Source organism: Triticum dicoccoides, chromosome 4A (assembly GCF_002162155.2).
Source record: "Triticum dicoccoides isolate Atlit2015 ecotype Zavitan chromosome 4A, WEW_v2.0, whole genome shotgun sequence".
NCBI lineage: Eukaryota > Viridiplantae > Streptophyta > Magnoliopsida > Poales > Poaceae > Triticum > Triticum dicoccoides.
This window is the reverse complement of record NC_041386.1, coordinates 339,489,337-339,561,425: the sequence shown is the minus strand read 5'-3', so window position 1 is coordinate 339,561,425 and position 72,089 is coordinate 339,489,337. Positions and strand designations below refer to the sequence as shown.

The window sequence follows — 72,089 nt, the reverse complement described above, 5'->3', positions numbered from 1 at the left end:
CTTTTCTGGAATTTAAATAAATCTTAAATGATTTGTTAATTCTAGAAAATGCCCAAAACTTCTAAAAATCATAAAAAATTATCTATTACTCCAAATGAAATAATTTATATATGAAAAATTATCAGAAAAATTCAAGGAATCCATCTGTACCATTTTCATGCATGTTTGAGCAAGTTAACCTACTGTTTAGGATGAAACGTGATTAGGGCAAATTTTCATAATAGATTTGGAGTTGGAATTTGGTATAGTTTTGAATTCCACTTCAATTATAATGACTTTCTGTTGCATTAGCCCAAATCACAGCATATTGACATGTCATGATCATGCATCATATTGTTGCATTGCATTGATTGTGCTCTCCCTCTCTGTTGCCGGTATTCGTCCCCTCTCGATAGACGTGCTTCCGATGATGAGTTCGATGACACCGATGAAGAGCTATAATATCTTCAGAAGTGCCAGGCAAGCAAAAACCCCTTGTTCATTCCGATACAATCCTACTCTCTCGCTCCTGCTCTCTTTTACTGCATTAGGACAACAACGTTACAACTGTTACATGCTGCGGTAGTTGAACCCCTTTCCTCTGCATGACCTGACATTGCCACAGTAAATAGATGAAACCCACTAGCATGAGTAGGAGTTGTTTGAGCCCTGATGTGCCTACTCATTCATGTTTGTTTGTCATGCCTGCTACTGCTTAGAATTGAGTCAGGTCTGATTCATCGGGGATGAATTGGAATGTGGTGAACATGCCCTACTGTTGAGAGCTAAGTGTGTGAACACGATTTGGTAAAGGTAGTGGTGAGAGGCCATGTAGGAGTACATGGTGGGTTGTCTCATTGCAGCCATTCTCAGGAACTGAGTTCTGTGATTGTGATCCATGAACAGTTACTACCACACATTGGGTTCCGGTAACTCGACCCCTCTCGACTTATTAATCAACTCGACCTCTGTCCAGGAGTTGCAACTAGTTTCTGGTGTTTGTAGGTAGTGTTAGTAGTCTACCAAGTGGCACCCGGTATAGGTGGGCTTTGGACAGACTAGGCACAATGGCACGGTATACCAAATGGCACCCGGATGGTGGGCTTGGGAACCCTGCACACATCGTTTGGGGCCGTGAGTGACACCCCGGCCGGATCTCCTTGCGGATGGAACCCGAATAGGCGATAAACCTAGACTAGAGACTTGTTGGTTAGTCAGGTCGTGGCCGACTCCCTCGCCAGGCTTCCGCTTGAAGGTTGCCGAGATACACGACGTGTACATGGTGGTAAGTGGCGAGAGCATGTGTGAAGAAGTACACCCCTACAGGGTTATCATTATCTATTCGAATAGCCGGATTCCTCGGATATGGAAACTTGGACCCCTTGCATAGTTCATAGACAAGTGAAAGTGGATACTCTAAAATGCGCAAGATAAGCGTGAGTGCTATGGATGGCCTTCTCGTAGGGAGACAGGAGGGGATCCATAATGGAGTATTGATATGGTGAATATGTGGACTCGTGTGCGGCATCGCAAAAGAGTTACTTGCAGTCGTAGTTCAGGATAGCCACCGAGTCAAAGCTGGCTTGCTGCAGTTAAACCCCACCATCCCTTTGTTGATAATAATGCATATGTAGTTAGTTCTGATGTAATTCTTGCTGAGTACATTTGTACTCACGTTTGCTTAATTTATGTTTTGCAGAGAGACTTCAGTCTCGCTAGTAGTTCCGCGGGGACTTCGACGTTTAGCTTGTTACCCCAGCTACGATCTTGTATCCTTGGGAGGGTCTTGTAGATAGTCAAGCTTCTCATCCTTTTTCATTTGTAGATGTCTGTACTCAGACATGTTAAGCTTCCGCATGTGCTTGCTGCTTGTATGCGCTGTATGTTGGGTCATGAGACCCATGCTTGTAATATCTTGCTCCTCGGAGCCTAATGAGTAAATACTCTGAGTCGTAGAGTCTTGTTGTGATGCCATGTTGTATTGCACATATTGAGCATATTGTGTGTATGATTGAAATGCCTGGTATGTGTGGGATCCGACAACCAAGTTGTTTATCCTTGGTAGCCTCTCTTATGGGGAAATGTAGTCTTGTGCTTCCATGAGCCATAGTAGTCCGCTACAGCCCGGTTCACCGGAGTCCTGCTAGCCCAGCACTACTGCTCCGGAACACTTGACTGGCCGGCATGTGATTCACTTCGTTCATGTGTCTGTCCCTTCGGGGAAATGTCACGCGGTGACATCCGGAGTCCTGCCTAGCCTGCTACAGCCCGGGTTCCCGGAGTCCTCTTAGCCCAGTGCTACAGCCCGGATTCACACGCTGCTGACCGACATGCTCGATGTTGATTCATGTATGCATGTCCCCGTAAGTTAGTGCAACAACAACAACAATAACAACAATAACAAAGCATCAACGTCAGTTTCCAAATCAAGTGGGACGAGCACAGCGTGTTCCCATTGACCCTGGGCAAAATTCTGGTGCCGTTGTTGATGCTTTTGTCGCTCCTGCTGCTACTGCAGAGGTGGAGGACCATTACGAGGATGAGATTGATCAAAATCAGAACTACATGCAACCACTAGCATGACCACCACCAGGTCGTCCTCAGGTATATCATAGCAACGGTAGGGCCGCACCACCATATGAGGTACGAGCATGACCATCTTCCTAAATTGAAATTAAATATTCCACCATTTGTGGGTCGATATGTTCCTGATATATATCTTACTTGGGAGTTAGAAACTGAACAACGTTTTACATGTTTACAATATCCTGAGGAGAGACGTGTTCCTGCTGCTGTTTGTGCTTTCACTAGCTTCGCATGTGTTTGGTGGTCTGAACATTGTAGATTATATCCTATTCCAACTACTTGGGCTGCTTTGAAAACTGCTATGCGTACTCGTTGGGTTCCACCATATTATCAACGTGAATTACTTCAAAAATTGCAGCGTTTAAGACAAGGAAAAAATTATGTAGAAGAATATTATCAGAAATTACAAACTGGCATGATTAGATGTGGTATTGTTGAGGAGAATGAAGCTATGCTTGCATGTTTTATGGGTGGATTAAATAGAGAGATTTGGACCATTCTAGAGTATAAGGAGTATACTAATATCACTCGTTTATTCCATCTTGCTTGTAAAGCTAAACGTGAAGTGCAGGATCGACAGGCATTGGCGCGAACTAACTTTTCTGCAGGTCGATCTTCATCATGGACACCACGTGCATCCTCTACTTCCACTACACCAGCCCTCCATCAGGTGCCACCTCCAGCCGTGATGCAAGAAAGCAGGCACAACCACCACTATCTGCCAAGAACACACCTGTTGGGCCTGCGCAGAGCTCTTTTTCTTCCATGGCATCAACAGGGCACACAAGTGATATTATTTGTCGTCATTGTAAGGGAAGAGGACATTTTGCGAGAGAATGAAAATCTCAGCGTGTGATGATTGCTACTGAGGATGGTGGGTCTGAATCCACCAGTGACTATGATGAGGAGACTTTGGCTCTTATCACACATGAAGAACACGGTGGAGATGATTCTGATCATGAGACGCAATACATGGTTGTTGAAGTTGCTGACAGGTATAAATGTTTAGTTGCTCAACGTGTTTTGAGTGTGCAGGTTACACAAGCTGAGCAAAATCAGAGGATAATTTGTTCCATACAAAGGGAGTTGTGAAGGAACATTCTGTTCGCGTCATCATAGATGGAGGGAGCTGCAACAACTTGGCTAGCATGGAGATGGTGGAGAAGCTTTCTCTCACCACAAGACCACATCCACATCCTTACTACATCCAATGGTTCAACAACAGCGGCAAGGTTAAGGTAACACGTACTGTTCGTGTGCATTTTAGTATCTCTACATATGCTGATTATGTTGATTGTGATGTGGTACCCATGCAAGCATGTTCCTTATTACTTGGTAGACCATGGCAATTTGATAAAAATTCTGTACACCATGGTAGAAATAATCAGTATACTCTTGTTCATAAGGATAGCCATATTACTTTGCTTCCTATGACTCCTGAATCCATTTTGAAAGATGATATTAATAGAGCTAATAAAGCAAAACAGGAGAAAAATAAGAGTCAAAATCAGATTGTGGCAAAAGAATCTGAGCAACAAATGAAACCTAATAATAAACCATCTAGTGTTGCTTCTGAAATTAAATTGAAAAGTGCATGTTTACTTGCCACAAAATTTGATATTGATGAGCTAGATTTCGGCAAATCTGTTTGCTATACTTTTGTGTGCAAAGAGGCATTATTTTCATTCGAGGACATGCCTTCCTCTTTGCCCCCTGCTGTCACTAACATTTTGCAGGAGTTCACTGACGTCTTCCCACAAGACGTGCCACCGGGATTACCACCTATTCGAGGGATTGAGCATCAAATTGATTTAATTCCCGGTGCATCGCTACCCAACCGTGCACCATACCATACCAATCCAGAGGAGACGAAGGAGATTATGCGTCAAGTACAGGAGCTGCTCGACAAAGGTTACATACGCGAATCTCTTAGTCCCTGTGTTGTTCCTATTATACTAGTGCCTAAAAAGGATGGTACGTCGCGTATGTGTGTTGATTGTAGAGGCATTAATAATATTATTATTCGTTATCGTCATCCTATTCCTAGGCTAGATGATATGCTCGATGAATTGAGTGGCTCTACAATTTTCTCCAAAGTTGATTTGCGTAGTGGATACCATCAAATTCGTATGAAATTGCGAGATGAATGGAAAACGGCACTTAAAACTAAGTTTGGTTTATATGAGTGGTTAGTCATGCCTTTTGGGTTAACTAATGTGTGACGCCTCGAGATCGATGTGCCAGGTGTCTTCCAGTTACTCGCTGGTGTTGCCTTGTCTTTGCTTGTGTGTCATGCATTGCATATCATGTCATCATGTGCATTTCATTTGCATACATGTTCGTCTCATGCATCCGAGCATTTTCGCTGTTGTCTGTTTTGCAATCCGGCGCTCCTATGCCCTCCGGTGTCCCTTTCTACCTCTTTTCGTGCGCGGGTGTTAAACGTTCCCGGATTGGACAGAGACTTGTTATGCGGCCTTCGTTTACTACCGGTAGACCGCCTGTCAAGTATCGTGACATTTGGACTTCGTTTGATACTCCAACGGTTAACCGAGGGACCGAAAAGGCCTCGTGTGTGTTGCAGCCCAACACCCCTCCAAAGTGGCCCAAAACCCACCTAAACCCCTTCCATCATCTAGGCCGTTCGATCACGATCGTGTGGCCGCAAACCGTGCTCAATTTGGACACTCCTAATTCCCTCTACCTATAAATATGCTCTCCGCGTCCATTTTCACGTATGAAACCCTAGCAAATCCCTCCCCACGCCGCCGGACCGCCCTCGATACGGCTATATCTCCCACGTGTCGAAGCACGACTTAGAGGCATAACCGCATTGAAAGCAATGTCGCAAGTGAGGTAGTCTTCACACAACCCATGTAATACATAAGGGAAAGAGATACATAGTTGGCTTACACTCGCCACTTCACACAATACATGAATATAACATTACATCATCCGTATACAATCAAGGTCCGACTACGGAACCAAAATAAAAGAAGACTACCCCAAAAGCTACATAGATCCCCGATCGTCCCAACTGGGCTCCACTACTGATCAACTGAAAAACGGAAACAACATGACGAACACGGTCTTCATCGAGCTCCTCCTTGAGCTCGGTTGCGTCACCTGCACGGTATCGTCGGCACCTGCAAACTGGTTTTGGAAGTATCTGTGAGTCACGAGGACTCAGCAATCTCACACCCTCGACTATTTAAGCTTATTGGTAGGTAAAAGGTATGAGGTGGAGCTGCAGCAAGCGACTAGCATATATGGTGGCTAACATACGCAAATGAGAGCGAGAAGAGAAGGCAAAGCACATTCGAGAAACTATGATCAAGAAGTGATCCTAGAACAACCTACGTCAAGCATAACTCCAACACCGTGTTCACTTCCCGGACTCTGCCGAGAAGAGACCATCACGGCGACACACGCGGTTGATGCATTTTAATTAAGTTAAGTTTCAGGTTTTCTACAACCGAACATTAACAAATTCCCATCTGCCCATAACCGCGGGCACGGCTTTCGAAAGTTCAAAACCCTGCAGGGGAGTCCCAACTTAGCCCATCATAAGCTCTCACGGTCAACGAACGATATTCCTTCTCCCAAGACAATCCGATCAGACTCGGCATCCCGGTTACAAGACATCTCGACAATGGTAAAACAAGTCCAGCAACACCGCCCGAATGTGCCAACAAATCCCGATAGGAGCTGCACATATCTCGTTCTCAGGGCACACTTAGATGAGACATCCTACAAGTAAAACCAACCCTCAAGTTGCCCCGAGGTGGCCCCGCAGTCTACTCAGTCGGACCAACACTCAGAGGAGCACTGGCCCAGAGGGGGTTTAATAAAGATGACCCTTGAGTCCGCGAAACCCAAGGGAAAAAGAGGCTAGGTGGCGAATGGTAAAACCAAGGTTGGGCATTGTTGGAGGAGTTTTATTCAAAGCAAACAGTCAAGGGGTTCCCATTATAGCCCAACCGTGTAAGGAACGCAAAATCCGGGAACATAACACCGATATGACAGAAACTAGGGCGGCAAGAGTGGAACAAAACACCAGGCATAAGGCCGAGCCTTCCACCCTTTACCAAGTATATAGATGCATTAATTAAATAAGAGATATTGTGATATCCCAATAATAAACATGTTCCAACAAGGAACAACTCCAATCTTCACCTGCAACTAGCAACGCTATAAGAGGGGGCTGAGCAAAGCGGTAACATAGCCAAACAACGGTTTGCTAGGACAAGGTGGGTTAGAGGTTTGACATGGCAATTTGGGAGGCATGATAAGCAAGTGGTAGGTATCGTAGCATAGGCATAGCAAAAGAGCGAGCATCTAGCAAGCAAAGATAGAAGTGATTTCGAGGGTATGGTCATCTTGCCTGCAAAGTTCTCCGAGAAGACGAAAGCTTGAACCTTGTCAGCGTACTCAATGGGCTCCTCGATCACGTACTCGTCTCCCGGCTCTACCCAAGCAAGAACAACAAGCAAAGGGAGACACAATCAACCGTGTGCAATGCTCAAGCAACATGATGCAAAACATGGTACGATGTGTGGGATGCGGTATGTGATGCATATATGCATGATTTGGAAAGTAATGATTGAACCTGGCCTCAACTTGGAAATCCAAGAGTGCCACTGGAAAGAGGAGTTGATTTTGGTCGAAATCGATATAAAGATCACCGGAATTGGATGCACGGTTTGGAAATGGCAAGCAAAACAAATATGGCACCGATCTGCGACTAACAGCAACTAGCCATCTAAATGCATCAAGATAAATAAGCTACTGCACTTAAACATAGCAACAAAAGGCATGGCAGGTATCCACTCAAGATGCTTGACAAAATATGAACACTGAGCTATGGCTAAATCACTCAATAGCAAGCTCAAACAAGCATGGCAAAAGTGCAAAAGATAACAGGTTTCAGACTTAGTGAAATTAACAGCATGTCAGGAACTTAATATCAGGAAGCAATCTTTAGAGCAGGATAACAACATGCTACAGGAACATATCATGGCAAAGCAAAGCATGGCATGAAGCTACTCAAAGCATACAACAAAAGTCCCTTACTGACCATAAGCCAAAAGGGGTCAGAAAATACAATTGCAACCACATGAACATAGCAATTATCGTTAACAGATTCAGACTTAGTGAAAAACTGGAACATGGAAAAACAGACATCAAGTAGGCATGTCACCACAAGGCATTGCATGGTAAACTAAGCATACACCCAGCAAGTAGGCATGGCATAGAAGCTAAACATGGCAAGAACAACAACATAGCATGCATGGATCAACTATAACAAACTCGGCAAAAATGCTTAACATGTAAACATTCTGCCAGGAACATTTTATAGCAAAAGTAGAGCTCGGTTGACTCAAGTTAGGGTGCTCCATAATTGTAAAAAAAGACATGGATGGATAGAGCACCACAATATCTACAAAACATCCTTACTGATCATGCTCAAAAGATGCACGGATCACTTGGTAGCAACATGAACATATGGCATAAAAATTACAACAGGACAAAGACTTAGAATATTTCTAAGTCCCTGAAATCAGTAACATTGAGTAAGCTACTTTGCATGCTTGTGCTAGTCACCACGAAGATCACAAAAATATATGGCATACACCCCTGTAAAGATGGCATGGCACACTTCAAAACACATGTAGAGCTCCGGATCATAGCATGCACACATTAATCATGGCAAAAATGACAAAAGTGCATTAGCTGAAACAGATCTGAAACTAACATCACATAGCCCTCTTCCAACAGCATTTCGGGCATCAAGATGAGCTCAAATAAAAATGATGCAATGAGATGAAATGGAGTACTCTTCAAGACAAACATTTTGATATGCTACACGCACGAATCGGAGCAACGGTGATGTAGTTATGATGCGATGAAATATGCATAAAATTACTGGGATCTGGGGACTTAGAAGAATTTCGACCTCTCGAGGAAAGTCAACGGGATCGGACGGAGCGGGATGACGAGATCCGGGACATGGACGCGGCGTTTGGTTCAGGGAGTGGTGGATCTGATCCACTCCCCAGATCGGATCTGGCCAGAGCTCCGGCGAGGTCTTGAACTCCGGCGAGGTGCGGAGAAGGACGGTGGAGCAGCGGCGCGGCTGCCGGAGCGTGGGGCGGCGCCGGCGACGAGGTCGGTGGCGGCGGGGCGAACGAGGCGGGGCGCGGTGGATCCGGCGACCTGCGGGCGGCGCGCCGGCGATGGGCGGCGCGGGCAGCCGGCGCGGTGACGGCGGGGAGCCAGCGGGCGGCGCGGCCCTGGAGCGGGAGGCGGCGCACGATGCAGGAGGCGGCGCGGCTCTGGGCCCACGCGGGCCCCGGATGGGCTACGCGGGCCGGCGGCGGTGGAACGGCGGGGATGAACAGGTGGCGGACGCGGATTCGCTGCGGCGGGTGGTTGGACGTGTCCGGCCGCCGGGCGGACATGTCCGGCGGCGCGGGGAGGGATCTGCTAGGGTTTCGTCCGCGAAAATGGACGGGGAAGGCATATTTATAGGTAGAAGGAGCTAGGAGTGTCCAAATTGAGCACGGTTTTTTGTCACGCGATCGTGATCGAACGTCCTAGATGATGGAAGGGGTTTAGGTGGGTTTTGGGCCACTTTGGAGGTGTGTTGGGCTGCAACACACACGAGGCCTTTTCGGTCCCTCGGTTAACCGTTGGAGTATCAAACGAAGTCCAAATGGCACGAAACTTGACAGGCGGTCTACCGGTAGTAAACCAAGGCCGCATGACAAGTCTCTGTCCAATCCGGGAACGTTTAACACCCGCACACGAAAAGAGGTAGAAAGGGACACCGGAGGACATAGGAGCGCCGGATTGCAAAACGGACAACGGGGAAAATGCTCGGATGCATGAGACGAACATGTATGCAAATGAAATGCACATGATGACATGATATGCAATGCATGACACGCAAGCAAAGACAAGGAAACAACAGCGAGTAACTGGAAGACACCTGGCACATTGGTCTCGGGGCGTCACATAATGCACCTAGTACTTTCATGGGACTAATGAACGAAGTTTTACATGCTTTCATTGGACGATTTGTGGTAGTCTATTTTGATGATATACTGATTTATAGCAAATCTTTGGAGGAACATTTGGAATATTTATGTGTTGTTTTTATTGCTCTATGTGATGCACGTTTGTTTGGTAACCTTGGAAAGTGCACCTTCTGCACCGACCGAGTATCTTTTCTTGGCTATGTTGTTACTCCACGGGGAATTGAAGTTCATAAAGCCAAGATTGAAGCTATTGAGAGTTGGCCGCAGCCCAAAACGGTCACACAAGTGAGGAGTTCTGTTGTCCTCGCTGGATTCTATAGGCGTTTTGTGAGAGATTTCAGCACCATTGATGCACCTCTCAATGAGCTTAGAAAGAAGGATGTGCCTTTTGTTTGGAGTACCGCACAGGAAGAAGCCTTCACGGTATTGAAAGATAAGTTGACACATGCTCCTTTACTCCAACTTCCTGATTTTAATAAGACTTTTGAACTTGAATGTGATGCTAGTGGAATTGGATTAGGAGGTGTGTTATTACAAGATGTCAAACCTGTTGCATACTTCTCTGAAAAATTGAGTGGGCCTAGTCTGAATTATTCTACTTATGATAAAGAATTATATGGTCTTGTTCGAACTTTAGAGACATGGCAACATTATTTATGGCCCAAAGAATTTGTTATACATTCTCATCATGAATCTTTGAAACATATTAAAAGTCAAGCTAAACTGAATCGTAGACATGCTAAATGGGTCGAATTCATTAAGACTTTCCCTTATGTTATTAAGCACAAGAAGGGTAAAGAAAATGTTATTGCTGATGCATTGTCTCGTCGCTATACTATGCTTTCACAACTTGACTTCAAAATATTTGGTTTGGAGACCATCAAAGATCAATATGTGCTTGATGCTGATTTTAAAGATGTAATGCAGATTTGTAAAGAAGGAAGAACGTGGAACAAGTTCGTTGTTAATGATGGATTTGTGTTCCGTGCTAACAAGCTATGCATTCCAGCTAGCTCCGTTCGTCTTTTGTTGTTGCAGGAGGCGCATGGAGGAGGATTAATGGGACACTTTGGCGTGAAGAAGACGGAGGACGTACTTGCTACACATTTCTTTTAGCCAAAGATGAGACGGGATGTTGAACATTTTGTTGCTCGCTGCACTACATGTCAAAAAGCTAAGTCACGACTTAATCCTCATGGTTTATATATGTCTTTGCCTGTACCTAGTGTTCCTTGGAAGGATATATCTATGGACTTTGTTTTAGGTTTACCTCGAACAAAGAAGGGGGGGATAGCATATTTGTTGTCGTGGATAGGTTCTCGAAAATGGCACACTTTATACCATGTCATAAAAGCGATGATGTTGTTAATGTTGTTGATTTGTTCTTTCGTGAAATTATTCGCTTGCATGGTGTGCCAAATACTATTGTTTCAGATCGTGATACTAAATTTCTTTGCCACTTTTGCAGATGTTTATGGGCTAAGTTGGGGACTAAACTGTTTTTTAGTTCTACTTGTCACCCCGAACTGATGGACAAACTGAAGTAGTCAATACTATGCTTAGGGCTGTTTTGAAGAATAATAAGAAAATGTGGGAAGAATGCTTGCCTCATATTGAATTTGCTTATAACCGTTCATTGCATTCTACTACTAAGATGTGCCCTTTTGAAATTGTGTATGGTTTCCTACCTCGTGCACCTATTGATTTGTTGCCTCTTCCATCTTTGGAGAAGGTTAATTTTGATGCTAAAGAACGTGCTGAATTGATTTTAAAAATGCATGAGTTAACTAAGGAAAACATTGAGCGTATGAATGCTAAATATAAACTTGCTGGAGATAAGGGTAGAAAACATGTTGTGTTTGCACCCGAAGATCTTGTTTGGTTACATTTGCGCAAGGATAGATTTCCTAATTTACGCAAATCAAAGCTAATGCCACGTGCTGATGGTCCTTTTAAGGTGTTAGAGAAAATAAATAATAATGCATATAAATTTGAGCTGCCTGCAGATTTTGGGGTTAGTCCCACTTTTAACATTGCAGATTTGAAGCCTTATTTGGGTGAGGAAGGTGAGCTTTCGTTGAAGACGACTTCATTTCAAGAAGGGGAGGATGATGAGGACATCAATACCATTGTTACACCCACAGCCCCTGCTGCTATACATACTGGACCAATTACTAGAGCTCACGCACGCCAATTGAATTATCAGGTACTTTCATTTCTTGGTAACGATTCTAATGCTCATGAGAATATGATGCTGCCTAAATTGGCTACATTTGTTTTTCTTACAAATGAAGGGCCTAGCTTGGACAAGAAAGATGAACCTTGGAGCAAGTTCAAGCATGGAGATGATGGCATGCGCAAGGGGATCAAGAACGGAGTTACAAGTGATGATTTCAAGACTTTGAAGCCACCATAAGGAGTGCATGAAGCCTTGGACGAAATATACAAGATGTCACTTCATAAATTTCGTCCAGAGACTATTCTAGGTGCTGCGTTACCTTATTATTGGGCCAGGCCCATGTATTTTCAAAATACTTAAGTATAGGTTGTTTTTAGAGTTCTTATGTGTGGGGAAACAAGAATTAGGGTTGGTTTCGAACCCCTCCTCCAAGGGCCACGAAATCCCCCCCCCCCCTCTCTACTTTATATATACAGTCCTTAGGGCATCGTTTAGACTTTGGGTTTTGTTTGGACTAAAAGTTCACCATAACTGCAACTTCGCATACTTCGTTTGTGTCCAATGATAAGACCAAGACGTCACAGAACTGCATCTTTATTAATAAAGTTTTCCTCTTTTATTCGCAATATCCAGATTGCAATCTTAGTTTCTTGCTTGTTCTTCGTTTGCTTGCAGGAAATAGACCCTCGTGGTCTTGTTAATCGGGCTCCGGCGTGATCAATAACCCTCGAAGTTGGTTTAGCAATTGCTAAGGCGCGACGTCTTCACACGTTCGTAGTCGGATCATCAAAGTCAACTCCCACAAAAAACGATATTTATCTCATCGAAACATCGGGAGATCTTCGCCTCTATCAATGTTCAACAATTATGTGAGTAGTCGTTTAATATTGGAGTGTTATTTGGCTCCGCCAGCATGTGGTGAGAGCCTAGGAACTCTTCTTGTAACTGATTCCTTCTTCTATAAAGCTTAGGTCACTCTTGGTGTACCCTCAAATAAAAAAAACTTATTTCTACCGATAACTATACTAAAATACTTCACACAGGAGGTCATTTCTTAGCAAGGTTTTGCTGGCCGATCAGCCTCTACAATTTTGTGTTAGTTATACAATTAATCTATATTGTCTACCTGGTTAGGTCAAATGGGTTTGCACAGCAAGAACAAAAAGTGCTTTCAGGCTCACCTCAAAATTGAAAAAAGAATAGGCTAATATCAATGATTGCATTCATCCTACCAAAGTCTACCAAAGAACATAACAAGGGTGCTATAATCAAAATTAAAATGAAGTAAATCAAGGTTACCTTGTGATGCCTGTTATTATATATAATAAAGGGACATTTACATATGTGCCCCTAACTCGAACCCACTACTCAGATTTGCCCCTAATTTTGAAGTATGCTCAAATTTGCCCCTCCACCGTTAAGTCACTACTCAAAAATGTCCTTCCATACAGTACTGTAGCACTTTCCGTCCAATACTGTAGCACTTTCCGTTCAATACTGTAGCACTTTCCGTCTGCTACAATACACATGGCCTTTGACGGTCAAAGGCCTTTGACTAGACGGAAGGGCATTTCTGAGTAGTGACTTAACGGCAGAGGGGCAAATTTGAGCATGCTTTGAAATTATGGGCAAATCTGAGTAGGTGGTTTGAGTTAAGGGCAAAAATGCAAATGGCCCACTATAATAAAATTACTTGACTTCATTTTTATCTTATGATAGTCAAGGTTATCAATCTTTATTGAAATCACCAGAAAAAAGAGAAAATACATTCCCCTCCAATAAAGAGGAAACAAATAAAACAATTTATTCGCAGTAAGCATATCAAATATCAAGAGTTCACCACATGAAATATGCCCAGATAGATTCCCGTAATGGTGAGGCAAATATGCCCAGATAGATTCCCGTAATGGTGAGGCAAATATGCCCAGATATATTCCCGTAATGGTGATGCATATGACGCTTAGATCTTGTTGAGGGCCTGAACAATGTCATTCTTCAAGTCCTCAAAATCCTCGACTCCGATGCTGAACCTGATCAGGTTGTCCTTGATTCCATAAATGTCTCTCTGCTCCTTCGAATCCCTGTTTATGGATCACAGCTCAAGAGTTAAAACTAAAACAATATTATGTGCACAATTATTGAATGTGACAACAGATAAATATATGTTAATACCAGTAGGACATGATGGCAGGCTGATCAATTATGCTCTCACAACCCCCAAATGAAGGGGCATGGTAGGGTATCTTGACAGAATCAATGAATTTTCTAGTAGAGTCGAAGTCCCCATCAACCTAACACAAGATAATTTATACGTTAAATTGTTAATAGAGTCAACACACTTAGTGTTCTAGTATATTCCCTCTGTAACTTTTTATAAGACACTTTTAGAGTCCAATTACAGTGTCAAAAAACGTCTTATGTTTAGTTACAGCAGGAGCAGTATTTTACTATATTTTACCAAGACAATCAAATTACCTCAAAGCTGACAACACCACCAAAGCCAGTCATTTGGCTCTTGGCAATGTGATGTTCAGGGTGACTTGGCAAGCCAGGATAGTATACACGTGCAATCTAGGATATGAAATACAAACTTCAGTTAAAGCAACAAAAAACATAGATGGCCCGTAGTTGTCTCAAGTCTAGGACTAAAAGAAACAGAGTAGCACACCTTTGGATGTTCCTCTAAAAACTGGGCCATCCGCAGAGCAGTACTATTCTGGCACTGAACACGGAGATGTAGTGTTTTCATGCCCCGGAGGATCAGATAGGAAGCATTCTGACATCACAATGCAATGAAATGTTAAGAGCTTAGAAACAAGGTGTGAGACAGAAGAATACAGAGTATATATCATTTACTACTCATACTAGTCAAACTGCGTTTCAACAAGGATAGCATGGCACCTAAAGCTAGAGGTTCAATGCCTGGCAGGTCAAACTTCTGAATCTTGGTTACTAGTCTATAACTACGAATGAACCCATGCATTTCTAAAGAAATATCATTGCCTTTAGTTATACATACAAATTATTACGAAGATAATTTAAACGGAGAATTCTAGGAGTACATTCTCATTCATTGATTTATTGAGTTGAACATTTCAGAGACTAAATCTTATTCCTTTAGAAGTAAATTAGGAGGCAATACTATATGTGCCATGTCTCTATGCACCGAAAAGCAATGCAGCACCCTCATATTGCAGGAGCACAAACCCTTAAACAGCAATGATTTCTTTTTGTCCCATCTAGGACTGAAAGATGGTGTAAATGTACAACAACAACAACAAAGCATTTAGTCCCAAACAAGTTGGGGTAGGCTAGAGATGAAACCCATAAGATCTTGCAACCAACTCATAGCTCTGGTACATGGATAGCAAGCTTCCACGCACCCCTGTCCATAGCTAACTCTTTGGTGATACTCCAATCTTTCAGGTCTCTCTTAACGGACTCCTCCCATGTTAAATTCGGTCTACCCCGCCCTCTCTTGACATTCTCCGCACGCTTTAGCCGTCCACTATGCACTGGAGCTTCTGGAGGCCTGCGCTGAATATGCCCAAACCATCTCAGACGATGTTGGACAAGCTTCTCTTCAATTGGTGCTATCCCAACTCTATCTCGTATATCATCATTCCGAACTCGATCCTTCCTCGTGTGGCCACACATCCATCTCAACATACGCATCTCCGACACACCTAACTGTTGAACATGTCGCCATTTAGTCGGCCAACACTCAACGCCATACAACATTGCGGGTCGAACCGCCGTCCTGTAGAACTTGCCTTTTAGCTTTTGTGGCACTCTCTTGTCACAGAGAATGCCAGAAGCTTGGCGCCACTTCACCCATCCGGCTTTGATTCGATGGTTCACATCTTCATCAATACCCCCATCCTCCTGTAGCATTGACCCCAAATACCGAAAGGTGTCCTTCCGAGGTACCACCTGGCCATCAAGGCTAACCTCCTCCTCCTCACACCTAGTAGCACCGAAACCGCACATCATGTACTCGGTTTTAGTTCTACTAAGCCTAAACCCTTTCGATTCCAAGGTTTGTCTCCATAACTCTAACTTCCTATTTACCCCCGTCCGACTATCGTCAACTAGCACCACATCATCCACAAAGAGCATACACCATGAGATATCTCCTTGTATATCCCTTGTGACCTCATACATCACCAATGCAAAAAGATAAGGGCTCAAAGCTGACCCCTGATGCAGTCCTATCTTAATCGGGAAGTCATCGGTGTCGACATCACTTGTTCAAACACTTGTCACAACATTGTCGTACATGTCCTTGATGAGGGTAATTACTATGCTGGGACCTTGTGTTTCTCCAAGGCCCACCACATGACATTCCGTGGTATCTTATCATAGGCCTTCTCCAAGTCAACGAACACCATATGCAAGTCCTTTTGCTCCCTATATCTCTCCATAAGTTGTCGTACCAAGAAAATGGCTTCCATGGTCGACCTCCGAGGCATGAAACCAAACTGATTTTTGGTCACGCCTGTCATTCTTCTTAAGCGGTGCTCAATGACTCTCTCCCATAGCTTCATTATATGACTCATCAGCTTAATTCCACGGTAATTAGTACAACTCTGAACATCCCCTTGTTCTTGAAGATTGGTACTAATATACTCCGTCTCCATTCTTCTGGCATCTTGTTTGCCCGAAAAATGAGGTTGAAAAGCTTGGTTAGCCATACTATCGCTATGTCCCCGAGACCTTTCCACACCTTAATGGGGATACAATCAGGGCCCATCGCCTTGCTTCCTTTCGTCCTTTTTAAAGCCTCCTTGACCTCAGACTCCTGGATTCGCCGCACAAAACGCATGCTGGTCTCATCAAAGGAAAGATAGTGTAAATGTAATATTATATATTTTTCCACTGCGACAAATTGTAGGAGAGTTCAACTAAGGTTTTCCCCAAATCATCTAAGCCACAATGTTCATTTTTTTGAAATAAGTCAACCACTTGGATTATATAAAATATTGTAGAAATGAACCAGCTGTTTCATGACACTTTTGGCTGGGTTGAAGTGAACCCAGGATCAAAGCATCATTTGGCAGCAGGGGAGGCCACGAGGATCCCAGCCCATTCACTGGAAACTTCCACCCCAGGGCAAATTATTCCTGGTTTTCCCACGTACGATTTGCTCGACACATGATATGGGAAAATCCCTCCACCTCCCGTCAATTCCCACGGATAAAAAAGAACGCCTCCCAAGTCATGGAAAGAATTCCCTGCCTCTCAACACTACCTCTCACAATTGTCACGTGCACTTCTATTTTTTATCTCGCTGCTGGTAACGCTTCCATCCCGCATCCATGGCCAAATCCTTTGTTCACCTCCTCCCACTCACCCTCATGTACCAATCCATCACCACATGTTGCCACTCCAGTCGTCTCGGCAGAACTGCAAAATCTTGGCGTTCAATTTGGTACAGGCGGGCGGTGAGAAAGAGGAGAATCAAATGGGGCTTGCTAGCAGAGTCAGCGGCCTTGGCCTCGACAACTACGAGGGAGCAGCCATGGATGGCTTGAACATGACAGCCAGAAGAGCTTGTAGAATCCAAAGCAGCCCTCCAACGCTCCTGTTGCTGGGCCATAATTGAAACGATCTCTCCATTTTTTTTAAAATCTTTGGAGATGTCGTGAATGAGAGATTATCCATGGTTTTCAACCAAATGGTAGCAGGGAATTGTCCGACCTGTGGTTTTCCATGGGTTCAGGTAGGGCCGGTACAATTCATCTCTGGTTTTCCTCCCTGGGTGTTATATCCCCCAACAACCAAACAAAGCCTGATGAATCGTCCAGGACTTTCCTTCCAGATTAATTTAATCTATGGATCCTTGCAGGATCCCAGCATGAGGCTAATCAATATATGGGGAGGACCAAATATAACTCTTGGTATATAGTGAAACTTGCTAGAAAGAAGCAAATAGGTTCGAGAGATGGATAGAAAGAATGCCAATCCAACATACCGGGTTTAGAACACCACCAACTACATGGTGATAAATGCGGACCTTGGAGACTAGCTCGTCCCTGCCACTGATACAGCCTCCAATAACCTAAAAAGCAAAAGAAACTGAGCTAATGTATATCTTATCTGTAAATAGAGTACTAAAAAAATATTCATCAACTTACATCATTGTGCCCAGCAATATACTTCGTTGCAGAATGAACAACTATGTCAGCACCTAAAGTCAGTGCTTTCTGATTGATAGGGGAGGCAAAGGTGCTATCAATGCATAGCAATGCTCCCTTGTTATGGCACATATTGGAGACAAGCTCAATATCAATGCATCTGAGAAATGGATTAGTAGGAGTCTCAGTGAAGAATAAAGATACCTGAAAATAAAGGAACCAACAAATTAGTCTACTTGTGGATGAATAAGTTAATGCGAAGAAAGGGGGTGAAAGAATTGTAAAGATTAAACTCACATTATTATTATCAAGTGCATCTTGAAGAGCATCCATGTCAGCAGGTCTAATAACAGTCATCTGTGCATCAGGTGTACAAAGATAAGAAACCCGCAAATTATACAGAAACGCAACAAAGATTCACTCCGATTAGTTGTTAACATGCAGATCACGTTTATATCAAGTAAAGACATCTGAAATACTGGATCTTGAATGAAGCTGCATTTCTACTCCAAGTTTATTAGGCTTCTAAAATGTGGTCCCATACCACATCACTCAACAGCAACTATATCACCTGTAAGCTAGTACTGTATATTGCTGCTATGAACCTCTCATAATGGTTCTCACAAAACTAACTGAACTGCATAGACATCTAATCATATTACTGAAAGAAAATGGGCATGATGGTAGCACATATTACCGTAATTCCCCTCTTGGGGAGCTCAGTCTCCATGTAAATTCTTGTCTTGCGGTACAAATCTGTGGTTGTAACAATGTGCCCACCTGCTGGGACAAGTGTGCTGAGCATAGCGACGCTTGCATACATCCCTGACGCCACAAAGACAGTGGACTCGGCTTTCTCCAGTGCACTGCAGCATCAAAATTAGCAACTATGGAAAACCGATACAATGGAACAAACAAGGCATAAAAAATCCACAAGAAAGAGGAGAATCTAGATTTCACCTCATCTTCTTCTCCAAAGCCTCAGTGGTCGGGTTCCCATACCTCCCGTATTCGAAGCTAGCATGCCTCCCCTCCTAACAAAAAGGAGATTTTGACAATATAACCGCAGATTTATCAAATCTGACAACTAGAGCACAGAATAGCAATAAGGTAGGGGGCTTCAAACCTTGAAATCGATCAGCTCCTGCGAGCTACTGAACCAGTAGGCGGAGGTGTTCACTACTGGCGTGGTGATCGCGTCTGTGGCGATCCTTCTCCCAAGCCTCTCGCCTTACGCAGAGAAAAACAGCAAACATGTCAAAACCAAAAGGATAGCTGCGCGAAATACTCCTAGATCTGATGGGCAACAAGGGAGCGAGTAGGTTACCTGCGTGGACGGCGAGGCTAGCATCCGAACCGAGCAGGGCACGCTCGGCCAATGCGGCGGCGGACGGCTGCGCGAGCTTGGCGTTAGGAATGGCGCCAACCTCGGCAGCCGCCGCCGCAGAGGTGGCGGCGGATGCGGCCGCGGCATGGGAGGAGGTGCCGCGGACGCTGCTTCCGCCGCCGGAGTGGGAGGTGACGGCTCGGCGATCGGACCAAGCGGCGGCGACGATCTGCGCGACGCCTATGTTGCTACAGTTGCGGCGGGCCTTGGTGCTGAGCTGGCGGACGAAGTTGGGCGGGAAACGGAGGATGGTGGCGGAGGTAAGGGCACCGCTGTTGTCGCCGGCGAAGGACGCCGGGGATGAGAAGGAGACGGTGGCCATGGGGAGCTAGGGTTTGGGTGGCGGCGCGGGGCGCTCGACGGAATTGAGGGGTCGGGGTTGGTGGATTGGGTGGGCGCTGGTGTGGCCTTTCGAAATAACGAGTGGCCTATTTGTAGTGGAGTCGTGCCGACGGCATTCATGGTTTGGCAAAGAGCACCTATAGTGCGCCACTGATGTGGGGTCAGTTCGTTGCCGCCATTGCGAATCAAACTTTGATGGTGTGTTTTGAGTTTCCAATCCAATCAAATTTTTTTACCCTGATAGGGGTCACACGTGTAGCACGAAACAATTTCGCTCTGACTTTTTTTATGACAAAATAGAACAATGCTCGTGCGTTATAACGGGGTATAAATATTCCCGTACGTTGACTTGTGATTTACTTATCAATAATAATGTGATTGTGTAAATAATTTAGTTATATGAGAATGTCAACTTTAGTTGTAAAGCATGACAGCTTTTTGTTTGAATGGTAAGTTTCAGTTTTTTGGAGATTTGTTCTTTTTCGTATGGCAATTTTTTATATCTATACTATACCGACAAAAAAAGACTCAAAAGAGCATATTCAACTGATCATGGTCATTGAACTAAGTCAATCCAACGATCTAGACTGTTTTGAACATTAAACGTGTTTAACGTGCAATTAATATCATGCCAAATATTGCACTAATCACATGATTAACATACAAAAAATAGCATATCTAATATCCGCGTGCAATTGATATATTGCCCAGTGGCGGAGCCAAAACTGCAGTCTTGTGTAGTCATTTTCAAATTGTGTAGTCAGGTATATAAATTTGAACCAAAAAATTCAACATTTTTGCATGCATATGCTAGTTTCATCAAAAAGCTGGGTAGTCAATTGACTACCCAGCTGATGAGTGGCTTCCCCACTGATATTGCCTAAATATTAACGTGTGTTGCACGTGCGCATTTACTAGTAGCTGTAAAAATGCCAGGGCGGTGTTACTTCCTGTCACACGTGTGGTACTTATCATTTGGTTTTTTTGCGGGTATCCAATCCGACCATTCAGCAACGACGGGATCCTTCCTCGCGGCCTCCGGTGGGTAAAGACATTCCTCTTCCTCCTCCATAGCGAAGAGGTCGGTCTGCTCTTCCGCTGCCTCTTCATCCAGGATCCGCTCCTCCTCCTTCGAAAGTGGCGCTCGGTGCAGCTACGCGGGAAGTGGCATGGCGACGGTAAAGGGAGTGGAAAATGTGAGCGTGGGATCAGAGCTATTCGGACATGGAGACAAGGCGGGAGGTGGAGGCTATTGTCAGCACTTTATACTAAATTCAATGCCATATTATTTATGTGACGCCTAGATCATCAAGCTACAGTAATTCCCTACTAATGATGCCATGTCATCATGTTACTGTTGTTAAACCCCTTATGATTTAAAACCGATTCAAAATTCAAAGTTAAAAACGAAGTCAAATAATAAAAGTTTTCAAGTGTCAAAACTAAAATGTCCTAACTGTGGCAAATAATTCATAAGAAATATTTGTGAAGAAGCCACAGATTATTTAAATGCATATTAACAAACAAAACCGTGGCTAAACAATTAACTAAAATGCTTTTAGAATAATAAATAATTACAAAACTAATTTAGTTTGAGTAATAAATTATTGTGGATATGGCTTAATTTGTAACATCAATTTAGGTGCCACTTTGGTAATCTATTAAAACTAAAAGAAAAGGAAACTAAAAGAAAAAATAAGTAAAAGAAAAAAACAAAAAAATAAAAGAAGAACCCCCTCGACCTCCGCCCAATAGGCCACCAGGCCGCCCCCTTGCTTAAACCCCTGTCAGCCGAAACCCTAGCAACCCACTCACCACAGCCCCCACCCCCTCATCTCTCCCCCTCCCCGATCCAAATCTAGATGTGACCAAGCCCGACCCCGACGTCCCTCGGTGTGACGCCGACGGTCGACGCCACCTTCACCGGAACCGCCTCCTCATCCTCCTCCTCACGGGCTCCAACGAGCCTCGCCGCCCCGATCCCTTGCGCGAACGTGAGCCCCGACCTCCTCTTCCCCCCTCGCCTGCCAACGCCGTGTTCGGCCACCGCCGTCCTCGCCCCGTCCCTGCTCGTCGCTGCCCCTGCACGGCTCTGCCCGCCGCTGCCCGTGACATCGCGCCTCGCCCTGTGGCCGTTCGCGTCTGGCCGAGCCGCGCGTGAGCACCTCACCGGTGTCAGCAGCGCCCACTCGCCTTCCAGCCTACCCGCAGCACCGCCGCGCTCCCCACGCCCCTGCACCTCGCCTGCTACTGCTCGTGCTCGCTATCGCCGTCCACGTCTGCCGTCGTCGATGCTCGCCCCCTTGCTACTGTTGCTGCCCTCCAAGTCAACGCTGCTTGCTCCATTCGCCGCACCGCGCGCGCCCATCCAACCGCAGCGCCCTCCCCCCTCCCCCTCCCCGTGTTGCCTCTACCGTGGCGATGTTCCTCCGCCCTGCCAGGACCTCGCGTAGCCCCGCGCACCCCTGTTGTAGTTGCTCGCCGGCCATCGTTGCCCCGCGCCGCCTCTCGCCGCGATGACCGCCCCTCCTGTGTGTCGCTCCAACTGCCGGCGCTCGCTGCGCCCGTTAGCCCCGGCCCCCCGGCCAATGACATGTGGGCCCACCCCAGGAACGTCATTAAAAAGGTATAATTAACTAATTAAAGAATTAATTAACTTAATCAACTCTCTTAGTTAACTAATTAGATTTAATTAAACCCAATTAACCTACTAATAAAACTAACTACTGTTAATTAGTTAACAACCTATGACATGCGGGACCCACCCGTCATTTGACTGATCAACAGTCAACTTTGATCGCCGATGTCATGTTGACGTCATGATGACGCAACAATTCTTTTTCAAATTAATTAAATAATAATAATCCTAGAAAATGATTAAATCCTTTCAGATTAATATAAAATAAACTGTATCTCGGATGAAAATACTTCGTACATGAAAGTTGCTCAGAACGACGAGACGAATCCGAATACGCAATCCGTTCGTTTGCCACATGTCCCTAACATAGCGAACATGCAACAATCCCCCTCTGGTTCGTCTGTCTGAAAACGTTAAACACCGGGAAATAGTTTCTCGTATGTTTTCCCCCTTCGCCAGTATCACCTACTACCGCGTTAGGGCACACCTAGCACCGCTCATTGCCATGTCATGCATTGTCATGCATCTTTTTGCATTATATTTATTGTTTCTTCCCCCTATTCTCTCATTAGACACCGAGATCGACGCCGCTTCTACCCAGTACGACTACCGTGTTGACGACCCCTGCTTCTCAACAGAGCTTCCAGGCAAGCAAACTCCCCTTGGTCATCCCGATATCGCCTACTCTTTCCCTCTACTGCTTGCATTAGAGTAGTGTAGTTGTTATTGTTTTCGGATGAACCTATTCTACTGCATAGCCTTTCCTTGTTACTACTTTTGATACTTTACCTGCAATCCTAAATGCTTAGTATAGGTTGCTAGAATGTCATCAGTGGCCTTACATACTTGTCCGTCTGCCATGCTACACTATCGGGTCGTGATCACTTCGGGAGGTGATCACGGGTATATGCTATATACTTTTGCATGCTTATGTTACTGTTCGTATATGGGGGCTGAAGGGACAGGTGGTTCCACACAGGTAGTGGTGGGTCTGGGTTCCCGACGGCCCAGAGTGTTACACTGTGGCGGAGCGACGGGGCAGGCTGTAACCACCTAGGAGACAGGTGGGCATGGTCCCTGATCGACGTCCGCAGTTACTTCAAATAACACACTTAACGAGATTGGTTATTTGATCTGAGTTGGCCACTGACCTATACGCACTAACCACCCCGCGAGAACAGTTATGGGCACTCGATGTCGTAGTATTAGCCAAAGCCTCCTAGACGTTAGCGACTGAGCGGTGCGCGCCGGGTTGAACCGCGTAACGCAACTTCCTTTGTAATGAAGGTTGCTAGGTCTGCTCACCGGCCACATTCGCAATGTGCGGGAGTGTAAAGGGCGATGGGCCCAAGACCCCTGCGCGCTTAGGATCTAGACCGGCGTGCTAACCTCTCTGTTAGGCCTGGTAGGGCTGCGACGTGTTGATCTTCCAAGGTCGGGCATGACCCAGGAAAGTGCGTCCGGCTAGAGGGATCGAGCGTGTTGGGCAATGTGGTGCACCCCTACAGGGAAGATTGATCTATTCAAATAGTCGTGTCCACGGTAACAGGACGACCCGATGCTATATTCCGACCTCATGACAACTAGAACCGGATACTTAATAAAAACTCACCCTTTCAAGTGCAAGATACAACTCGATGATCGCTTTCCCACAAGGCAATGAGGGGAGGATCGCCGGGTAGGATTATGCTATACGTTGTTACTTGGTGAACTTACTAGCTACTCTCTTCTATATGCTTCAAGATGGAGGCTGACAGAAGCATAGTATTCAATAGGACTAGCTTCTCCCCCTCTTATTCTAGCATTCTGCAGTTCAGTCCATAGATACTACCCATTTCATTGATACCAATGCATATGTAGTGTAGATCCTTGCTTGCAAGTACTTTGGATGAGTACTCACGGTTGCTTTGCTTACCCCTTTTCCCCTTCGATACCCAGTTGCTACAATCAGACGTTGGAGACCAGGGGCCAGACGCCACTGTCGAGGATGACCCCTACTACACCGGGGGTGCCTACTACTACGTTTAGGCCACCGACGACCAGGAGTAGTTAGGAGGATCCCAGGCAGGAGGCCTGTGCCTCTTCAATCTGTATCCCAATTTGTGCTAGCCATCTTACGGCAACTTGTTTAACTTATGTTTGTACTCAGATATTGTTGCTTTCGCTGACTCGTTTATGTTCGAGCACTTGTATTCGAGCCCTCGAGGCCCCTGGCTTGTAATATGATGCTCGTATGACTTTATTTATGTTTAGAGTTGTGTTGTGATATCTTCCCGTGAGTCCCTTATCTTGATCGTACACGTTTGCGTGTATGATTAGTGTACAATTGAATCGGGGGCGTCACAAGTTGGTATCAGAGCCGACTACCTGTAGGAATCCCCCTTCCAAACTCCTTGGGCAAAGTTGAGTCTAGTCATTGCAAAACATTTACTAACATGGTTGTGTGGCTTATGGGCCCACGTCGCCATTGGGTGGTATTAGGATCTCTTTTTTCCTCGACCTATACTCTGGGACTCTGATCTCTCTTCTATTCGGGTTAAATGATTTTGCTAACTCTAACCTTAGGTTCTCGTAACTACTTCCCTCGGAGAGCCCCTTCATTCCGTATGATCGCCTGCTTCACCAGAAGACTTCGAAGATACTTCTTGTGGTTCTCCCGAGAACATGTGCTCATCGCTTTGAAAATTACCCTTCCACTGTCTGTTAGCATTCTGGGAACGGGGGTACCCATACTTGCCTGCCTGCGGCGAACAATGTGGCTCCATTGATGGCCTGGTACGGCCCACCTTCAGCATCAACAACTCAAGACCCTCGCGAGGGGACAAGCCTCGCGAGGCGGACGACACCAAGACCTCCAGAAGGCGGGCGCTGGACATCAGTTTTCTCTTTGGTGCTAAGGAGGCAAGCACAGGCGCGGAGTCCCGAGGAATCAGCCAAAGGTTTCCATTCCCATGCAACAAGACCAGGATCGCCAGGACAGCAGGATAGAGGTCATCGCCGAGCCCACCACGGCGTCACGACTAGAGGCTTTGCAGGCAAAGACTACTTTTGTCAGGATAATATGTACTAGTTGTCTCCCTTCGAATTTGGTTGTTGTGGGATCCCTTCGCCTTCATTTGGGAAGAGGACCAAGGCCACTATAAATAGGACATAGCCACCACCGTAGAGGGGGACCGGATCCAGATCTTTCGGATCATCCTCTCCCCCACCAGCTTGAGAACGCACCTCTTGAGGTTGTTCTTCCACTATACTAGTTCATCCTCAACCCACCTCGAGGCCAATCCACCACAAAGCAGGAGTAGGGTTTTACACCGCAAGGTGGCCCGAACCTGGGTAAACTGATGTGTCCTCTTTCCTTTTAGTTCATCGAGCTAGGCCATGCGATCAACGGGTTGGCAGACTGGGAGGTCGAGTTCTTCGCATGCACCCCAGAGTTTGAATCTATCCAGGGTTTGTGGAGCCCGAAATCTGACATTTGGCACGCCCGGTAGGGGTGCGTCGGAGCCTCTCTTCTTCCAGTCGATCCGCCACCGCCCCGCCGTCCTCATGGCTGACGCTCCGAGGGCTCACGTTGAACACCGGGCTGCTCGGCCTACCCGAGCAGTGCCGTCCCCTAGGAGGATCTCCACTCCGTGCTCCTCACGGCCCGAACGCCGCCCAGTGTCACTGGTCGCGGGCGGCGCGGGCTGTTGGGGAACGTAGCATGCAATTTCAAAAAAAATCCTACGCACACGCAAGATCTATCTAGGACATGCATAGCAACGAGAGGGGGAGTGTGTCTATGTACCCTCATAGACCGAAAGTGGAAGCGTTTGACAATGCGGTTGATGTAGTCGAACTTCTTCTCTTTCCGACCGATCAAGCACCGAACATACATCACCTCCGAGTTCTGCACATGTTCAGCTCGATGACGTCCCTCGAACTCTTGATCCGGTAAAGTGTCGAGGAAGTAGATGAGTTCCATCAGCACGACGGCGTGGTGACGGTGATGGTGAAGTGATTCATGCAGGGCTTCGCCTAAGCACTACGAAGATATGACCGGAGGCGTAAACTGTGGAAGGGGGCGCCGCACACGGCTAACAATTATTGGTGTGTGTTCTAGCAGTGCCCCCCCACATATATGTATATATAGGTTGGAGGGGAGGAGACGCAACCAAGGGGGCGCCCCAGGTAGGAGGAATCCTACTTGGGCTCCTCCCAATTCGGCCTCCCCCTTCCATATTCATCCATAGGGGGAAGGAAGGAAGAGGGAGGAGAGAAGGAAGGGGGAGGCCAAATCCCTCCCCTTCCTTTCTCTCTTCTCCTTTTTCCTTCCCCTCCTATTTCGGCCTACATGGGTGCACCAGCCCCCTAGGGGCCGGTTTGTCCCCTTCTTGGCCCATTTGGCCCATGTAGTTGCCGGAGGAATGCCCGGAACCCCTTCCGGTGACCCGATATGTACCCGGTACCCCCAGAACACTTCCGGTGTCCGAATGTCATCGTCCTATATATGAATATTTACCTTCCGACCATTTCGAGACTCCTCATCATGTCCGTGATCTCATCCGGAACTCCGAACAACATTCGGTCACCAAATCAGATAACTCATATAATACAAAATCGCCATCAAACGTTAAGCGTGCGGACCCCACGGGTTCGAGAACTATGTAGACATGACCATGACACCTCTCCGGTCAATAACCAATAGCGGAACCTGGATGCTCATATTGGTTCCCACATATTCTACGAAGATCTTTATTGGTCGTACCGTAATGACAACATACGTTATTCCCTTTGTCATCGGTATGTTACTTGCCCGAGATTTGATCGTCGGTATCTTCATACCTAGTTCAATCTCGTTACCGGCAAGTCTCTTTACTCATTCCGTAATACATCATACCGCAACTAATTCATTAGTCACATTGCTTGCAAGGCTTATTATGATGTGCATTACCGAGAGGGCCCAGAGACACCTCTCTGATATTCAGAGTGACAAATCCTAATCTCGATCTATGCCAACCCAACAAACACCTTTCGGAGATACCTGAAGAGAATCTTTATAATCACCCAGTAATGTTGTGACGTTTGATAGCACACAGGGTATTCCTGCGATATCTAGGAGTTGCATAATCTCATGGTCAAAGGAATATGTATATGACATGAAGAAAGCAATAGCAATAAAACTTAACGATCAATAAGCTAAGCTAATGGATGGGTCTTGTCGATCACATCATTCTTCTAATGATGTGATCCCGTTCATCAAATGACAACACATGTCTATGGTTAGGAAACTTAACCATCTTTGATTAATGAGCTAGTCTAGTAGAGGCTTACTAGGGACACAATGTTTTGTCTATGTATCCACACATGTATCAAATTTCCGGTTAATACAATTCTAGCATGAATAATAAACATTTATCATGATATAAGGAAATATGAAACAACAACTTTATTATTGCCTCTAGGGCATTTTTCCTTCAGTCTCCCATTTGCACTAGAGTCAATAATCTAGTTCACATCAACATGTGATTAACATCAATAGTTTATGTCTACTACACAACGTTCTTCTTGTAGACGTTGTTCGGCCTCCAAGTGCATAGGTTTGTAGGACAGTAGCAAATTTCCCTCAAGTGGATGACCTAAGGTTTATCAATCCGTAGGAGGCGTAGGATGAAGATGGTCTCTCTCAAGCGACCCCGCAACCAAATAACAAAGAGTCTCTTGTGTGCCCAACACACCCAATACAATGGTAAATTGTATAGGTGCACTAGTTCGGCGAAGAGATGGTGATACAAGTGGTATATGGATAGTAGATATGGGTATTTGTAATCTGAAAATATAAAAACAGCAAGGTAGAAAGTGATAAAAGTGAGCATAAACGGTATTGCAATGATAGGAAATAAGGCCTAGGGTTCATACTTTCGCTAGTGCAAGTTCCCTCAACAACAATAGCATAATTGGATCACATAACTATCCCTCAACATGCAACAAAGAGTCACTCCAAAGTCACTAATAGCGGAGAACGAACGAAGAGATTATGGTAGGGTACGAAACCACCTCAAAGTTATTATTTCCAATCAGTCTGTTGGGCTATTCCTATAAGTGTCACAAACAGCCCTAGAGTTCATACTAGAATAACACCTTAAGACACAAATCAATCAAAACCCTAATGTCACCTAGATACTCCAATGTCACCTCAAGTATCCGTGGGCATGATTATACGATATGCATCACACAATCTCATATTCATCTATTCAACCAACACATAGAACCTCAAAGAGTGCCCCAAAGTTTCTACCAGAGAATCACGACGAAAATGTGTGCCAACCCATATGCATAGGTTCATGGGCGGAACCCGCAAGTAGATCACCAAAACATACATCAAGTGAATCACGTGATATCCCATTGTCACCACAAATATGCATGGCAAGACATACATCAAGTGTTCTCAAATCTTTAAAGACTCAATCCGATAAGATAACTTCAAAGGGGAAACTCAATTCATTACAAGAGAGTAGAGGGGGGAAGAAACATCATAGGATCCAAATATAATAGCAAAGCTTGCGATACATCAAGATCATATCATCTCAAGAACACGAGAGAGAGAGAGATCAAACACATAGCTACTGGTACATACCCTCAGCCTCGAGGGAGAACTACTCCCTCCTCATTATGGAGAGCACCGGGATGATGAAGATGGCCACCGGAGAGGGATTGCCTCCTCCGGTAGGGTGCCGGAACGGGTCTAGATTGGCTTTCGGTGGCTACGAAGGCTTCTGGCGGCGGAACTCCCGATCTATTGTTCTCCCGGATGTTTTTAGGGTATATGGAGATATATAGGCGGAAGAAGTACATCAGGGGAGCCACGAGGGTGGAGGGCGCGCCCAGGGGGGTGGGTGCCCCCTACCTCGTGGCGTCCTCGAAGCTTCCCTTACGTGCACTTCAAGTCTTCTGGGCTTCTTTCCTTCCAAAAATGGGTTCCGTGAAGTTTCAGGTCAATTGGACTCCGTTTGGTTTTCCTTTTCTTCGAAACCCTAAAACAAGGTAAAAACAGAAACTGGCACTGGGCTCTGGGTTAATAAGTTAGTCCCAAAAATGATATAAAGTGTATAATAAAGCCCATAAACATCCAAAACAGTAGATAATATAGCATGGAGCAATCAAAAATTATAGATACGTTGGAGATGTATCAGCATCCCCAAGCTTAATTCCTGCTCGTCCTCAAGTAGGTAAATGATAAAAACAGAATTTTTGATGCGGAGTGCTACTTGGCATAATTTCAATGTAATTCTTCTTAATTGTGGCATGAATATTCAGATCCATAAGATTCAAGACAAAAGTTTAGTATTGACATAGAAATAATAATACTTCAAGCATACTAACTAAGCAATTATGTCTTCTCAAAATAACATGGCCAAAGAAGGCTATCCCTACAAAATCATATAGTCTGGCTATGCTCCATCTTCACCACACAACATATTTAAATCATGCACAACCCCGATGACAAGCCAAGCAATTGTTTCATACTTTTGATGTTCTCAAACTTTTTCAATCTTCACGCAATACATGAGCGTGAGCCATGGACATAGCACTATGGTGGAATAGAATGGTGGTTGTGGAGAAGACAAAAAGGAGAAGATAGTCTCACATCAACTAGGCGTATCAACGGACTATGGAGATGCCCATCAATAGATATCAATGTGAGTGAGTAGGGATTGCCATGCAACGGATGCACTAGAGCTATAAGTGTATGAAAGCTCAAAAAGAAACTAAGTGGGTGTGCATCCAACTCGCTTGCTCACGAAGACCTAGGGCATTTTGAGGAAGCCCATAATTGGAATATACAAGCCAAGTTCTATAATGAAAGATTCCCACTAGTATATGAAAGTGACAACATATGAGACTCTCTATCATGAAGATCATGGTGCTACTTTGAAGCACAAGTGTGGTAAAAGGATAGTAGCATTGCCCCTTCTCTCTTTTTCTCTCATTTTTTTTATTCTTTTATTTGGGCCTTCTCTTTTTTATGGCCTCTTTTTTCGTCCGGAGTCTCATCCCGACTTATGGGGGAATCATAGTCTCCATCATCCTTTCCTCACTGGGACAATGCTCTAATAATGATGATCATCACACTTTTATTTACTTACAACTCAAGAATTACAACTCGATACTTAGAACAAGATATGACTCTATATGAATGCCTCCGGCGGTGTACCGAGATGTGCAATGATGCATGAGTGACATGTATGAAAGAATTATGAACGGTGGCCTTGCCACAAATACAATGTCAACTACATGATCATGCAAATCAATATGTCAATGATGAAGTGTGTCATAGTAAATGGAACGGTGGAAAGTTGCATGACAATATATCTCGGAATGGCTATGGAAATGCCATAATAGGTAGGTATGGTGGCTGTTTTGAGGAAGGTATATGGTGGGTGTATGATACCGGCGAAAGGTGCGCGGTATTAGAGAGGCTAGCAATGGTGGAAGGGTGAGAGTGCGTATAATCCATGGACTCAACATTAGTCATAAAGAACTCACATACTTATTGCAAAAATCTATTAGTTATCGAAACAAAGTACTACGCGCATGCTCCTAGGGAGATAGATTGGTAGGAAAAGACCATCGCTCGTCTCCGACCGCCACTCATAAGGAAGACAATCAATAAATAAATCATGCTCCGACTTTATCACATAACGGTTCACCATACGTGCATGCTATGGGAATCACAAACTTTAACACAAGTATTTCTCAAATTCACAGCTACTCAACTAGCATGACTCTAATATTACCATCTCCATATCTCAAAACAATCATCAAGTATCAAACTTCTCTTAGTATTCAACACACTTATAAGAAAGTTTTTACTATTCTTGGATGCCTAGCATATTAGGATTATTTGAGCAAATTACCATGCTATTTAAGATTCTAAAAATAATATAAGTTAAGCATGAGAGTTCATCTATTTCTATATAATAAAACCACCACCGTGCTCTAAAAGGATATAATTGAAGCACTAGAGCAAATGACAAACTACTCCGAAAGATATAAGTGAAGATCAATTAGTCGAATAATTATGCAACTATGTGAAGACTCTCCCATTTAATAATTTCAGGCCTTGATACTTTATTTAAACAGCAAGCAAAGCAAAAGAAAATGACATTCTAAGAATAGCAAACATCATGTGAAGAAGCAAAAACTTAGGATCAACCGATACTAACCGATAGTTGTTGAAGAAGAAAGGTGGGATGCCAACCGGCGCATCCCCAAGCTTAGACGCTTGAGACTTCTTGAAATATTATCTTGGGATGCCTTGGGCATCCCCAAGCTTGAGCTTTTGTGTCTCCTTAATTCCTCTCATATCACGGTCTCCCTAAATCTCAAAAGCTTCATGCACACAAAACTCAACAAGGACTCGTGAGATAAGTTAGTATAAACCATTGCCAAAACCTTATCATACTCTACTGTAGGAAATCACTAAAATTACTATTCAACATTGCATACTAAATGTCTCTGCATATTTAATAGTCCTATCCTCAAATAGAATCATTAAAGAAGCAAACATATGCAAACAATGCAAACATAACAGCAATCTGCCTAAACAGGATAGTCTGTAAAGAGTGCAGCAAGATCCATACTTCCCTAACTCCAAAAATTATGAAATAAAATTCCCATTGTAGTAAATTTATCAGAGCTTAATATGAAATAGGTTTAAACATTTTATCACATTCTTACTTTTCTAGGGAATTATTGCAATAGTAGTAAACTTTCTGTTTTCAAACAGTAACATGTGGAATTCTAAAATAGGCATAGTAAAGGCTATCAATGCCACTTTTATTGAAATAAAAGATGAAAAACATTTTTCTAAATAACATAAAGAAAATCTTAACAAAATAAATTGACGCTCCAAGCAAAATACATATCATGTGGTGAATAAAAATATAGCTCCAAGTAAAGTTACCGATGAACAAAGACGAAAGAGGGGATGCCTTCCGGGGCATCCCCAAGCTTAGGCTCTTGGCTATCCTTGAATATTACATTGGGGTGCCTTGGGCATACCCAAGCTTAGGCTCTTGCCACTCCTTATTCCATAGTTCATCGAATCCTTACCCAAAACTTGAAAACTTCACAACACAAAACTTAACAGAAAACTCGTAAGCTCCGTTAGTATAAGAAAATAAATCACCACTTCAAGGTACTGTAATGAACTCATTATTTATTTATATTGGTGTTAAACCTACTGAATTCCAACTTCTCTATGGTTTATAAACTCTTTTACTAGCCACAGATTCATCAAAATAAGCAAACAACACATAGAAAACAGAATCTGTCAAAAACAGAACAGTCTGTAGTAATCTGGATCAAACGTATACTTCTGGAACTCATAAAATTCTCAAATAAATTGCTGGACCTGAGGAATTTATCTATTAATCATCTGCAAAAAGAATTAACTAAATAGCACTTCCAAATAAAAATGGCAGCAATTCTCGTGAGCGCTAAAGTTTCTGTTTTTTACAACATGATCAACAAGACTTTCCCCAAGTCTTCCCAGAGGTTCTACTTGGCACAAACACTAATTAAAAAAATAAAACCACATCTAAACAGAGGATAGATGAATTATTTATTACTAAACAGGAACTAAAAGCAAGGAACTAAAATAAAATTGGGTTGCCTCCCAACAAGCGCTATCGTTTAACGCCCCTAGCTAGGCATGATGATTTCAACGATGCTCACATAAAAGATAAGAATTGAAACATAAAGAGAGCGTCATGAAGAATATGACTATCACATTTAATTCTACCATACTTACTATGCATAGGGATTTTGTGAGCAAACAACTTGTGGGAACAAGAATCAACTTGCATAGGTAGGTAAAACAAGCATAACTTCAAAATTTTAAGCACATAGAGAGGAAACTTGATATTATTGCAATTCCTAAAAGCATATATTCCTCCCTCATAATTATTTTCAGTAGCATCATGAATGAATTCAACAATATAACCAGAACTTAAAGCATTCTTTTCATGGTCTACAAGCATACAAAATTTACTACTCTCCACACAAGCAAAATTCTTCTCATGAATATTAGTGGGAGCAAACTCAACAAAATAACTATCATGTGATTGAAAATTAAGATCAAGATGAGAAGTTTCATGGTTATCATTATTATTCAAAGCATACATGTCATCACAATAATCATCATAGATAGGAGGCATGCTTTCATCATAATAAATTTGCTCATCAAAACTTGGGGGACAAAAAATATCATCTTCATCAAAAATAGCTTCCCCAAGCTTGTGGCTTTGCATATCATTAGCATCATGGATATTCAAGGAATTCATACTAACAACATTGCAATCATGCTCATCATTCAAATATTTAGTGCCAAACATTTTATAGATTTCTTCTTCTAGCACTTAAGCACAATTATCCTTTCCATCATACTCACGAAAGATATTAAAAGGTGAACCGTATGAGACAAACTCAATTCCATTTTTTATAGTTTTATTTTATAAACTAAACTAGTGATAAAACAAGAAACTAAAAGACTTGATTGCAAGATCTAAAGATATACCTTCAAGCACTCACCTCCCTGGCAACGGCGCCAGAAAAGAGCTTGATGTCTACTACACAACCTTCTTCTTGTAGACGTTGTTGGGCCTCCAAGTGCGGAGGTTTGTAGGATAGTAGCAAATTTCCCTCAAGTGGATGACCTAAGGTTTATCAATCCGTAGGAGGCATAGGATGAAGATGGTCTCTCTCAAGCAACCCTGCAACCAAATAACAAAGAGTCTCTTGTGTCCCCAACACACCCAATACAATGGTAAATTGTATAGGTGCACTAGTTCGGCGAAGAGATGGTGATACAAGTGGTATATGGATAGTAGATATGGGTATTTGTAATCTGAAAATATAAAAACAGCAAGGTAGAAAGTGATAAAAGTGAGCATAAACGGTATTGCAATGATAGGAAATAAGGCCTAGGGTTCATACTTTCGCTAGTGCAAGTTCCCTCAACAATAATAGCATAATTGGATCACAAAACTATCCCTCAACATGCAACAAAGAGTCACTCCAAAGTCACTAATAGCGGAGAACGAACGAAGAGATTATGGTAGGGTACGAAACCACCTCAAAGTTATTATTTCCAATCAGTCTGTTGGGCTATTCCTATAAGTGTCACAAACAGCCCTAGAGTTCGTACTAGAATAACACCTTAAGACACAAATCAATCAAAACTCTAATGCCACCTAGATACTCCAATGTCACCTCAAGTATCCGTGGGCATGATTATACGATATGCATCACACAATCTCATATTCATCTATTCAACCAACACAGAGAACCTCAAAGAGTGCCCCAAAGTTTCTACCAGAGAATCACGACGAAAACGTGTGCCAACCCCTATGCATAGGTTCATGGGCGGAACCCGCAAGTTGATCACCAAAACATACATCAAGTGAATCATGTGATATCCCATTGTCACCACAGATATCCACGGCAAGACATACATCAAGTGTTCTCAAATCTTTAAAGACTCAATCCGATAAGATAACTTCAAAGGGGAAACTTAATTCATTACAAGAGAGTAGAGGGGGAAGAAACATCATAGGATCCAAATATAATAGCAAAGCTCGCGATACATCAAGATCGTATCATCTCAAGAACATGAGAGAGAGAGAGAGAGATCAAACACATAGCTACTGGTACATACCCTCAGCCCCGAGGGAGAACTACTCCCTCCTCGTCATGGAGAGCACCGGGATGATGAAGATGGCCACCGGAGAGGGATTGCCCCCTCCGGCAGGGTGCCGGAACGGGTCTAGATTGGCTTTCGGTGGCTACGGAGGCTTCTGGCAGCGGAACTCCTGATCTATTGTGCTCCCGGATGTTTTTAGGGTATATGGAGATATATAGGCGGAAGAAGTACATCAGGGGAGCCACGAGGGGCCCACGAGGGTGGAGGGCGCGCCCAGGGGGGTGGGCGCGCCCCCCTACCTCATGGCCTCCTCGAAGCTTCCCTTACGTGCACCTCAAGTCTTCTGGGCTTCTTTTCTTTCAAAAATGGGTTCCATGAAGTTTCAGGTCAATTGGACTCCGTTTGGTTTTCCTTTTCTTCGAAACCCTAAAACAAGGTAAAAACAGAAACTGGCACTGGGCTCTGGGTTAATAGGTTAGTCCCAAAAATGATATAAAAGTGTATAATAAAGCCCATAAACATCCAAAACAGTAGATAATATAGCATGGAGCAATCAAAAATTATAGATACGTTGGAGACGTATCAATAGTTCACATCGCCATGTGATTAACACTCATAGTTCACATCGCCATGTGACCAACACCCAGAGGGTTTACTAAAGTCAATAATCTAGTTCACATCGCTATGTGATTAACACCCAAAGAGTACTAAGGTGTGATCATGTTTTGCTTGTGAGAGAGGTTTAGTCAATGGGTCTGCCATATTCAGATCTGCATGTATTTTGCAAATTTATATGTCTAATATGCTTTGCATGGAGCTACTCTAGCTAATTGCTCCCATTTTCAATACGTATCTAGATTGAGACCCAGAGTCACCTGGATCAGTGTAAAAGCTTGCATTGACGTAACTCTTCACGACGAACTCTTTATCACCTCCATAACCGAGAAATATTTCCTTAGTCCTCTTAGGTAACTAAGGATAACTTTGACTGCTGGCCAGTGATTCACTCTTGGATCACTATTGTACCCCCTTGCCAAACTCATGGCAAGGTACACAATAGGTCTAGTATACAACATAACATACTTTATAGAACCTATGGCCGAGGCATAGGGAATGGCTTTCATTCTCTTTCTATTTTCTCCCGTGGTCGGGTTTTGAGTCTTACTCAACTTCGGACCTTACAATACAGGCAAGAACTCCTTCTTTGACTGATCCATTTTGAACTCCTTCAAGAACTTGTCAAGGTATGTACTCACTGAAAGTCTTATCAAGCGTCTTGATCTATCTCTATAGATCTTGATGCTTAATATGTCAGTAGCTTCATCGAGGTATTTCATGGAAAAATCTTATTCAAATATCCTTTTATGCTATCCAGAAATTCTATATCATTTTCGATCAACAATATGTCATCCACATATACTATCAGAAATGCTACAGAGCTCCCACTCACTTTCTTGTAAATACAGGCTTCACCAAAAGTTTGTATAAAACCATATGCTTTGATCACCTCATCAAAGCGTATATTCCAACTCCAAGATGCTTGCACTAGTCCATAAATGGATCACTGGAGCTTGCACACTTTGTTAGCACCTTTAGGATCGACAAAACCTTCTGGTTGCATCATATACAACTCTTCTTTAAGAAATCCATTAAGGAATGTAGTTTTGACGTCCATTTAACAAATTTCATAATCATAAAATGCGGCAATTGCTAACATGATTCAGATAGACTTAAGCATCGCTACGGGTGAGAAAGTCTCATCGTATTCAGCTCCTTGAACTTGTCGAAAACCTTTCGCAACAAGTCGAGCTTTGTAGACAGTAACATTACCATCAGCGTCAGTCTTCTTCTTGAAGATCCATTTATTCTCTATGGCTTGCCAATCATAGGGCAAGTCAACCAAAGTCCATACTGTTGGGGAACGTAGTAATTTCAAAAAAAATTCCTACGCACACACAAGATCATGGTGATGCATAGCAATGAGAGGGAAGAGTATCATCCATGTACCCTCGTAGACCATAAGCGGAAGCGTTATGAGAACACGGTTGATGTAGTCGAACGTCTTCACGATCTGATCGATCCAAGTACCGAACGCACGGCACCTCCGAGTTCAGCACGCGTTCAGCTCGATGACGTCCCGCGAACTCTGATCCAACAGAGCTTCATGGGAGAGTTCCGTCAGCACGATGGCGTGTTGACTGTGATGATGTTTCTACCGACGCAGGGCTTCGCCTAAGCACTGCTACGATATTATCGAGGTGGATTATGGTGGAGGGGGGCACCGCACACGGCTAAGGGATCAATGATCAACTTGTGTGTCTAGAGGTGCCCCCTGCCCCCGTATATAAAGGAGCAAGGGGGAGGCCGGCCGGCCCTCTATGGCGCGCCAGGAGGAGTCCTCCTCCTAGTAGGAGTAGGACTCCCCTCTTTCCTACTCCTACTAGGAGGGGTAAAGGAAGGGGGAGAGGGAGAAGGAAAGGGGGGCGCCGCCCCCCCCCTCTCCTACTCCAATTCGGACCAGAGGGGGAGGGGTGCGTGGCCTGCCCTAGGCCAGCCCTCTCTCTCTCCACTAAGGCCCATAAGGCCCATTATTTCTCCGGGGGGGTTCCGGTAACCCTGCGGCACTCCAGTTTTCTCCGAAATCACCGGGAACAATTCTGGTGTCCGAATATAGTCTTCTATGCCCTCTCTCTCTCCGGGGGGGACCATTTCGAGACTCCTCGTCATGTCTATGATCATATCCGGGACTCCGAACTACCTTCGGTATATCAAAACACAAAAACTCATAATACCGATCGTCACCGAACTTTAAGTGTGCGGACCCTACGGGTTCGAGAACTATGTAGACATGACCGAGACACATCTCCGATCAATAACCAATAGCAGAACCTAGATGTTCATATTGGCTCCCACATATTCTACAAAGATCTTTATCGGTCAAACCGCATAACAACATACGTTGTTCCCTTTGTCATCGGTATGTTACTTGTCCGAGATTCAATCGTCGGTATCTCAATACCTCGTTCAATCTCGTTACCGGCAAGTCTCTTTACTCATTATGTAATGCATCATCCCGCAACTAACTCATTAGTTACAATGCTTGTAAGGCTTATAGTGATGTGTATTACCGAGTGGGCCCAGAGATACCTCTCTGACAATCAGAGTGACAAATCCTAATCTTGATCTATGTCAACTCAACAAGTACCATCGGAGACATGTGTAGAGCACCTTTATAATCACCCAGTTACGTTGTGACGTTAGGTAGCACACAAAGTGTTCCTCCGGTAATCGGGAGTTACATAATCTCATAGTCATAGGAACATGTATAAGTCATGAAGAAAGCAATACCAGTAAACTAAAACGATCAAGTGCTAAGCTGACGAAATGGGTCAAGTCAATCACATCATTCTCCTAATGATGTGATCCCATTTATCAAATGACAACTCATGTCTATGGTTAGGAAACATAACCATCTTTGATCAACGAGCTAGTCAAGTAGAGGCATACTGTGACAATCTGTTTGTCTATGTATTCACACATGTATCATGTTTTCGGTTAATACAATTCTAGCATGAATAATAAACATTTATCATGATATAAGGAAATAAATAATAACTTTATTATTGACTCTAGGGCATATTTCCTTCAGTCTCCCACTTGCACTAGAGTCAATAATCTAGATTACATAGTAATGATTCTAACACCCATGGAGTCTTGGTGCTGATCATGTTTTGCTCGTGAGAGAGGTTAGTCAATGGGTCTGCAACATTCAGATTTGTATGTATCTTGCAAATCTATATGTCTCCCACCTGGACTTGATCACAGATGGAATTGAAACGTCTCTTGATGTGCTTGGTTCTCTTGTGAAATATGGATTCCTTTGCCAAGGCAATTGCACTAGTATTGTCACAAAAGATTTTCATTGGACCCGATGCACTAGGTATGACACCTAGATCGGATATGAACTCCTTCATCCAGACTCCTTCATTTGCTGCTTCCGAAGCAACAATGTACTCCGCTTCACACGTAGATCCTGCCACGACGCTTTGTTTAGAACTGCTCCAACTGACAGCTCCACCGTTCAATATAAACACGTATCCGCTTTGTGATTTAGAATCATCCGGATCAGTGTCAAAGCTTGCATCAACGTAACCATTTACGATGAGCTCTTTGTCACCTCCATAAACGAGAAACATACCCTTAGTCCTTTTCAGGTATTTTAGGATGTTCTTGACCGTTGTCCAGTGATCCACTCCTGGATTACCTTGGTACCTCCCTGCTAAACTGATAGCAAGGCACACATCAGGTCTGGTACATAGAATTGCATACATGATAGAGCCTATGGCTGAAGCAGAGGGAACATCTTTATTTTGTTTCTATCTTCTGCAGTGGTTGGGCATTGAGTCTTACTCAACTTCACACCTTGTAACACAGGCAAGATTCCTTTCTTTACATGATCCATTTTGAACTTCTTCAAAACTTTGTCAAGGTATGTGCTTTGTGAAAGTCCAATAAGCGTCTTGATCTATCTCTATAGATCTTGATGCCCAATATGTAAGCAGCTTCACTGAGGTCTTTCATTGAAAAACTCTTATTCAAGTATCCTTTTATGCTATCCAGAAATTCTATATCATTTCCAATTAACAATATGTCATCCACATATAATATTAGAAATGCTACAGAGCTCCGACTCACTTTCTTGTAAATACAGGCTTCTCCAAAAGTCTGTATAAAACCATATGCTTTGATCACACTATCAAAACGTTTATTCCAACTCTGAGAGGCTTGCACCAGTCCATAAATGGATAGCTGGAGCTTTCACACTTTGTTAACATCCTTTGGATCGATAAAACCTTCAGGTTGCATCATATACAACTCTTCTTCCAGTAATCCATTCAGGAATGCAGTCTTTACATCCATTTGCCAAATTTCATAATCATAAAATGCGGCAATAGCTAACATGATTCGGACGGACTTAAGCATCGCTACGGGTGAGAAGGTCTCATCGTAGTCAACTCCTTGAACTTGTCGAAAACCTTTCGCAACAAGTCGAGCTTTGTAGATAGTAACATTACCATTAGCGTCTGTCTTCTTCTTGAAAATCCATTTATTCTCGATGCCTTGCTGATCATCGGGCAAGTCAACCAAAGTCCACACTTTGTTCTCATACGTGGATCCCATCTCAAATTTCATGGCCTCAAGCCATTTTGCGGAATCTGGGCACATCATCGCTTCCTCATAGTTCGTAGGTTCATCATGGTCTAGTAACATGACTTCCAGAACAGGATTACTGTACCACTCTCGTGCAGATCTTACTCTGGTTGACCTATGAGGTTCGGTAGTAACTTGATCTGAAGTTTCATGATCATCATCATTAGCTTCCTCACTAATTGGTGTAGGTGTCACAGAAACCGGTTTCTGTGATGAACTACTTTCCAATAAGGGAGCAGGTACAGTTACCTCATCAAGTTCCACTTTCCTCCCACTCACTTCTTTCGAGAGAAACTCCTTCTCTAGAAAGGATCCATTCTTAGCAACAAAAGTCTTGCCTTCGGATCTGTGATAGAAGGTGTACCCAAATGTCTCTTTTGGGTATCCTATGAAGACACATTTCTCCGGTTTGGGTTCGAGCTTATCAGGTTGAAGCTTTTTCACATAAGCATCGCAGCCCCAAACTTTAAGAAACGACAACTTTGGTTTCTTACCATACCACAATTCATAAGGAGTCGTCTCAACAGATTTAGATGGTGCCCTATTTAACATGAATGCAGCCGTCTCTAAAGCATAACCCCAAAATGATAGCGGTAAATCAGTAAGCGACATCATAGATCGCACCATATCTAGTAAAGTACGATTACGACGTTCGGGCACACCATTACGCTGTGGTGTTTCGGGTGGCATGAGTTGCGAAACTATTCCGCATTGTTTCAAATGAAGACCAAACTCATAACTCAAATATTCTCCTCCACGATCAGATCGTAGAAACTTTACTTTCTTGTTACGATGATTTTCCACTTCACTCTGAAATTCTTTGAACTTTTCAAATGTTTCAGACTTATGTTTCATCAAGTAGATATACCCATATCTGCTCAAATCATGTGTGAAGGTGAGAAAATAACGATACCCGCCGTGAGCCTCAATATTCATCGGACCACATACATTAGTATGATTTCCAACAAATCTGTAGCTCGCTCCATAGTTCCAGAGAACGGCGTTTTAGTCATCTTGCCCATGAGGCACGGTTCGCAAGTACCAAGTGATTCATAATCAAGTGGTTCCAAAAGTCCATCAGAATGGAGTTTCTTCATGCGCTTTATACCAATATGACCCAAACGGCAGTGCCACAAATAAGTTGCACTATCATTATCAACTCTGCATCTTTTAGCTTCAATACTATGAATATGTGTATCTCCACTATCGAGATTCAAAAAGAGTAGACCACTCTTTAAGGGTGCATGACCATAAAAGATATTACTCATATAAATAGAACAACCATTATTATCTGATTTAAATGAATAACCGTCTTGCATCAAACAAGATCCAGATATAATTTTCATGCTTAACGCTGGCACCAAATAATAATTATTCATGTCTAATACTAATCCCGAAGGTAGATGTAGAGGTAGCGTGCCGACTGCGATCATATCGACTTTGGAACCATTTCCCACGCGCATCGTCACCTCGTCCTTTGCCAATCTTCGTTTAATCCGTACTCCCTGTTTCGAGTTGCAAATATTAGCAACAGAACCAGTATCACATACCCAGGCACTACTGCGAGAATTAGTAAGGTACACATCAATAACATGTATATCACATATACCTTTGTTCACCTTGCCACCCTTCTTATCCGCCAAATACTTGGGGCAGTTCCGCTTCCAGTGACCAGTCTGTTTACAGTAGAAGCACTCAGTCTCAGGCTTAGGTCCAGACTTGGGTTTCTTCTCTTGAGAAGCAACTTGTTTGCCGTTCTTCTTGAAGTTCCCTTTCTTCTTCCCTTTACCCTTTTTCTTGAAACTGGTGGTCTTGTTAACCATCAACACTTGATGCTCCTTCTAGATTTCTACCTCCACGGCCTTTAGCATTGCGAAGAGCTCATGAATTGTTTTATTCATCCCTTGCATGTTATAGTTCATCATGAAGCTCTTGTAGCTTGGTGGCAGTGATTGAAGAACTCTGTCAATGACACTATCAATAGGAAGATTAACTCCCAGTTGAGTCAAGTGGTTATGGTACCCAGACATTCTGAGTATATGTTCACTAACAGAACTATTCTCCTCCATCTTGCAGTTGTAGAACTTATTGGAGACTTCATATCTCTCAATCCGAGCATTTGCTTGAAATATTAACTTCAACTCCTGGAACATCTCATATGCTCCATGACGTTTAAAACATCGTTGAAGTCCCGGTTCTAATCCGTAAAGCATGGCACACTGAACTATCGAGTAGTCATCAGCTTTGCTCTGCCAGACGTTCATAACATCTGGTGTTGCTCCTGCAGCAGGTTTGGCACTTAGCGGTGCTTCCAGGACGTAATTCTTCTGTGCAGCAATGAGGATAATCCTCAAGTTACGGACCCAGTCCGTGTAATTGCTACCATCATCTTTCAACTTTTCTTTCTCAAGGAATGCATTAAAATTCAACGGAACAACAACACGGGCCATCTATCTACAACAACATAGACATGCAAAAATACTATTAGGTACTAAGTTCATGATAAATTAAGGTTCAGTTAATCAAATTATTAAAGAACTCCCACTTAGATAGACATCCCTCTAATCATCTAAGTGATCACGTGATCCATATCAACTAAACCATGTCCGATCATCACGTGAGATGGAGTAGTTTTCAATGGTGAACATCAATATGTTGATTATATCTTCTATATGATTCACGCTCGACCTTTTGGTCTCCAGTGTTCCGAGGTCATATCTGCATATGCTAGGCTTGCCAAGTTTAGCCCGAGTATTCTGCATGTGCAAAACTGGCTTGCACCCATTGTATGTGAACGTAGAGCTTATCACACCAGATCATCACGTGGTGTCTCGGCATGATGAACTTTCGCAACGGTGCATACTCAGGGAGAACACTTGTACCTTGAAATTTAGTGAGAGATCATCTTATAATGCTACCGTCGATCTAAGCAAAATAAGATGCATAAAAGATAAACATCACATGCAATCAATATAAGTGATATGATATGGCCATCATCATCTTGTGCTTGTGATCTCCATCTCCAAAGCATTGTCATGATCACCATTGTCACCGGCGCGACACCTTGATTTCCATTGTAGCATCGTTGTCGTCTCGCCAACTATCGCTTCTACGACTATCGCTACCGCTTAGTGATAAAGTAAAGCAATTACATGGCGATTGCATTGCATACAATAAAGCGACAACCATATGGCTCCTGCCAGTTGCCGATAACTCGGTTACAAAACATGATCATCTCATACAACAAAATATTGCATCTTGTCTTGACCATATCACATCACAGCATGCCCTGCAAAAACAAGTTAGACGTCCTCTACTTTGTTGTTGCAAGTTTTACGTGGCTGCTACGGGCTGAGCAAGAACCGTTCTTACCTATGCATCAAAACCACAACGATAGTTTGTCAAGTTAGTGCTGTTTTAACCTTCTCAAGGACCGGGCATAGCCACACTTGATTCAACTAAAGTTGGAGAAACTGACACCCGCCAGCCACCTGTGTGCAAAGCACATTGGTAGGACCAGTATCGTGTAAGCGTACGCGTAATATCGGTCCGTGTCGCTTCATCCAACAATACCGCCGAACCAAAGTGTGACATGCTGGTAAGCAGTATGACTTGTATCGTCCACAACTCACTTGTGTTCTACTCGTGCATATAACAGCTACGCATAAACCAGGCTCGGATGCCACTATTGGGGAATGTAGTAATTTCAAAAAAATTGCTACGCACACGCAAGATCATGGTGATGCATAACAACGAGAGGGAAGAGTATCGTCCATGTACCCTCGTAGACCGTAAGCGGAAGCATTATGATAACGCGGTTGATGTAGTCGAACGTATTCACGATCCGACCGATCCAAGTACCGAACGCGCAGCACCTCCGAGTTCAGCACACGTTCAGCTCGATGACATCCCACGAACTCCGATCCAGTAGAGCTTCACGGGAGAGTTCCGTCAGCACGACGGCATGTTGATGGTGATGATGTTGCTACCGACGCAGGGCTTCGCCTAAGCACCACCACGATATGATCGAGGTGGATTATGGTGGAGGGGGGCACCGCACACGGCTAAGGGATCTGATAGAGGCAAAGGTGTCCCGTGTTTCGATGAGATGGTGGCTATCATTTTGGAGGAAATCGACTTTGACGATCCGACTACGAATGTGCGAGGACGTCGCACCTTAGCAATCGCTAAACCAACTCTGAGAGGTTATTGACCACGCGGGAGCACGATCAACCTGACCACGAAGGTCTGTTTCCTGCAGGCAAACGGAGAACAAGCAAGAAACTAAGATTACAATCTGGATATTGCGAATATAAGATGAAAGGTTTATTGATCAAGGTGGGGTTCTGTGACGCCTTTGTCTGGTCATTGAACACAAATGAAGTATGCGAAGTTGCAGCTGTGGCGAACTTTAATCTAAACAAAACCCAAAGTCTAAACGACGCCCTAAGGGCTGTATATATGGAGGAAGAGGGGGGAATTTCGTGGCCCTTGGAGGAGGGGTCCGAAGCCAACCCCAACTCTTGTTTCCCCACACATACGGACTCTAAAAACAGCCTATACTTAAGTATTTCGAAAATACATGGGCCTAGCCCAATAATAAGGTGACTCAGCACCTAGAATAGCCTCTGGACGAAATTTATGAAGTGGCATGTATATTTCGTCCAAGGCTTCATGCACTCCTTATGGTGGCTTCAAAGTCTTGAAATCATCACTTGTAACTCCGTTCTTGAGCCCCTTGCGCATGCCATCATCTCCGTGCTTGAACTTGCTCCAAGGTTCATCTGTCTTGTCCAAACTAGGCCCTTCATTTGTAAGCAAAACAAATTATCCAATTTAGGCAGCATCATATTCTCATGAACATTAGAATCGTTACCAAGAAACGAAAGTACCTGATAATTCAATTGGCGTGCACGAGCTCTAGTAATTGGTCCAATATGTATAGCTGCGGGGGCTGTGGGTGCAACAATGGTATTGATGTCCTCATCAGGATCAATGATCAACTTGTGTGTCTAGAGGTGCCCCCTGCCCCCGTATATAAAGGAGCAAGGGGGGAGGCTGACCAGCCCTCTATGGCGCACCAGGAGGAGGAGTCCTCCTCCTAGTAGGAGTAGGATTCCCCTCTTTCCTACTCGTACTAGGAGGGGGAAAGGAAGGGGGAGAGGGAGAAGGAAAGGGGGGCGCCGCCCCCCTCTCCTACTCCAATTCGGACCAGAGGGGGGGCGCGGCCTGCCCTAGGCCAACCCTCTTTCTCTCCACTAAGGCCCATAAGGCCCATTATTTCTCCCGAGGGGGTTCCGGTAACCCTCCGGCACTCCAGTTTTCTCCAAAATCACCCGGAACACTTCTGGTGCCCGAATATAGTCATCCAATATATCAATCTTTACGTCTCGACCATTTCGAGACTCCTCGTCATCTTCGTGATCATATCCGGGACTCCGAACTACCTTCAGTACATCAAAACACAAAAGCTCATAATACTGACCGTCACCGAACTTTAAGCGTGCGGACCCTACGGGTTCGAGAACTATGTAGACATGACCGAGACACATCTCCGGTCAATATACAATAGCGGAACCTGGATGTTCATATTGGCTCCCACATATTCTATGAAGATCTTTATCGGTCAAACCGCATAACAACATACGTTGTTCCCTTTGTCATCGGTATGTTACTTGTCCGAGATTCGATCGTCGGTATCTCAATACCAAGTTCAATCTCATTACCGACAAGTCTCTTTACTCATTCTGTAATGCATCATCCCACAACTAACTCATTAGTTACAATGCTTGCAAGGCTTATAGTGATGTGTATTACCGAGTGGGCCCAGAGATACCTCTCCGATAATCGGAGTGACAAATCCTAATCTTGATCTATGTCAACTCAACAAGTACCATCTGAGACACCTGTAGAGCACCTTTATAATCACCCAGTTACATTGTGACATTTGGTAGCACACAAAGTGTTCCTTCGGTAATCGGGAGTTACATAATCTCATAGTCATAGGAACATGTATAAGTCATGAAGAAAGCAACAACAGTAAACTAAAATGATCAAGTGCTAAGCTGACGAAATGGGTCAAGTCAATCACATCATTCTCCTAATGATGTGATCCCGTTTATCAAATGACAACTCATGTTTATGGTTAGGAAACATAACCATCTTTGATCAACGAGCTAGTCAAGTAGAGGCATACTAGTGACAATCTGTTTGTCTATGTATTCACACATGTATCATGTTTCCGGTTAATACAATTCTAGCATGAATAATAAACATTTATCATGATATAAGGAAATAAATAATAACTTTATTATTGCCTCTAGGGCATATTTCCTTCACATACTTTGTTGTCATACCTGGATCCTATCTCATATTTCATGGCCTCAAGCCATCTGTCGGAATCTGGGCTCATCATAGCTTCTTCATTGTTCGTAGGTTCGTCATGGTCTAGTAACATGACCTCCAGAACAGGATTACCGTACCACTCTGGTGCGGAACGTGGTCTGGTTGACAGACGAGGTTTGGTAGTAACTTGATCCGAAGTTTCATGATCATTATCATTAGCTTCCTCTCTAGTTGGTGTAGGCATCAGGGGAACAGTTTTTTTGTGATGAGCTACTTTCCAATTCAAGAGAAGGTACAACTACCTCATCAAGTTCTACTTTCCTCCCACTTCTTTCGAGATAAACTCCTTCTCCATTCTTAGCAACAAAGTTCTTGCCTCCGGATCTGTGATAGAAGGTGTACCCAACAGTTTCTTTTGGGTATCCTATGAAGACACACTTCTCCGATTTGGGTTCGAGCTTACGAGGCTGAAGCTTTTTCACATAAGCATCACAACCCCAAACTTTAAGAAATGAGAGCTTAGGTTTCTTGCCAAACCATAGTTCATATGGTGTCATCTCAACGGATTTAGATGGTGCCCTATTTAACGTGAATGCAGCTGTCTCTAATGCATAACCCCAAAACGATAGTGGTAAATCGGTAAGAGACATCATAGAACGCACCATATCCAATAAAATACGGTTACGATGTTCGGACACACCATTACACTATGGTGTTCCAGGTGGCATGAGTTGTGAAACTATTCCACATTGTTTTAAATGAAGGCCAAACTAGTAACTCAAATATTCGCCTCCGCGGTCAGATCGTAGAAACTTTATTTTCTTGCTACGATGATTCTCCACTAAACTCTGAAATTCCTTGAACTTTTCAAATGTTTCAGACTTGTGTTTCATTAAGTAGACATACCCATATCTACTCAAATCATCTGTGAATGTCAGAAAAATAATGATACCTGCCGCGTGCTTCAACACTCATCGGACCGCATATATTGGTATGTATTATTTCCAATAAGTCATTGGCTCGCTCCATTGTTCCGGAGAACGGAGTTTTAGTCATCTTGCCCATGAGGCATGGTTCGCAAGCATCAAGTGATTCATAATCAAGTGATTCCAAAAGTCCATCAGCATGGAGTTTCTTCATGTGCTTTACACCAATATGACCTAAACGGCAGTGCCACAAATAAGCTGCATTATCATTATTAAACTTATATCTTTTGGCTTCAATACTATGAACATGTGTATCACTGCTATCAAGATTTAGTAAAAATAGATCACTCATCAAGGGTGCATGACCATAAAAGATATCACTCATATAAATAGAACAACCATTATTCTCTGATTTAAGTGAATAACCGTCTCGCATTAAACAAGATCCAGATATAATGTTCATGCTCAACGCTGGCACCAAATAACAATTATTTAGGTCTAAAACTAATCCCGAAGGTAGATGTAGAGGTAGCGTGTCGACGACAATCACATCGACTTTGGAACCATTTCCCACGCGCATCGTTACCTCGTGCTTAGCCAGTCTTCGCTTAATCCGTAGCCCCTATTTCGAGTTGCAAATATTAGCCCGAGCATCAACACTCATCGGACCGCATACATCAATACGTATTATTTCCAACAAGTCTGTTGCTCGCTCCATTATTCCGGGGAACAGAGTCTTAGTCAATCTTAGTCATAATCAAGTGATTCCAAAAGCCCACCTGCATGGTGTTTCTTCATGTGCTTTACACCAATATGACCTAAACGGCAGTGCCACAAGTATGTTGCACTATCATTATCAACTTTGCATCTTTTGATATCAATATTATGAATATGTGTATCACTACCATCGAGATTCAATAAACCATTTATATTGGGTGTATGATCATAGAAGGTTTTATTCATGTAAACAGAACAGCAATTATTCTCTGACTTAAATGAATAACTGTATCGCAATAAACATGATCCAATCATATTCATGCTCAATGCAAACACCAAATAATATTTATTTAGGTCGAACACTAATCCCGAAGGTAGAGGGAGTGTGCGATGGTGATCTTATCAACCTTGGAATCAATTTCAACACACATCGTCACCTCGCCGTTAACTAGTTTTGTTCATTTTGCAACTCCTGTTTCGAGTTAATAATCTTAGTGATACGTCTCCAACGTATCTACTTTTCCTAACATTTTTCCTCTTATTTTGGACTCTAATTTGCATGATTTGAATGAAACTAACACCGGACTGACGCTGTTTTCAGCAGAACTACCATGGTGTTGTTTTTGTGCAGAAATAAAAGTTCTCGGAATGGAACGAAACTTTGCAAGGAATTTTTATATAATAAAAGAGAATTTCTGGAGCCAAGACCTACCGGAGGGGGGCACCTGGGTGGGCACAACCCACCAGGATGCGCTCCCCTCACCAGGCGTGCCCAGGTCGGTTGTCCCTACCTGGTGGCCCCGCAGACCCTGATTCCAACTCCATAAATACCTATTTTTCTAGAAAAAAATCAAGGAGAAATAATTATTGCGATCCACGAGACGGAGCCGCTGTCACCTCATGTTCTTCATCGGGAGGCCAGATCTGAAGTCCGTTTGGGGCTCCGGAGAGGGGGATCTTCGTTCTTCGTCATCACCAACCCTTCTCCATTGCCAATTCCATGATGCTCCCCACCGGGAGTGAGTAATTCCTTCGTAGGCTCGCTGGTCGGTGAGGAGTTGGATGAGATTCATCATGTGATCGAGTTAGTTTTGTTAGGGTTTGATCCCTAGTATCCACTATGTTCTTAGATTGATGTTGCTATGACTTTGCCATGCTTAATGCTCTTCACTTTGGGCTGGGGTGCCATGATTTCAGATCTGAACCATTTATGTTATCACCATTATATCCATGTTCTAGATCCGATCTTGCAAGTTATAGTCACCTGCTTTGTGTTATGATCCGGCAACCCCGGAGTGACAATAGTCGGGACCACTCCCGGTGATGACCGTAGTTTGAGGAGTTCATGTATTCACTATGTGTTAATGCTTTGTTCTAGTTCTCTATTAAAAGGAGGCCTTAATATCCCTTAGTTTCCAATAGGACCCTGTAACGCCCCGAGACTGACGCTCCAGAAGACTTCCAGCTATTCCGAGTTTCTCCGTGTGTTTCATTCTTGCTTGCTCCTTTTATTTGCATTGCATCATGTCATCATGTCATACATCTTTCGCATCTCACTTAAATAAATTGCATAGATCGTTGATCTATTTAAATCAAGGGAGTCACATGGTGAAATTCTCTTTATAACATATAAAAGTCTCCTACTATTATTAGGGAGCTATATTAAAAATTCCATTGTTTTGGAATTCACCTTAGCGCACTTGCAAAATCCCAATGCCTTTGTTATTACAACTATTGGCCTCTAACTTTGCTATATATCCTTTCTCTATTTTTCTGGAGCTCCACCGAGATTCTCAATCATTTCTGGACCGTCCTAGCACCCACTTTCTTTTAGAACCCATTTGAATTAAATTCAAATGAGTGTGGACCTAGTTTGCCCAAACCTCTTCCAACCATTTTTGTTAAATCCTTCATTTTTTCTTGGTCCAAGGAAAATATCCCTGTTGGTCTAATTCCTTTTCTAATTCTCTCTTTCTGTTCTCCAAAGTTCTCTTTAATTTTTATTTTTTTATTGGGAGCCCAATTTAGCTTTCCAGGCTGGCCCTCTCCTTCTCTCTTCCTAGTCTTCCTTTTAGCCCAGCCCAACAAGGCCAATCCTTGACCTTTTGGCCCAAGGCCCGTATCCCTCCTAACCCTAGGCGCTTCTGGACCCTCTCCCTCGCACCGCCAGAGTCAGCGAGCGCTGCGGCCTCGCTCGACCCCCTCCTCTCGTTGTGATCCTTTTCTCTCTCTCTCGATCTCCCACGCCCGATCCCTATCGCGCACCTCTCCCTTCGCTCTCTCCCTCGCGCCGCCACCAACGAGAAATGCGTGCGACCACGCCGGCCTCCCCGTCCTCAGCTCCTCCTCCACCTCGCCTTGGCGCTGCGACCACTGCTGCCCTCCTCCCTCTCCCATGCGCCGCCACCTACCTCGCGCGCAACCCCACCGCCGTGCGCCACCGTCGCGCTACGCCGGCTGACGACCTCGCTCGGCCCGAGCGCCACCAGGAGCCAGGGCCCGCCGCGTTTCGGCCGTCGCCAGCGAGCACCTCCGTCGAAGCCACGTCCACTCGCCCCCCCTCCCGCGACTCCGTCTCTACCTCGTCACCCACCGTTGACCAAGGCCGCCAAGCACGTGGGTACTTCTTCCTCTGCCCGAGCCTCCCCTTGAGCTCCTCTGCCTCCACGCCCACATGTCGTCGGCGTTCCCGACGGCCTCGCCAGGAGCTTCCCCGAGCTCCAGCAGGACTCGCCCCGACACTTGCTCTGCCCGGATCCACCTCGGCCTCACCGGACAGATGCACCACCAACCTCCTGTCTTGTTTATTTTGGACCAGCAAGAACATCGCCAAGAACCCTACGCGGACGCATCGTCTCCATGGTTTCGCCAAGTTTCATCACCGATGACCGTTTTGGATACACCAAGACCCGGACCATCAAGTACCACGACGTCCGTCGATCGCCAAGTACCCCTTCGGATACGCAAGTTCCTCGAAGGTCCGCCGAGGCCTAGTACGACTACAGGACCAGAACGAAGTACCACGATGACCGTTGACATGTACCACTACACCGCACCAAAACGTCAAGACCGTCCCGAATATTGCCAAGTACCACTTCGGTTTCGGAACGCGACGAGTACCACGACTACCCTCGAGGACCTTGGTTCCATCAAGTTCGACTACCACGTGTGTACAACTACCGCCGCCGTGAGTTTCGACAAGACGTCGTGTGCCTCTACTTCTACTACCGTCCCGGTGATCACAGATGAACGATAGCACGACTACTTCCACTACGGCATGAGTACAACTACTACCTCTACGAACGTGGCGAGACCATCTACTTCCGCTAAGAACTTGATCCGTTCCGAAAGGTCTCAGCTCGAAGGTATAACCCCGAGACGACGCCCATGAACGAATGAATGCATGTTGGATGAGATGCACCCTTTATCTGCAAAGTGTCCGTATTGTCACTCGTTTCCATGCCACTAACTCGTGGGACGCCCGGTATCCGGGAGTGTCCCACCATCTTTTGCACGCATCCGCACACTTCTCTTTTGCATCGGTTTCTCAATCGAGTTACCAGAACCGGAATGTTGCCGCGACATCATTTTTGTTTCGTTGCCGTGGCACCCCTTTCTTTCTACCACGGTGACAAATGCTCTCATCACCCTCATGTCAACATTTTCTTAAACTTGCATAAACTTGAACATGACATCCGCATCATGATAACAACATTTAATATGTTTAAAATTGTTGTTGCATTAAATTGCTAATGCATATGGGGTTTTACTGGAATTGTTGGTTGATGTTTCCGGCCCCATTTAAATTGTTTAGATGGTATAGTTTTATTATGCTTCACCTCTTGCCATGTTAATCAACATTTAATTTTGTTGAGTACTTAAACGAGATCGAACTAAATAACTTTTTGTGGTGTTTTCTTCAATATGCAACTCCGTTGCATATTGAGCTCCAGTTAAGTTGTAGTGTTGTTTGTTGCACTTTACCATGCCATGCCTCATTAAACCGGACATGCATCATACTTGACTGTGCATCATGCCATGTTTATGTGATGGTTGTTTATTATCTTTGTTTGCTTCTTTCCGGTGTGCTTCTTCGGGTTAGTTCTGATAACGTCGCGTTTGTGAGGATTCGTTCGTCTTCATCCGTTTGTCTTCTTCATGGACTCGTTCTTCTTCCTTGCGGGATTTCAGGCAAGATAACCATACCCTCGAAATCACTCCTATCTTTGCTTGCTAGTTGCTCGCTCTTTTGCTATGCCTATGCTGCGATACCTACCACTTGCTTATCATGCCTCCTATATTGTTGAACCAAACCTCTAACCCACCTTGTCCTAGCAAACCGTTGTTTGGCTATGTTACCGCTTTGCTCAGCCCCTCTTATAGCGTTGCTAGTTGCAGGTGAAGATTGGAGCTTGTTCCATGTTGGAACATGGATATTTTGTTGAGATATCACAATATCTCTTATTTAATTAATGCATCTATATACTTGGTAAAGGGTGGAAGGCTCGGCCTTATGCCTGGTGTTTTGTTCCACTCTTGCCACCCTAGTTTCCGTCATATTGGTGTTACGTTCCCGGATTTTGCGTTCCTTACGCGGTTGGGTTATAATGGGAACCCCTTGACAGTTCGCCTGGAATAAAACTCCTCCAGCAAGGCCAAACATTGGCTTTACCATTCGCCACCTAGCCTTTTCTTTTCCTTGGGTTCTGCAGACTCAAGGGTCATCTTTATTTTAAACCCCCGGGCCAGTGCTCCTCTGAGTGTTGGTCCAAACTGAGCAATGTCCGGAGCTACCAGGGGCAACTCTAGGCTGGCCCACCCGACGTCTGGCTCATCCGGTGTGCCCTGAGAACGAGATATGTGCAGCTCCTATCGGGATTTGTCGGCACATCTGGGTGGCTTTGCTGGTCTTGTTTTACCATTGTTGAAATGTCTTGTAACCGGAATTCCGAGTCTGATCGGGTCTTCCCGCTAGAAGGAATATCCTTCGTTGACCGTGAGAGCTTGTGATGCGCTAAGTTGGGACTCCCCTGCAGGGATTTGAACTTTCGAAAGCCGTGCCCGCGGTTATGGGCAGATGGGAATTTGTTAATGTTCGGTTGTAGAAAACCTGTAGTTGATCTTAATTAAAATACACCAACCGCGTGTGTAACCGTGATGGTCTCTTCTCGGCGAAGTCCGGGAAGTGAACACGGTGTTGGAGTTATGTTTGACGTAGGTTGTTATAGGATCACTTCTTGATCATATTTTCTCGAACGTGCTTTGCCTTCTCTTCTCGCTCTCATTTGCGCTGTTAGCCACCAAATATGCTAGTCGCTTGCTGCAGTTCCACCTCATACCTTTACCTTACCCATAAGCTTAAATAGTCTTGATCGTGAGGGTGTGAGATTGCTGAGTCCCCGTGACTCACAGATACTTCCAAAACCAGTTTGCAGGTGCCGATGATACCGTGCAGGTGACGCAACCGAGCTCAAGGAGGAGCTCGATGAAGATCGTGTTCGTTATGTTGTTTATGTTTCCAGTTGATCAGTAGTGGAGCCCAATTGGGATGATCGTGGATCTGTAGCATTTGGGGTAGTCTTCTTTTATTTTGGTTCCATAGTCAGATCTTGAGTGTATTTGGATGATGTAATGCTTTATTCATGTATTGTGTGAAGTGGCGATTGTAAGCCAACTATGTGTCTCTTTCCCTTATGTATTACATGGGTTGTGTGAAGATTACCTCACTTGCGACATTGCTTTCAATGCGGTTATGCCTCTAAGTCGTGCTTCGACACGTGGGAGATATAGCCGCATCGAGGGCGTTACAAGTTGGTATCAGAGTCTTCCCCGACCTTAGGAGCCCCCTGCTTGATCGAATCGCTGGCGTTGTTGAGTCTAGAAAAATGTTTTGAGTCATTTAGGAATTATGTATCAGAGAGTTTAGGAATTCTTTTTACTCCTCAGTCCCTTCGTTGCTCCGGTGAGGCATCCTGACGTAGAGTTTTGACTCTTCTCTTCTCAAATTTCACTAAATTTTTTTGAGGATCACGCGGGTATCTTGGAATCATTTCGATGGTTTTGTGACGAGAACATTGTTCTTGGTGCCTCCTGTCATTTAGGGGTTGTGGCAGTGTCCCAGGGAGTTGAGCTCCGAGGTGTTGTCGTCACAAATTTTATCGTTGCAGTTCTGGAATACCTGAGTTTAGTTTCACCGACATCAAAAATCTCTTTTATGCAGTTGTTGGTGAGATAACCTCGACGCCACCCAGTACTGGGGCGGGAGTTCGGGAGTATTGCCATAACTCGTATAACGGATGCTTTTCGAAGGTTGAGGTAAATGATTTCTGAAGGTTTCTTGGTTATGTGTTGAAGGATGGATACAGCTGGATGTAGGATTTGTTAGTTTGGGTGAGATATTATACTTCCCCTGTATCCCCAACACCTGATTGCATAATCGGAAAATTTCGGGAGTTTATAAGTGGGAATTCAAGTATATTGTAGGATATCTTTCTGACAGATGTATGATATGAAATTGGGGTTCGATGTCTAGTGGTCCGCCTATCCACGGTTGGTTTTATAGTGGTCTCGTTGTGTCTTAAAGAGTCCTTGGCTATGCCGACTCGGGGACACTTCGTATGTCATGTGCACTGCCTTGTACATGATGGTGCTGTACGATCGAGCCCGTGTAGGCCCCACCACGAAAACTTCAGATGAAATCTTTATCATATGTTTGTTCTGGCTTATTCTGCAAGCCAATCCTTTGTTTTGTTTTGAGTTGTGGTATTCGAGTTGCTTCGAAGTCAAATGTTGATTTCATACCTTTCCTAAACGGTGTTTCTCATACTCCGATGTGAATACCATTCCTTCATGACAATCGAGATTGTCAATCCTTTTCAACCGGCGTGTTTTCTCGTCAAGTGGTTCCGATCATTTCAACATCCGCAAGATCAACTCAAGTCTTCTCAACGGTGTTTGGTTCATTTGTCTCCAAGTTGCCTTTGTTTTCCCGCCCTCCCTCCCTTTGTTTCTTCAAGGACCCAGATTTCTTAATCAAGTATCCTTTTATTGATAGAAAGTCTCTCCATTCTTTTTCGTCAATGTTCTTATCCGGTGATTCTCAGGAAGTTTTTAACGGAGCTTCAAGTGTTGTATTCTTTGTTCTTTCCTTCTCCGCTGGATCCAATTCAAGCTTTGCTGATCATATCCTCTCCTCGTTTAAATGTTTTCCGATGCCGTTGCACCTCTTTATCATTCACTTCTCACTATTCATTTGTTCGGGAGTGTTAAAGATATCTCAGAAGATTCGTGTTTCCACTCTTAATCCGTTCAAGCTATTTTGAGGATGTTATCTCATTCAAGCCTTTTAATTCAACCGGTGCAATCTCTCTTTTTAATCATTCTAACGGTGTTTTCTCTTGAGTGGCCCTAACCCACAGGTTTTTTCCCAGGATCTTACCCGACTCTTCTTATTTTTCCGGAGCTTCTCAAATTCTTTTCTAAAGTTTGACGTAATAATGTTTTATCATCGGTCAAATGTCTTTCTCCAAGATCTTTCAAATTCTTTTCATCATTGGCTCAACCTTTCTAATTTTCATCCCGGAGTATCTCAACAATTTGGTGGTGTTTCTCATCGTCATTCTCAGATTTTGAAGACCGAAGAAGAGTTTCTCTTTAATCTTGCTCCATTCTCTTCAAGATTCGTGATTCTAGCTTGTTGCCATCCTCTCATAATTGTTTTCGATTGTGGGAATTCTTTTCACCCATCCGGAGCAATTCAAGAGTCTTCTCAGTTTGTTATCCGGAGTCCATCAATTCAGGTTTTTTTTTTCATTCTCAGCTTTCAGTTATCATTCTCAATCATACAGGTGCTTAAATCAAGGATTCTCTAATCAGCTCGTAATCTCTTCGTTCTCATGAATCTAAATTCTCTCAAGCATCTTCATTATTTGCTAATTCTTCCCGGTGTTTTCTTTATCTTCTCTTCATTCATTTTTAATTCTTACAGCGGTTCGTTCAAGAGTTCTCGTCATTCGTTATCATATCAATTTATTCGTTGTTTTCAATCCTTCTGGTGGTTCGTTGAAGACCTTCCTCAAGTTTACGCTATATCTTCCTTAATCTTTTCTACGAGAATAAGTAATATGCCAAATCCGTTGATTGTCATCAATTTAAATTGGTGATGGATACGCATAACGTAATTCTTATTCTTGCTTCATTGAGTGATTAATTCCTTATTCCGGAGGCTCTTCAAATTCCTGATTTCATTTGCTCCATCTTTCTTTTCCGGAGTTCCAAGCTTTTCCGCATTATACCGTCATGAAGATTCATCTAATGATCGCAAGGCTTCACCTTGTGTTCTCTACTTATCTTTCCTTTCGTTTGATCATCCTTTCGTTATCGGAGTTCTTTGAGAGTTTCTTCATGATGGTTCATCAAGGATTTATTTCCTTCTCGAAGTTGTCATCGAGATTCTTTTGTAAGGAGCTCAAGCATTCTTCTTCTCGCAATCTGGAGTGCTATTCTTTCTTCCGTATCATTAGAGGTGGTATTATGTCATTCTTCATAATTTGAGTTCATGTTTCATGATTCACTTGTTGTTAAGAATGAAATATTTTAAATCCATCAATCTCGTCATTGGAGCTATCTTGGGTTATATTTTCACCTAGAGCCTTCCCTAAGGATTGTTGCTATTTATGGTGCTTATAAATGACCCAAGTTCTTCTTTTATCCTTCCGGTGAATAAGTTTATCGTCTCCTTCTTGGTATCAAGTCAATCTATTGTTCCGTTAGTGGCAGAATTTCACCTCATAGTTTTGAGAAGTTTTTCATAAGCCCACCACCAGCTTACTCTTTTCGTTGTTGGTTTTCCAACTACTCCGTTCGACCCTTCTCCTAAGGATGCCTTTTCAAACACTTTTTTGGTAGAAGTTTGCATTTTCGTCTCCATTCTTTTATTTCAATTATCTATCTTCTATTCTTTCGTTCCGGAAACATTGTGATGTTGCTCTCTTCAACCCATCTTCTTGTTTTGTCAGGGCCTTGTTCTTTTCGTGCTCATCCTTTTAATCGGAGTGTCATGTCCTCTTTTCAAGTATCCTCTCATCCTGTCAAGATCATATTCAATTCCCTCCATTTCCAACCAGAGTATTGTCGTAATTGATCTTTATCGTTCCTTGTGCTTCTCATTTCAACAGGAGTGCTTGCATCTAATTCTTGTTCATTGCAACCTTTTTCTTATGTCTTCAACCTACAAGGTTCTAGTAATGTTCCTTGTTCCTCTTGTCTAACGGAGTGTTTTCAACTTTGTTCATCTTCGTTGTATTCTTTCTTTCAATTTGTTCAACCTTGCAAGGTTCTTTGGTTTCACTCGTTTGTCAAAGAAGCAACTTAGCTTTACCTCTTCTCTTTCCCTTCCTTTTTCCCTCCGGTGACATTCTAGATCTTGGGACGAGATCCGCTTGTAGTGGTGGAGTGTTGTAACGCCCCGAGACCGACGCTCCAGAAGACTTCCAGCTATTCTGAGTTTCTCTGTGTGTTTCATTCTTGCTTGCTCCTTTTATTTTGCATTGCATCATGTCATCATGTCATAAATCTTTCACATCTCACTTAAATAAATTGCATAGATCGTTGATCTATTTAAATCAGGGAGTTCACATGGTGAAATTCTCTTTATAACATATAAAAGTCTCCTACTATTATTAGGGAGCTATATTAAAAATTCCACTGTTTTGGAATTCACCTTAACACACTTGCAAAATCCCAATGCCTTTGTTATCACAACTATTGGCCTCTAACTTTGCTATATATCATTTCTCTATTTTTCCGGAGCTCCACCGAGATTCTCAATCATTTCTGGGCCGTCCTAGCACCCACTTTCTATTAGAACCCATTTGAATTAAATTCAAATGAGTGTGGACCTAGTTTGCCCAAACCTCTTCCAACCATTTTTTGTTAAATCCTTCATTTTTTCTTGGTCCAAGGAAAATATCCCTGTTGGTCTAATTCCTTTTCTAATTCTCTCTTTCTGTTCTCCAAAGTTCTCTTTATTTTTTATTTCTTTATTGGGAGCCCAATTTAGCTTTCCAGGCTGGCCCTCTCCTTCTCTCTTCCTAGTCTTCCTTTTAGCCCAGCCCAACAAGGCCAACCCTTGACCTTTTGGCCCAAGGCCCGTATCCCTCCTAACCCTAGGCGCTTCTGGACCCTCTCCCTCGCGCCGCTAGAGTCAGCGAGCGCTGCGGCCTCGCTCGACCCCTCCTCTCGTTGTGATCCTTTTCTCTCTCTCTCTCGATCTCCCACGCCCGATCCCTGTCGCACACCTCTCCCTTCGCTCTCTTCCTCGCGCCGCCACCCACGAGAAATGCGCGTGACCACGCCGGCCTCCCCGTCCTCAGCTCCTCCTCCACCTCGCCTTGGCGCTGCGATCACCGCTGCCCTCCTTCCTCTCCCATGCGCCGCCACCTACCTCGCGCAACCCCACCGCCGTGCGCCACCGTCGCGCTGCGCCGGCTGATGACCTCGCTCGGCCCGACCGCCTCCAGGAGCCAGGGCCCCGCCGCGTTTCGGCCGCCGCCAGCGAGCACCTCCGTCGAAGCCACGTCCGCTCGCCCCCCCTCCCGCGACTCCGTCTCTACCTCGTCACCCACCGTTGACCAAGGCCGCCAAGCACGTGGGTACTTCTTCCTCTGCCCGAGCCTCCCCTTGAGCTCCTCTGCCTTCGCGCCCACATGTCGTCGGCATTCCCGACGGCCTCGCCAAGAGCTTCCCCGAGCTCCAGCAGGACTTGCCCCGACACTTGCTCTGCCCGGATCCACCTCAGCCTCACCGGACAGATGCACCACCAGCCTCCTGTCTTGTTTCTTTTGGACCAGTAAGAACATCGCCAAGAACCCTACGCGGACACATCATCTCCATGGTTTCGCCAAGTTTCATCACCGATGACCGTTTTGGATACACCAAGACCCGAACCATCAAGTACCGCGACGTCCGTCGATCGCCACGTACCCCTTCGGATACGCAAGTTCCTCGAAGGTCCACCGAGGCCCAGTACAACTACAGGACCGGAACGAAGTACCACGAAGACCATTGACATGTACCACTACAACGCACCGAAACGTCAAGACCATCCCGGATATCGCCAAGTACCACTTCGGTTTCGGAACGCGACGAGTACCACGACTACCCTCGAGGACCTTGGTTCCATCAAGTTCGACTACCACGTGTGTACAACTACCGCCGCCATGAGTTTCGACAAGATGTCGTGTGCCTCTACTTCTACTACCGTCCCGGTGATCACAGATGAACGATAGCACGACTACTTCCACTACGGCATGAGTACAACTACTACCTCTACGAACATGGCGAGACCGTCTACTTCCACCAAGAACTTGATCCGTTCCGAAAGGTCTCACCTAGAAGGTATAACCCCGAGACGACGCCCGTGGACGAATGAATGCATGTTGGATGAGATGCACCCTTTGTGTGCACCGTGTCCGTATTGTCACTCGTTTCCATGCCACTAACTCATGGGACACCCGGTATCCGGGAGTGCCCCACCATCTTTTGCATGCATCCGCACACTTCTCCTTTGCATCGGTTTCTCAATCGAGTTACCGGAACCGGAATGTTGCCGCGGCATCATTTCCGTTTCGTTGCCGTGGCACCCCTTTCTTTCTACCATGGTGACAAATGCTCTCATCACCCTCATGTCAACATTTTCTTAAACTTGCATAAACTTGAACATGACATCCGCATCATGATAACAACATTTAATATGTTTAAAATTGTTGTTGCATTAAATTGCTAATGCATATGGGGTTTTATCGGAATTGTTGGTTGATGTTTCCGGCCCCATTTAAATTGTTTAGATGGTATAGTTTTGTTATGCTTCACCTCTTGCCATGTTAATCAACATTTAATTTTGTTGGGTACTTAAACAAGATCGAACTAAATAACTTGTTGTGGTGTTTTCTTCAATATGCAACTCCATTGCATATTGAGCTCCACTTAAGTTGTAGTGCTGTTTGTTGCACTTTGCCATGCCATGCCTCATTAAATCGGACATGCATCATACTTGATTGTGCATCATGGCATGTTTATGTGATGGTTGCTTATTATCTTTGTTTGCTTCTTTCCGGTGTGCTTCTTCGGGTTAGTTCCGATAACATCGCATTTGTGAGGATTCGTTCGTCTTCGTCCGTTTGTCTTCTTCATGGACTCGTTCTTCTTCCTTGCGGGATTTCAGGCAAGATGACCATATCCTCGAAATCACTTCTATCTTTGCTTGCTAGTTGCTCGCTCTTTTGCTATGCCTATGCTGCGATACCTACCACTTGCTTATCATGCCTCCTACATTGTTGAACCAAACCTCTAACCCACCTTGTCCTAGCAAACCATTGTTTGGCTATGTTACCGCTTTGCTCAGCCCCTCTTATAGCGTTGCTTGTTGTAGGTGAAGATTGGAGCTTGTTCCATGTTGGAACATGGATATTTTGTTGGGATATCACAATATCTCTTATTTAATTAATGCATCTATATACTTGGTAAAGGGTGGAAGGCTCGGCCTTATGCCTGGTGTTTTGTTCCACTCTTGGTGCCCTAGTTTCCGTCATATCGGTGTTACGTTCCTGGATTTTACGTTCCTTACGCGGTTGGGTTATAATGGGAACCCCTTGACAGTTCGCCTAGAATAAAACTCCTCCAGCAAGGCTAAACATTGGCTTTACCATTCGCCACCTAGCCTTTTCTTTCCCTTGGGTTCTGCAGACTCAAGGGTCATCTTTATTTTAAACCCCCGGGCCAGTGCTCCTCTGAGTGTTGGTCCAAACTGAGCGATGTCCGGAGCTACCAGGGGCAACTCTGGGCTGGCCCACCCGATGTCTGGCTCATCCGGTGTGCCCTGAGAACAAGATATGTGCAGCTCCTATCGGGATTTGTCGGCACATCTGGGTGGCTTTGCTGGTCTTGTTTTACCATTGTCGAAATGTCTTGTAACCAGGATTCCGAGTCTGATCGGGTCTTCCCGCTAGAAGGAATATCCTTCGTTGACCGTGAGAGCTTGTGATGGGCTAAGTTGGGACTCCCCTACAGGGATTTGAACTTTCGAAAGCCGTGCCCGTGGTTATGGGCAGATGGGAATTTGTTAATGTCCGGTTGTAGAAAACCTGAAGTTGATCTTAATTAAAATACACCAACCGCGTGTGTAACCATGATGGTCTCTTCTCGGCGAAGTCCGGGAAGTGAACACGGTGTTGGAGTTATGTTTGACGTAGGTTGTTATAGGATCACTTCTTGATCATATTTTCTCGAACGTGCTTTGCCTTCTCTTCTCGTTCTCATTTGCGTTGTTAGCCACCAAATATGCTAGTCGCTTGCTGCAGCTCCACCTCATACCTTTACCTTACCCATAAGCTTAAATAGTCTTGATCGCGAGGGTGTGAGATTGCTGAGTCCCCGTGACTCATAGATACTTCCAAAACCAGTTTGTAGGTGCCGATGATACCGTGTAGGTGACGCAACCGAGCTCAAGGAGGAGCTCGACGAAGATCGTGTTCGTTATGTTGTTTCCGTTTCCAGTTGATCAGTAGTGGAGCCCAGTTGGGACGATCGGGGATCTGTAGCATTTGGGGCAGTCTTCTTTTATTTTGGTTCCATAGTCGGACCTTGAGTGTATTTGGATGATGTAATGCTTTATTCATGTATTGTGTGAAGTGGCAATTGTAAGCCAACTATGTATCTCTTTCCCTTATGTATTACATGGGTTGTGTGAAGATTACCTCACTTGCGACATTGCTTTCAATGCGGTTATGCCTCTAAGTCGTGCTTCGACACATGGGAGATATAGCCGCATCGAGGGCGTTACAGACCCCGCTTCCATGGGAGGGTAGGACAAAAGATGTCATGCAAGTTCTTTCCATAAGCACGTATGACTATTTACAGAATACATGCCTACATTATATTGATGAACTGGAGCTAGTGCCGTATCACCCTAGGTTATAAGATTCTCATGATGAATATCACCCAACAAGTCACTGATCCAATGCCTACAAATTTATCTTATATTGATCTTGCTAAGTTACTACTATTATCATCACTGTTACACTTGTTACAAAATTACTGCTATCACTATTACCGTTACTATTGCTGTTGTCACCACTATCTAAATTATCATATTACTTTGCTACTGATCACGTTGCTGCAAATAATTAATCTCCAAGTGTGGTTGAATTGAAAACTCAGCTGCTAATACCTTCAAATATTATTTGTCTCCCCTTGTGTCGAATCTATAAATTTAGGTTGAATACTCTACCCTCGAAAACTGTTGCGACCTCTATACTTGTGGGTTATCAAGACCTTTTTCTGGCGCCGTTGCCGGGGAGCATAGCTATATTTGTTGAGTCACTTGGGATTATTATCACATTATCACTATGAAGAATCTGAAGGATGTTAAGACTAAGATATTTCCCTCAAAGACGAGGGGAGGTAAGGAACTGCCATGCAGTTCTGCTTTAGATTCACCTTCTGTTATAAGTAAACTTGCAACACCACCACATGCTATTAATTCTGATATGTCGCAAGTTATTGATGATGCTACTTCTGCTATGGATAATTCTTATGATGATGCTAGTACCTTGCTTAATGATGATGTGCCACTTGGTGATTTTCTTGATAAACAAATTGCTAGAGTTGTACAACATGATGTTGTTGAATCTGATGATGAGCTTGAAACTGAAACTCCTGAAACACCTACTAGAACTAGCCCTCCTAGACATGAATTGCTTAAGGTACCGGAAGGTTATGTTACGAGTGAGGAGACAACTAGAGATATTCTTGCTTGCAGAGGTAGAGATGATCTAAAGAAATTATTATGCAAGTATAAAGAAAAATCTCTGAATGCTAGAATGAAATGTGATCCTAAGTTTGCTATTTCACCTATCTTTATTGATGATAAGGATTATGAATTCTCTATCGACCCAGAGTTAATTACTTTGGTTGAATCTGATCCTTTGCATGGTTATGAAACTGAAACTGTTGTGGCACATCTTACTAAGTTGCATGACATAGCCACCCTTTTTCCTCATGATGAGAAAACTCACTACTACTATATTCTCAAATGATTTCCTTTCTCATTAAAGGGTGATGCTAAAGCTTGGTACAATACTCTTGCTCCTAGTTGTGTGCGTAGTCCCCATGATATGATTTATTACTTCTCTAAAAAATATTTCCCTGCTCATAAGAAATAAGCTGCCTTGCAGGAAATATTTAACTTTGTCAAATTAAAGAAGAGAGTCTCCCACAAGCTTGGGGGAGGCTTTGCCAGTTACTTAATGCTTTGCCTGATCATCCACTTAAGAAAAATGAAATACTTGATATCTTCTATAATGGACTAACCGATGCTTCTATGGATTTCCTAGATAGTTGTGCTAGTTGTGTTTTCAGGGAACAAACTGTTGGACAAGCTGAAGAATTATTGAATAACATATCGAAAAATTATGATGATTGGACTCTTCCTGAACCACCGGCTAAACCCACTTTGAAGAAGAGGGGTATATTATATATTAGTCCTAAAGATATGCAAGAGGCAAAGAAATCTATGAAGGAAAAATGTATTAAAGCTGAGGATGTTAAAAGTTTACCTCCTATTGAAGAAATACATGGGCTTAATACACCACCACTGCCTAAGGTGGTAGAGGTAAATTCTCTAATGAAGTTCAATGATAATGATAATCCTCACAATATGCACCCCAGCCAATGTCTTTATGAGTTTGAAAATTATATTAGAAAACAAGATCACTTTAATGCAAATGTTATGAAACAATTGAAATACAATTCTGATATGATTGCTTGCTTGAGCGACTTGTTATTTAGAATATCAAATGATGTTAGAGGTGTTGGAAAGCATGCTTCTATGGTTCAAACCCAGTAGAATAAGTTGCTAAATCTCAAAGAGAATTGCTTGATGAAATGAATAATAGTATGCATGAATTTGCTGTTAGAGTTGCAACTAGAGGAGGTAAAATGACTCAGGAACCACTTTATCCTAAGGGACACCCAAAAAGAATTGAAAAAGATTCACAAAGAGCTAACATTAGTGCACCTAGTTCTTCTAGAAATAAAAATAAAAATGATAGGACTTTGCATGCTCCTAGTGAACCTGAAATGGAAAAACCTCCTGACATAGATAATGAAGTTTCTATCTCAGTGTTGAAACTCAATACGGTAATGAACACTCACCTAGTGATAATGAAAAAGATAATGTTGATGTTCATGAAGACTCTCAACCAAATAATAAAGAACTAGACAATGATGTTGAGATAGAACCACCTGTTGATCTTGATAACCCACAACCTAAGAATAAAAGGTATGATAAAAGAGACTTCACTGCTAGAAACACAATAAGGAAAGAGAACCGTGGGTTCAAAAACCTATGCCTTTTCCACCTAAGTCAACTAAAAAGAATGATGATGAAGAATTTGAACGCTTTGCTGAAATGCTGAGGCTGGTCTTTTTGCATACTCGCTTGACCGATATCTTGAAAATGCCTCCTTATGCAAAGTATATGGAAGACATCATCACAAATAAAAGAAAAATACCGGAAGCTGAAATCTCCACTATGCTTGCTAATTATACTTTTAAAGATGGAGTACCTAAAAAACTTGGAGATCCATGAATACCAACTATACCTTGCTCCATCAAAAAGAATTATGTGAAAACTGCTTTGTGTGATTTAGGAGCTGGTGTTAGTGTTATGCCTTTCTCTTCATATAAAAGACTTGATTTGAATAAACTCACACCTACTGAAATATCTTTGCAAATGGGTGACAAATCAACTGCCGTACCTATCAGTATCTGTGAGGATGTGCCCGTTGTTGTTGCTAATGTTACTATTTTGACTGACTTTGTTATACTTGAGATGCCCGAGGACGACAACATATCGATTATCCTTGGTAGACCCTTCTTGAATACTGCAGGGGCTGTTATTAATTGCAATAAAAGCAAGGTCACTTTTCATATTAATGGTAATGAGCATACGGTGCACTTTCCGAAGAAACAATTCCAAGTGAATGGTATTAATGTTATTGAAAAATCTCCGACAATCACTATTGGAAGTTTTCAAATACCTCTACCAACTGTCAAAAAGAAATATGAAATGCTTATTGTTGGGGACATTCATATCCCCATTGAGGTAATTTAGTGATTTATGAAAGTTCTTTGGTTTCGTGCTAATCGAAAGTGGTTGTTAATAAGACTTGATCAACCTTGTTAATGGATCATCTTTTAGCGGTATGAAGTTGATGAACTTAGTAGGCACTACCTTTTGTCCCTACTTTCTATTCTCTATTTTCATTAGTTAAATATAATAAAATGCCATGTTTTGCCTGTTTTCTGATTTTCCCGTGCAATAAAAAAATGATCAAAAAATAAAAGTTCTCAGAATGCCCTGAAATTTTAATACAATTTGTTTCTGAATATTTCTGAATTTTTGGTGCAAATAACATTAGAGGGAGGTGCTCCAGGTGGGCACAACCCACCTGGGCGCGCCAGGACCCCCAGGCGCGCCCTGGTGGGTTGTGGTCCCCATGTGGGCCCCCTCACTTATCTCTTGACACCACATCATCACCTACCTCCAAAAAAAATCTCCGTTGATCTCTCTCCCATGTGGTAAAGTTCATGGTGGGATTTATGCTACTCGTTTGGCGGCTCACTTCGAGGTTGAGATACACCCTCATGGTTACCCTCTGTCCAAGGTTTACCTAGACTGTGCTGCCATGGATCACCCCCATTTTACTGATGATAGATCTCCTAACATTCCTATTCCTTATAACCTGGTTTTAGTATTGAAACTTGTGATATTATTCCACTATCTGCTCCTGCTTTGTTTGATTCTGTTGCCAGGGGCGGATATAGGATTATGCGTGCGGACATCATCGCCTACCCGAACGCCCAGGCTGCTGCAGAGGCAGAGGAGGAGCCTCAGCAGTGGGATCAGTGGATGCTCGCTCCTCAGTACCCCAACTACTATCCAGATTACTGACCGACTACCAAGTTAGGCCAAAAGCCTAAGTTTGGGGGAGTACGTGTTCTCACCGACATTACATTCATGTCCACTTATTCATCTTGTCGGTGTTCACACTTTTTCATTGTATCATCCATGTTTAAATTTTATTTTTCTTGCTTTCTTCTTGTGTGTTTGAAAAACTTTAGAAAAACCAAAGAAATTAGTTGTAGCTAATTTACTTTCTATGCATGGTTAGCTGTAGTATTAAAAAGAAAACCCAAAAAGATTTCCTTGTTCTTCTTTTGCTTGTTGGGAGCTTTCCCGTGTAAATAGTTTTTCTCATTTTTGCCCTTTCCTTTTATTTGCTTGTTCAAGAAAAAAAAAACTCCAAAAATATTTCAGTGTGTTTCTCTGAATTTCTTTTCCTTTTATTCGAGTTGTACCGAGGAGAAGACCACGATGAAAATGTTGAATGGCTCTCATATGAATAACTGTTGAACTAATCAAGAGCCCATTTTACCTTGTCTTCCCCTGTTAAATAAAATGTTTTGCAGATTCCAGCTTAGTCCATGGCACTCTTGCACTATTATTATTTTCACATCGTTCGGTCGTGCAAGTGAAAGGCAATAATGACGATATTCGATGAACTGGCCGTGGCAGAGAGAAATTGGTATGAACTCGACTTGTTCTTTTTGTGTAAATATGTTTAACCTAGCATCCATGATTCAACACATTATGATTAAACATGTTTGCAATGACAATTAGAGATTATAGTTCCTCATGCCATGCATAAGTAGGTGGGAGTGAATAATGATTTATCTTGGATATCAACAATTGCGTTAAAATGATTGTGATGTAGTATGATGACATGGTATCCTCCTCTGAATGTTCGAGTGGCTTGACTTGGCACATGTTCATGCATGTAGTTGAATCAAAACCAACGCAGCCTCTATGATATTTATGTTCATGGTGATCATATCCAACTCATGCTAGTGTCCAAAGTTACTTATGCATAATGCATGATCATGATCGTTGTTGCTCTCTAGCTGGCCGCTTCTCAATCTAATTGCTAGCCTCCGCCTGGACTAAGTGGGAATTCTGCTTGTACATCAAAAACCTTGAACCCAAAGTTATTCCAGATGAGTCCACCATACCTACCTATATGCGGTATTATCCTGCCGTCCTAAGTAAATTTGTGTGTGCCACCCTAAAAAACTTCTAAAAATATATCCTTTTTGTGTGCCTGGATCGTTCATGGAACGATAGGAGGTGGTCGGTATCTTCCATGCTAAGCGGGTTATTCTCAGGTCGAGTGTTTATTCATTCACCATCGGATGAGAAAAGGGCGGTAATAGGGATGCCCAGTCCCAAACTGCAAACACAAAAAGAGTTAATCGCTCAAATAATCAAACAAAAACTCCCAATGGAGTCAAAACCTTTATTTTTTATCGCTTGGGAACCGCCACTATCTTGTTTAGCATGGGAGATATTGATAACTGATAGTCGTGAAGTAAATGAGAAGGGTGCATGTCTCAAAATATCATTTATCTCTGTTTTTAAAAACTTGAGCTCTGGCACGTCTGCAAATCACTGCTTCCCTCTGCGAAGGGACTATCTATTTACTTTTATGTTGTGTCATCACCTTCTAAAACAAGCGCTAGAACCTGAGAGCACAACCGTCATGACTTATGCATTGTGTGTAGCTAATGTTGGGTGCATCATGACTGCATCTTTTCTACCATGAATTACAATGTTTAGTCGCTGCTTGGACTTTGGAGGTGCTCTGCATTTATGTTTTGCGGTCTCAGAAAGGGCTAGCGAGATACCACTATTGTCATATTATATCATGGTTGTTTTGACAACGTGTTGCCGTTCGAGATGTCTTATTATTGCTCGCTAGCTGATTATATCATTGATATGAGTTAATATAATCTTTAAGAGTTATTGTCGACATGGTTAGTTATAATGTTGGCCAAAAACCTAGGTGCTGTTTAAGCTTATTTATGCAAACAAGAGCAAAAGTGTTCGTAAAAGTTTTTCTTTTTCACTTTCAGTTTATCAACTGAATTGCTTGAGGACAAGCAAAGGTTTAAGCTTGGGGGAGTTGATACGTCTGCAGTGTATCTACTTTTCCTAACACTTTTCCTCTTGTTTCGGACTCTAATTTGCATGATTTGAATGAAACTAACCCCGGACCGACGCTGATTTCATCAGAACTACCATGGTGTTGTTTTTGTGTAGAAATAAAAGTTCTCGGAATGGAACGATACTTTGTGAGGAATTTTTATATAATAAAAGAGAATTTCTGGAGCCAAGACCTACCTACCGAAAGGGGGCACCTGGGTGGGCACAACCCACCAGGGCGCGCCCCCCTCACTAGGCGTGCCCAGGTGGGTTGTCCCCACCTGGTGGCCCCGCTGACCCTGATTCCAACTCCATAAATACCTATTTTTCTAGAAAAAAATCAGGGAGAAAGAATTATTGCGATCCATGAGATAGAGCCGCCGTCACCTCCCGTTCTTCATCGGGAGGCCAGATCTAGAGTCCGTTTGGGGCTCCTGAGAGGGGGATCTTCGTTCTTCATCATCACCAACCCTTCTCCATCGCCAATTCCATGATGCTCCCCACCGGGAGTGAGTAACTCCTTTGTAGGCTTGATGGTCGGTGAGGAGTTGGATGAGATTCATCATGTAATCGAGTTAGTTTTGTTAGGGCTTGATCCCTAGTATCCACTATGTTCTTAAATTGATGTTGCTATGACTTTGCCATGCATAATGCTTGTCACTTTGGGCCCGGGTGCCATGATTTCAGATCTGAATCATTTATGTTATCACCATTATATCCATGTTCTAGATCCGATCTTGCAAGTTATAGTCACCTACTACGTGTTATGATCCGGTAACCCCAGAGTGACAATAGTCGGGACCACTCCCGGTGATGATCGTAGTTTGAGGAGTTCATGTATTCACTATGTATTAATGCTTTGTTCCAGTTCTCTATTAAAAGGAGGCCTTAATATCCCTTAGTTTCCAATAGGACCCCGCTACCACGGGAGGGTAGGACAAAATATGTCATGCAAGTTATTTCCATAAGCACATATGACTATTTACGGAATACATGCCTACATTATATTGATGAACTCGAGCTAGTGTCATATCACCCTAGGTTATAACTGTCTCATGATGAATATCATCCAACAAGTCACCGATCCAATGTCTAGGAATTTATCTTATATTGATCTTGCTAAGTACTTGTCAAAGGTCTCATACCTCTCGACACGGGCATGAGTCTGAAATACCAATTTCAGCTCTTGGAACATCTCATATGCTCCGTGGTGTTTACAACGTTTTTGAAGTCCCGGTTCTAAGCCATAAAGCATGGCATAATAAACTATTAAGTAGTCATCATATTGAGCTAACCAAACGTTCATAACGTATGCATATGCTCCTACAATAGGTCTGTCACCTAGCGGTGCATCAAGGACATAATTCTTCTGTGCAACAATGAGGATAATCCTCAGATCACGGACCGAGTCCGCATCTTTGCTACTATCATCTTTCAACTTATTTTTCTCTAGGAACATAAAAATATAGGGGAGCCACAACGCGAGCTATTGATCTACAACATAGATATGCAAATACTATCAGGACTAAGTTCATGATAAATTAAGTTCAATTAATCAAATTACTTAAGAACTCCCACTTAGATAGACATCCTTTGAGGCATCTAAATGATACGTGATCCAAATCAACTAAACCATGTCCGATCATCACGTGAGATGGAGTAGTCATCAATGGTGAACATCTCTATGTTGATCATATCTACTATATGATTCACATTCGACCTTTCAGTCTCCATATTCCGAGGCCATGTCTGTACATGCCAGGCTCGTCAAGTTTAACCCGAGTATTCTGCATGCGCAAAAACATCTTGCACCCGTTGCATGTGAACGTAGAGTCTATCACACCCGATCATCACGTGGTGTCTCAAACACGACGAACTGTTGCAACAGTGCATACTCAGGGAGAACACTTATACCTTGAAATTTAGTTATGGGATCATCTTATAATGCTACCGCCATATTAAGCAAAATAATATGCATAAAAGATAAACATCACATGCAAACAAAATATGTGACATGATATGGCCATCATCTTCTTGTGCTTTTGATCTCCATCTCCAAAGCATCGTCATGATCTCCATCGTCATCGACTTGACACTTTGATCTCCATCGTAGCGTCGTGGTCGTCTCTCCAACTATTGCTTCTACAACTATCACTAACTCATATTGATAAAGTAAAGCAAGCACATGGCATTTGCATTCTATATAATAAGGAGACAACCATGAGGCTCCTGCGGGTTGTCAGATATCTTACAAAACATGATCATCTCATACAATAACATTTATCACATCATGTCTTGACCATATCACATCACAACATGCCCGACAAAAACAAGTTAGACATCCTCTACTTTGTTGTTGCAAGTTTTACGTGGCTACTATGGGCTTCTAGTAAGAACCGTTCTTACCTATGCATCAAACCACAACGGTGTTTCGTCAAGTTTGCTATTTTAACCTTCTTCAAGGACCAGCCGTAGTCAAATTCGATTCAAATAAAGTAGGAGAAACAGACACCCGCCAGCCACGTTTATGCAAAACTAGTTCCATGACTGTCGGTGCAACCTGTCTCATGTGCGTGGACATGTAAGGTTGGTCCGGGCCGCTTCATCCCACAATACCGCTGAATCAAAATAGGATGTTGGTGGTAAGCAGTATGAATATCACCGCCCACAACTCTTTGTGTTCTACTTGTGCATATCATCTACGCATTGACCTGGCTCGGATGCCACTATTGGGGAGCTGTAACACCCACAATGCGGCTATATCTCCCACGTGTCGGGGCGCGACTTAGAGGCATAGCCGCATGGTAGGCATGTCGCAAGCGGGGTAATCTTTACACATCCCATGTACTGAATAAGAAAGGGATAAAGAGTCGGCTTACAATCGCCACTTCACACAATACATATATATATATATATATCATACATCATCCAAGGTACAATCAAAGGTCCGACTACGGAACCAAAATAAAGAAAGACAACCCCAAATGCTAGATCCCCGATCGTCCCAACTGGGCTCCACTACTGATCAACAGGAAATGACACATAACAACGAACAAGATCTTCATCGAGCTCCCACTTGAGCTCGGTTGCGTCATCTGCACTAGTATCATCAGCACCTGCAACTGTTTGGAAGTATCTGTGAGTCACGAGGACTCAAAAATCTCACACCCGTGAGATCAAGACTATTTAAGCTTATGGGTAGGAAAACAATAATGAGGTGGAGCTGCAGCAAGCACTAAGCATATATGGTAGCTAACTTACGCAAAAGAGAGCGAGTAGAGAAGCGACGCAACGGCAGTGAACTAGAAGTGATCCTAAAACTACTTATGTTCAAGCATAACACAAGAACCGTGTTCACTTCCCGGACTCCGCCGAGAAGATACTATCACGACTAGACACGCGGTTGATTCATTTTAATTAAGTTAAGTGTCAAGTTCTCTACAACCGGATATTAACAAATTCCCATCTGCCCATAACCGCTGGCACGGCTTTCGAAAGTTCAAAACCCTGCAGGGGTGTCCCAACTTAGCCCATCACAAGCTCTCACGGTCAACGAAGGATATTCCTTCTCCCACGAAGACCCGATTAGACTCAGAATCCCGGTTACAAGACATTTCGACAATGGTAAAACAAGACCAGCAAGACCGCCCGATGTGCCGACATCCCGATAGGAGCTGCACATATCTTGTTCTCAGGGCAACACCAGATAAGCTAAGCGTACAGGTACCAACATAACCCAAGTTGCCAAGGGACGGTCCCGCACGGTTCTTTGGTTCGGACCAACACTTAGAGAAGCACTGGCCTGGGGGGGGGGGT

At 43.6% G+C, this 72,089-nt stretch overlaps 1 protein-coding gene across 2 annotated transcripts; it reads right to left on the bottom strand.

Annotated features, from left to right (window-relative positions):
• Positions 1-13,463: 13,463 nt before the first annotated feature.
• Positions 13,464-19,723, bottom strand: LOC119285889 (cystathionine gamma-synthase 1, chloroplastic-like). Of its 2 annotated transcripts, XM_037565216.1 has the most exons (12): positions 19,382-19,723; positions 19,249-19,312; positions 19,048-19,151; positions 18,882-18,955; positions 18,619-18,787; positions 18,219-18,278; positions 17,922-18,125; positions 17,759-17,845; positions 14,453-14,560; positions 14,260-14,355; positions 13,957-14,075; positions 13,464-13,865 (listed from the first exon to the last, which is right to left on the bottom strand). In XM_037565216.1, the coding sequence occupies exons 1-12, from the start codon at positions 19,628-19,630 to the stop codon at positions 13,745-13,747; spliced, it is 1,455 nt and encodes a 484-aa protein (XP_037421113.1). In that variant the 5' UTR covers positions 19,631-19,723; the 3' UTR covers positions 13,464-13,744. The 2 variants fall into 2 exon arrangements, with proteins under 2 accessions (XP_037421113.1, XP_037421111.1); XM_037565214.1 differs by having other exon boundaries at positions 19,249-19,723.
• Positions 19,724-72,089: the final 52,366 nt, after the last annotated feature.

What these genes read in the sequence shown, in the direction of transcription:
- LOC119285889 (XM_037565214.1), bottom strand. Translation starts at nt 19,630, where the DNA reads ATGGCCACCGTCTCCTTCTCATCCCCGGCGTCCTTCGCCGGCGACAAC. An exon ending in TAGCCTCGCCGTCCACGCAG is followed by an intron (nt 19,152 to 19,248) that starts GTAACCTACTCG and finishes TCTCTGCGTAAG; the next exon opens with GCGAGAGGCTTGGGAGAAGG. An exon ending in TTGGTGGTGTTCTAAACCCG is followed by an intron (nt 14,561 to 17,758) that starts GTATGTTGGATT and finishes TTGTGATGTCAG; the next exon opens with AATGCTTCCTATCTGATCCT.